Genomic DNA, 72,089 nt, shown 5'->3' with positions numbered 1-72,089 from the left:
TCTACTCGCTTTTTTACTTTGACAGGAGCATCTGTTGAAATCCTTGATATAGTATGGTGGGTCAAACCAACCTTTGAAGCCCTTTTGGAAAAAATAACTAAATGAATAAAATTTAAATAAAAACACATAGTAAAAAGGAAACAATGAGAATGTTATAAGAACACAAAGAATTCAATTTTTCCTATATATGCTTATGATTGATACCACAGGGGAGAACAAAAAATTCCAAAAAATGGACGAAAATTATGTGACGTGATATTACCTTAATTTTACTTTCAAATGGCTGATCGGCAGAAACAACATGTCATTGTTCTTGATTCTATACTGCAATCTGGTATTCATCAGCTAAATAAATGATTAGATATGAAAAGAGATAGGGAGGTCAACTTTTCCATGTTTTCTTATATTAACTTATCTAAAAAATTGTCTGACTGTATTGAAAATTAATATTATATTATCATTTCCATAATTTTTTTTAATTTTCAATCTATTTTCAGATTAACTGGAAAAATATCCATGATCCCTCCTCCTCTATAAAAAATAAAGAAAATGAAGAAAATCACATGTTTTTTTTTCTTCCGAGAATTTTTAATGCATTTAAAATGTTTTTAGAATATTTTGTTTTTTCAATTGCAGCAGAGATAGAGATATATTTCCAAAAAAATACAAATTTAAGGTTGCTGTATTCATTGCATGAAACAATGATGAGCGTTTCTGAAAGTATGTAAGTAAAAGCTTTCCGAAACTCTGCTATACGGTAACAAACATTCAAAGCAAAATTGTTTGAAGCATGTATCAGATTTTTGGTACTATGTAGGTTATCCTAAATATAGATAGATGCAGAATCCTTCTTGAGCTGATGACTTTCCAAAATCTTCCAATTCTAAAACAATAACGTTCCAAATTACAAAAGAAATTATTCACCTTTTAGTGTTTCAATATAAATATTTAAGCTTTGTCAATTAAAAATAAGGAAAGTATTTGAAGTCCGTTCTTTGTTCTGCATGGCAAACATTTGTGAGTGATTCATATTATAGCCACCTATGAATAAATAAACATAGTCATTATCATGTTCTTCTACAAATGTTTCATAACCTTGGACTTATTGCATATTTAGCAATCAGAGGAATTTCAGACATAAAAGGCATAAAAACGATTTGTTTCTTCCTTACTTCCAAGAGAGTGCCATGCATATCATCTTCAATTTGTGTCTTTAATTAAGCGAACTAGCTTCCTTATTACGATTTTCTTATATACCAACCGTAGTTGCGGCATTTGGTATTACCGTAAAAAAGCGGGTCAAGGGGATATATCACACCAAACAGCACCATTTTCTCCACCTTAAAATCAACAGAAAACTATCATTGTTTAGATGTAAGCAATTGTTCTGTGAATTTAGGGTTAAGCTCTAATGCCTTTCCTGTTGAAAATGGGCGTCAACTACCTTTTGCGTAATCAGAGTTTTCTGAGAAAACTACCTTTCGGGGTCATGAAGAGGGATGTTTCTGAGGTCTCCCCTAATTTAATGTTTGTAGTTGAGGAGACAAGTGAAAAAAATCAGTTGCTAAAATATTAAAATCCGGTCCAAGTGCAGCTTAATGAACTTTAAATGATATTCAGTGAACTTAAATTGAATTACTGTACTGTTCAGCTCTTTCTCACCATTGTTTAAGGCTGAATTGATGATAAAAATTTCACGAAGTTTGAAATGTTTCTTTAAATTGAATTTTTATTTTATTTAATTCAACTTCTATTGAAAATGATTATTTAATTTTTAAATTTTGAAAACAATTTATGATGTCTTGAAGTTACCCCCAAATGAGTCAAACTAGACTTCAATTTCATTCTAAGCAAGTTATGAAAAACAAATAGTTTTTTTAAAAAAGGGAAAGTCAGTTGTTTTCCTTTTTTTTTTGTATCGAAATCAATTTCTGTGATAACTCAATATTTAATTTTGGTTTTCTTCTTCCTTGGGCTATTTTTATAATCCAGATTATAAACTTCTGGTCACAACTTTTAAAATCAGGAAATATGATTAAAATTTAATATTCGACACTTGTAAAATTAAATAATGCCTAATTAGACATATTTATTATCTATCATTTCCTATTATCTATCTATTATTCTATTATTTCTATTATTTATTATTCTGTTATTTCTATTATTTATTATTCTATTATTTCTATACTTTATTATTCTATTATTTCTATTATTTATTATTTCTATTATTTATTATTTCTATTATTTATTATTTCGATTATTCATTATTCTATTATTTATATTATTTATTATTTCTATTATTCTATTATTTCTATTATTTATTATTCTATTATTTCTATTATTTATTATTCTATTATTTATGGTTAGTTGGCGTCGTATCCTCTATTGAATCATATTTCATGGTGTGCTTGAATAGTTTTTTGTTATTTCTATGGCATTAAAAGAATACAAATCCTCTTCTGTGGGGTAGTTTAAGAGGTGAAGGCCTGCAGCGACTGCAGGGCAGTTAAAAACATGATATGGTGTCAGTTCCACATTAAGACAGTTGCCACAGTTTTGATATTTTCTAGTCTTATCTGTAGAAATTTTCATGTTTTTATGATGTTTTGTTCTTAGTCTGATGAGAGTAGTGGCTGTCTTCCTATCGATAAAAATTATTAATTAATCTATTATTTATTATTCTATTATTTATTATTCTGTTATTTATTATTCTGTTATTTATTATTCTGTTATTTATTATTCTGTTATTTATTATTCTATTATTTATTATTCTATTATTTCCGTTATTTATTATCTATTAATTATCTATCACGTAATATTAAAAAAAAATTATAAAATACTTGTTACTATAAAATTTTAATTACAGAACTGGCAGACAAAGGTAATTCGATTCAAAAGAAATTATGCTTTGGAAAGATTGTCATATTACTTACAGCGCTCCATTAGAGCAGGGATGGTAAAACAGAAGCCACCTGCACATAGGGGCAATAAAAAAATTAATTAAATTTTATTAATTCAAATTGTTTTAGTGAGCTACATGAGACAAATTTGAAAATTTTGCAATCCTGTTAGAGTCAGAAAATTTCATTCTGAACAGAAAAGGAAATAAGATGTTTTCTATTTATGAACATATATTTTATAATACTTAATTTAAACGAATATATTTTTTAGTTATTTAATCATACATTTTATATTTAATTTATATTATTTTTTATTTACTCAATCATATATTTTATATTTATTATAGTATTATTTATTTTCATGGTACTGAATTTTATAGTAATTATATAAGGGGTCCGATGAGTGTGTGATCCTTCTTATATCTCTCTTACAAAAATATACTCCTTCAGCCACAATTGTCTATCTCCTCATTTTCGCTTTTTAAGCGTAGAGAGAGACAAGTTGAACATTGCAATATTTGAAAATCTGTTTATTACATTGGAAGTTATTTCAAATGTTTTTTTCGACCTCACAATCCGCTAGGTAGTCATAGCTTTTATTATAAATAATTTAGAATGTATGAGTATTCGATCACAATAATTGAATTTTAAAACTTAATAACCTTTAAAATTTTATTTTTTAATTTAATTATAATAATAAAGTAAAGCATGAAATGTTGAACTGAAAATAGGAAGCAGTATTTCCTGTATAAAAAAAAAATTATTATGAAACATTAACTACATATGCCTTGGCAAATAATTCGTGATTAGCATACATTTTTTCATTATAATTGTTTGTGTCATGTTCTAACGAAGTCCAGCAAATTACTTAATTACGTAAAACAAAAATCAAAAAGCTATCGAAACGAATAAAGACGACCATTAATTATTTGATTCTTTTTTTATTTGCAATTAACAATAACCATATCAGTTTTTTTTTCATATAAAAGAAAACATTTTATTGATGATCGCATGATACCAAGATAAAGGTCAATTAATTGTTTATTCATTGCCTACCCGATTGATGGCTTTTTTTATTAGACTTATGACTTTTGTTCCATGGTTGAAAAAAATTCAAGATGAGTATGTGGCGTGAAACTGGTATTCCTTGGTCTTAAACCAGCTAGTTAAAATGGCTTCAAGCATACGTGAAGCCAATTAATTAGTTTGGCCGACAAAGAAGTTAATTAACTACAGGTGCAAAAGTAAAATCAACCTTATTGAACTTCAAACATTTTCTTTAGCATTCTTGTAAGTTGGCAGGTTTGCTTTTTTTTATGTGTAAATTTTCTGAATTTCTTTGAGAATGAAAGGTGTATTATATAGGACTCTGCAGACTGAAGAAAGAAAAAAGATTTTCATCATTCATATTAACCTTCGACGAATTACAACAATGCAATTTATTTAAAGTGACTAATTGATGTTTTTGATTTTTGTTTGTTTCATTTTGTATATTGATATGTTTGATTGTATCTGAGGATGTCAGTCAGAATGTAAACTTTTGCAAAGTTACACTTAGGATCACTTTTTCAATCTTTCACTCATTATTATTCAAAGTGAGAGGATCCAAAGATTGGAAATTTGGGGGTAATAGATCCTATCTGTGCTGAAAATACAAATTGAGAATTGAGCTGAGGATAAAAGGAAGTTCAATCGAACTGACATCCGATGATACCCTCAAAATTAAATTTAATTCATTTAATAACAAGAACTCAATTTTCGTTTATAGTCAAAAATGAGCCTATAATAATAAAAAGTCTATTAAAATAATTGTTCGCGCATGTGCGACTGCCACGCCACCCCTTTGTGAGAGACTTTATATATACCTTGAGAACTTCTTGAATGGCGGACGTAGTCCGCGAGTCTTTAAAAATAAAGTATTCTGCAGTCCATTGCAAACCAGTGTTGTTATTTACGAAAAATACATTTGAGCTATCGATTAAAGTGTTCACAAAAAACAATAATATTACTATTCACGAAAACAAATTTAAGAGAAAAAAATATTCTTCGCAATTCTGGTACCGTTTCCAACTTGAACTGCAAGCTAGCCTTCGTGCTATTGTGAGTACAGTCCCTAGATTCGAGGAATTTTTATCTGAGACACAGTAGCATGTTTCACACTAATTGAATATTATTCTTTGCGTCAAAATGGGATACCTACAAGTGACGTAGTTTGGATATTGGTTGTTGGAACGTGGCATTTGTTTACGATAGCAACTGTTCTTTCCATTCCATTTCGAGTAAACCAAGCCAATCTTAAGTGATACATTTTATATTCTTTCACAAAGAATTCAATTCTTTCACTATTTACTTCTTACTTAACACAAGGACAGACACGAAGCCATGTAAAACATAAACAAATTAATTATGCATCGAAGTTGCCAGGTACACAAAACAAAAATATAGCACGGTTACAATAAAATACATAAACAAATAATAAATCTATGTTAAGTAAAAGACGTAGACGAGAAAAAATTGTATTTCAACAAACGCTATGTTCGATACGACATTGTATATAATTACTTTAATTAACATTAAAACTAATATAGAGAAACTTAGCTCAACTTTAACACGTCATTTTGCTTATAAGCGATCAGCTGGCGCTGCCATCATAGGCATTATATTATTTATTTATTTTTTAATTTAGGAAAATGCCAAATAGGAGAATGAGTCGCTTAATGTAGGTGAATTAGAAAGTAACGACCGGGCTTACAATATTGAGAAAATTTTACTTTCTGGAATTTAAATCTCATTATCAACTAATTTTGGCCCAATTCAGTTTAAGTAATTTTCAGAAGTAATAATTAAATAATTATATTTCTACATGTTTATACAAATTATAATGAATGGTTATGATACGGATTGTAGTTGTAACTTATGTTCTCAAGCTACGTAAAATCCATAGATATATAGGCCCTATATCATATTAATCCCTGGTAAAAACAAATACTCTTCATCTGTCAAGAAAACCTGCAAAAAATGCAGTGATTCAAAATAGAAGTGCCCATCACAACGTAAATTTCAATCATTTTCCAGCTCATAAAAGCAGAATTTATCGTTATTTTTACTTCCAAATAAAATTTATAATTAATCAAAATTCCGACCCCTTAATTGAAATTTTAAAATTTTGAATCTGAAACTCTGCTGAATTACATCTTAAGTTTAAAAGGTTTACTTCTTTTTTTTATTGTTAAAAACGGAATTATTGCCATATTATCACAATTAAATTCAAACCACTTTCCGATTATCTAAAGTGCTCTAATTGTAGCTCAGTTTTTGTGTTGTACGATAACGCAAGTATCGATAGTTTACCGACAGCTTCAGGCATATTTTATAGTCACATAATCGCGAAATAGAAACTATCGTCAATAGAAAGTTGATTCCTATTCGACTAGCTAAGGTCGAATTTCAACTTTGGAACTATATGTCGAATAACATTTTAAGTTTAAATGGTCATATGGCTGTTACTAAGAGTAACTATTGCATTAATAGAGCCAACCGAATAGGATTTATATAAATCAAAATTTCGTCCAGGTAACGGGTTCAAACAACCTTTTAGAATGGTCATATGTTTGTTACTAAGAGTAACTATTGCATTAATAGAGCCAACCGAATAGGATTTATATAAATCAAAATTTCGTCCAGGTAACGGGTTCAAACAACCTTTTAGAATGGTCATATGTTTGTTACTAAGAGTAACTATTGCATTAATAGAGTCAACCGAATAGGATTTATAGAAATCAAAATTTCGTCCAGGTAACGGGTTCAAACAACCTTTTAGAATGGTCATATGTTTGTTACTAAGAGTAACTATTGCATTAATAGAGTCAACCGAATAGGATTTATATAAATCAAAATTTCGTCCAGGTAACGGGTTCAAACAACCTTTTAGAATGGTCATATGTTTGTTACTAAGAGTAACTATTGCATTAATAGAGCCAACCGAATAGGATTTATATAAATCAAAATTTCGTCCAGGTAACGGGTTCAAACAACCTTTTAGAATGGTCATATGTTTGTTACTAAGAGTAACTATTGCATTAATAGAGCCAACCGAATAGGATTTATATAAATCAAAATTTCGTCCAGGTAACGGGTTCAAACAACCTTTTAGAATGGTCATATGTTTGTTACTAAGAGTAACTATTGCATTAATAGAGCCAACCGAATAGGATTTATAGAAATCAAAATTTCGTCCAGGTAACGGGTTCAAACAACCTTTTAGAATGGTCATATGTTTGTTACTTAGAGTAACTATTGCATTAATAGAGCCAACCGAATAGGATTTATAGAAATCAAAATTTCGTCCAGTTAACGGGTTCAAACAACCTTTTAAAATGGTCATATGTTTGTTACTAAGAGTAACTATTGCATTAATAGAGCCAACCGAATAGGATTTTTAGAAATCAAAATTTCGTTCAGGTAACGGGTTCAAACAACCTTTTAAATTAATCTTGTAGTTCTTATTTCTGAAACAATCTCATTTCTTTATCTGACATTAAATATTTTAACATATTTGTAAGAACACTAGAAAAGAAATTTCTTCAAACAAAGTTATTGATTCTTTTCGAGCATTTAAACTTATATCTTTTAATTTAGAAACAAAAATTGTCTATAATTTTCACAGAGAAATCGTTAATAGTGAGATAGTTATAAACGAAAATATCGCATCAGAATTAAAATATCATAAAATGAAGTTTTAAGGTGACACAATAGGCCAATCTCTTTAAAAATGAAGTTTGTTTTTTTCCTAACTTGGCTACTTGAAGACTAAAAGACTTGGACTGAAGTCTTGGAAAGGTTACTTGTTATTTATTAATTTATTTATAATGCAAAAAGAATTAAAAAAAACTCTTTTTTATCTCTCTGCGCCATAAAATAAAATTATTACCGGAAGCTATAAAAAGAAAATAAATTTCAAGGTTTAAGACGCAATGCAACAATAACTTTCTAAAACTAAATCATTTATACTCGACAACTAATGACAAACAATTTTTTGTAATTATTTTTTTAAGTATAAAACAAAACGTCATCATATATAACAGATTGACAAGTATTCTCTGACTAGTTATTATTCTTTTCACGTTTTTATAAATAAGAAATTTTCGAAGTGGCTAGGTTATCTCAGATTTCAAAAGTTATTTAAGGTTCTGTTCGTTTTTATTTTCCTTTATATATTTTTTTTTCTTAGTAATAATTAAGATACAAAACTGAGAACAATTTACAAATATTTTAATTGCAAAAAAAGGATTTATTTTGAAGCAAGGTGTTGGGAAATTTCATCCATATATATCATATTTAACAATGCATATAATAAAATCTATGTAACACAGCGCCAGCTCTACGGACTTCAAATTATTAGCCAGTAAATTAGCCCAATATCAAAAGTATTAGCCAATTTTAAAAATTTTCAGCCACAAGGCAAAACTTAAAAAATTTTTATGATTGATATTTCCGGTAAAAAACTTCAAAATACAAATTTACTATAAATCGAATTGTTTTATAAAAATGCAAATTCAAATCGGAAGTCATTTTATAGTTGGGAAGAGGAGCAACTGAGCAATGAAAAGGGGGGGGGGGGACGAAAGAAACAGGAATAGGTTGGGATAAATTTTTGATAACTTCTTAGACTAGAGGCAGTAACATGAAAATAAACCTGAAGCAACAGTAGTAATAGCCGATGTACGTGCTACGGAAGTGACGTCATCACTCAAAGTCAACCGGAGCTTATTTCTGCCCCAACCGGAAGTTGCTTATTTCTGCTAAACCGGATATTGGTTATTTCTGCCCGCCTATTAACCGGAAGTTGCTTATTTCTGCCCATGTGCTTATTTCTGCCCGTCTTAAATCGAAACTTCGTCTGCAGCGCCATGGGGAGCTTATTTCTTTTTTTCTTAAGCCTAATATATTTTTAGTTTCGGTTTCTGTTTTTAATATAGTTTCGTTTTTTAAATATTATTTTCATTTATTGCTTTTTTGAGGATGGCAACGCATAATAATTTCAATATTAGTTTTTAAAGGATGGCAACACTTATAAACTTTGTTATTTGGGGTGAAATATTGTATATTATGAAGTAATGACGTCATCTTTTTATTACTTAATACATAAATGATATCATGCTTTTACTCTAGTGGCGCCATCTATGTGGGGATGATGGAAATAAAATAACTTTGAATCTATTTTAATATTTAATTCTGTTTTATTATTATTTATTAAATATAATTAAGGCTGAGGATCGAACTCACGCCAATCAAAAAGCCTTCGTGGGTCAGTAGTTGGATATCATAACCACTGACCCACGAATGCTTGATTAGATATGTGTAAATAAGTTAAACTTTTGTATTCTGAGCACGTGTATAAATGAAAAGGATTTTATATCGATATCATCCTACAGTTTCATCGATATATTTTCACTTGGCAGTTATTAAGTAATTATTTCTGCCCCTCGAAAGGATATTATAACTTTCTCTGGATGGCAACGGTACTGATCATACACGTGCTAATTATTACATAATAAATAAATGATATCATGATTTTCACTCTAGTGGCGCCATCTATGAGGGAATGTTAGAAATAAAATATCTTTAAATCTATTTTATTATTTAATTTAAATATAATTATTACTGAGGATTGAACTCATCATGTGGTGATAAGAGATAACGATAAAAAGAGGTGCCGAGAGGTTTATTACGAGAGGTTTATTAATACTATAAAATAGTATTCATCGAGTTTTTAAAAAATAATTAAGGAATATCTCCTTTTAATCTTACGAATATATTTATCCTAAAATTTATAAATGACGAATGTTAATGAGAGAAGAAAATTTTGTGCAGTTTCATAATAAAAATGAAGGAATCCTTTATATAGAACGGTTTCAAATTATTTAATTATAATATTCGTATGTTAAGAGTATTATTTTATATTAAATATTTCTAACTTAACATAAATTGAATAAATAATTAAATTTATAAAAAATATTTTTCACAATTAGTTCTATTTTATAATATTTTATGTTTTTGAATTGTATTTAACAGTATGAAATATGTTTAAAATTAAGTATTACGAATGGATTTACATTTTGTCCAGAGTGTGGGGGGAGGGGGGAGGAGTCATACACTTGGAAGGGGGGTGAAATTTTAAAAAATTAGAATGAAATGCAATTATTTCAAATGATTATTTAATTAATCTTATTTTAAATGAGTATTAAATTGACTTTATTTTTAATGATTATTTAATTGATCTTATTTATAATTATTGTTTAATTGATCTTATTTTTAATTATTGTTTAATTGATCTTATTTTTAATGATTGTTTAATTGATCTTATTTTAAATTATTATTAAATTGATCTTATTTTTGATGAGTATTTAATATTTTTTTTATTTATTATTTTATTGGAAAAATAACGAAGATGAATAAAATAACTCACGGGAGAAACGAAAAACAGCTCAGGTACAAGATAATACAAGCTGAAGCATGTGCGATTTTCCCACGATACCACCTTTATATGGACCCCCCATAGGTTCCTATGAACAAGTGAAAACAAGATTTCTCTCTTGCAATCCCATGAGTCATCGAATATCAAGTCATTGTTGCGATTAGTTAAACTTCTTTTGGACTGTTCTGACGTCATCACTCAAAGTCAACCGGAGCTTATTTCTGCCCCCAACCGGAAGTTGCTTATTTCTGCCAAACCGGAAATTGCTTATTTCTGCCCACCTATTAACCGGAAGTTGCTTATTTCAGCCCACCTGAAATCGAAACTTCGTCTGCAACGTCATGGGGAGCTTATTTCTTTTTTTTCTTAAGCCTAAAATATTTTTAATTTCGGTTTCTGTTTTTTAATATAGTGTTGTTTTTTAAATATTATTTTCATTTATTAGTGTTTTTTTGAGGGTGGCAACACTTATTATTTTTTAATATTAGTTTTTAAGGATGGCAACACTTAGAAACTTTGTTATTTGGGGAGATATTGTAGTTATGACGTCATCTCTTATTACATAATAAATAAATGATATCATACTTTTACTCTAGTGGCGTCATCTATGTGGGAATGTTAGAAATAAAATAACTTTAAATCTATTTTAATATTTAAATCTGTTTTATTATTATTTATTAAGTATAATTAATGCTGAGGATCGAACTCACGCCAATTAAAAAGCCTTCGTGGGTCAGTAGTTGGATATCATAACCACTGACCCACGAATGCTTGGTTAGATATGTGTTAATAAGTTAAACTTTTGTATTCTGAACGCGTGTATAAATGAAATGGATTTGATATCGATATCAGTCTACAGTTTCATCGATATATTTTTCACTTAACCTTTGACAGTTATTAAATAATTATTTCTGCCCCTCTTAATGTTATTATAACTTTCTCTGGGTGGCAACGGTACTGACCATACACATGTTAAGATTTGACGTGTTTTGTGTGATAACACAACTACTGGTTACAGAGCGAGTCATTCTGATAACATATAACAAGCTAGATCTTGGGCTATGACGTATGTGTTGAATTCAGTTCCTTTCACTTGCGCTGGTAAATAGTTAAGCATGTGACAGTTTAACATTTTTCTGATTGGTTGTTAGAGTTACATTTTCATGATTTGGCAACTAGAAGGATAGAGTGACTTAAATTCCCTAACCCCCTCTTATATTAGTATTTCACTTGTTCTTCTGTTGTGTCTCGATTAAGTTTTTGAATGTTTTTCAATTCACCAGGTCGTTATGGACGGTTATTTAAAGAGAAAACATGCTGAAACTGAAGTAAGTACTATTGATTTCTTAGTAATTTACTATGCTTTTTAAATTTATTGTTAATAGAATTGTTTTATTTTAACTTCTAGCACTAATTCGTTTTTAGGCAGAGCATGTGAAAAAACTTAGTTAACTTTAAAAATTTTATAACTACGTTATTTTTATTATATTGATGATAAATAGTATATTGATAATGTTAAATAGTATTATTCATAAAACTACTGAGATGCGTTAATCTGTATCTTTAATTAGCCAAGAGAAAGTTAATTGTTTCGCACATTTTAATTAATTATTTTAATTTTATTAATAATAAAAATTACTCATCTTCTTAGTTACAAATTAGGAATAGTTATTATTTTTTTTTCATTACGTAATCTAAATAAAGTTAATATTTGTTAAATTAACTTTCCATTTGTTAAAATTTATTAAGTACGTCTACTGTGAATATTAAAAGTATTAGAATTAAAGGTATATTAATTTTAAATCAATAAATATTAGTTTATACGATTTTATTTTTATCCCTATCGTTTGGATTTACGGCTATCAATGTTGTCATTTTTGAACCCAAAAGACAATGAAACTCCTAGATCTTGAGACAATACATGTCTTCGAAGTGGACTTTGTGAGTACCCACGTTATATGAGAAGGAAAACTACGAAAACCTCCTACTCTTAGTCCGACGACAAATAGTGGGATTGGTTTCGTTAAACAGTATCCTGTGAATGTACAGAGATTAGAGGAAAACTTAAGGTTTTAATAATATAAATTTTAATAATTTAAAAAATACTATATGAATTCTAATGGTGTCATCTTAAAATGTTAGAAAGAGACTATATTCATAACTCTTAGTTTTAGTTATTTTTTAACATAAATACAGTTGATATAAATGACTATAATTATTATTTACCTATTCAATATTACCTATTATTAACCTAGTCAATAAAAAAATACACCCTTTAATAATTAATACAAAAAAGTTTTCATAATTATTACAAAAATATAAAAAAATTTTGAAAAACTAGAAATTTTTTACAAAAATAAAATTATTTTCTGAAATATTAGAAAATCTCCCTCAGTAATAAAAATATTTTCTAAAAAACTAGAGCATTTTGTAAAAAAGAAAGAATAACGACATATTTATATTATCAATTAAATTTCCTTAAAATTTCAAATGAATTATTTTAAATCTAAGAAACATGTAATGGGAATTTTTGCCGCTTTAAATTCATTTATATTAAAAACATATTCGTTTTATTATAATTTAATATTATAATAATGCAAATAACTTACTTTATTTTTAAATTAGGAGTTAATTTAAAACTAACTATAGCCTTTCTATTTGAAAGTATATATTTAAATGATACTGATTACAGAACTTGAACATGTTATCTATTTCTCACAAAATTTTACAAAGATAATGTCTGTCCGGGACGTTTTGGGCTTATCCACGTTTTATCAATTAGTCATAATAACATAGTGCTTCATACTTGTTATAGAACGTGGGAAAAAAATTATTTCTTAGGAAATTGTTAAGAAACATATGATGTATGCTCGCAGAAGTGATTGGGTGAAACTTTGAATAAAATGTTATTTATTTTATTAAAATATATTTTGTCTTTATAGATCATTTTCACATGCGAAAAAATTTATATTATCGAGAAAAAATTACACTCTTTAATAATTAATACAAAAAGTTTCAGAAAAATGTATAGAATTTTCTGAAAAACTAGGAGATTTTAGCAAAAACTTTCATATTTTTATAAAACTAACAAAGTTTTAACAAAAAAAGTAAAAATATTTTCTTCAAAGAGAATTTTTTTTTGTAAAAGCATAAATATTTTCTTAAAAGATCGAAATTTTTTAACAAAAAGTTAAAATTTTTAACAAAAAGTCAAAATTTTTTCTTAAAAGATCGAAAATTTTTCTAAAAACATAAATATTTTCCTACAAGATAGAAAGTTTTTTACAAAAAGTTAAAATATTTTTTTAAAAGACAAACTTTTTTGTAAAAACGTAAATATTTTCTTAAAAGATAGAAAATTTTGTGAAAAAGTTTGAATTATTTTTATAAAATTAACAAATTTTAACAAAAAGTTAAAAAAAATGTTTAAAAGATGGAAGATTTTTTGTAAAAAACATAAATATTTTCTTAAAAGACAGAAAATTCTGTTAAAAAGTTTTAAATACTTTTATAAAACTAGCAAAAAGTAAAAATATTTTCTTAAAAGTGAACGTTTCATATTTGTTTTTGTAAAAAGGTTTATTTTAGACAGAACTCAGGAGGTAAAGACTTTTACTTTGCAAATAAATTCTTAATCGTAGTAATCAAAAGGAGTTATGAACATTATCATAAACATTTTAACTGTGTGTTGTTAATTATTTTTCTTGGTGACTCAAAATTTTCTCTTTTTTTATTGTAGGAAGGAAACAGAAAAGGATTCTCAGCTTTAGTCATTGATTTTGAAGGTTTTCAACTTTCATCAGGGACATATATTGTCAAAGAACTTGCTTTTCATGCTGTAAAAGGTAATCCCATTACCGGAGTGTGTATATTCCAACCACCGTTCCCGTTTGAAGAACTTCCAACATAATAGAAAATGCAATATTCTTGGATAGTCCGAAATATTCATCAAATGGATTGGAACCAAGGAGAATTGCCCTACATTAAATTTCATACTATGTTGACTTTTTTGTGTGATATGTATTCACATATCTATGTGAAAGGACTCGAGAAACGGAAATTTTTAGAAATTCTAGCCGGCAGAGTGTTTTACAGTTTAGAAGATTTTGGCTGTCCGAAAGTAGATGAACTGATACCAACTTTTTCATCGTGCACTATACATTCACCAGATTTTAAACATTGTGCTCTCGTTAAGGCGAAAGCATTTGGACGATTTCTACAAGACCTATAAGTAGGACAAGCACTCGGAATTCAACATAAAGCTGTTCCTGGAAGTAATATAGTAAATCTTATGAATGACTTTTTTGCGAAATAGAAAATCAGCTCCAGTGGGGAGAAATGTATTTTTAAAACCATTAAACGATGTTCAATTACCAGCAAATTTAGATGTAAATAAAAAAATTGTATAGTAAAAATAAAATTTTTTAGAAAGCTGTAATGTATGCTCGCAGAAGTGGTGAGGTGAAACTTTAAATAAAAATGTTATTTATTTTATTAAAATATATTTTGTCTTTATTGAGTATTTTCACAGTTGAAAAAGTTTATATTATCAAGAAAAATTTCACCCTTTAATAAATAATACAAAAAGTTTCAGAAAAATATCTAGAACTTTTTGAAAAACTAGGAAATTATTACAAAAAAATAAATATTTTCTTAAAACACAGAAAAATTTTGTTAAAAATTTGAAATATTTTTATAAAACAAGCAAATTTTTAACAAAAAGTAAAAATATTTTCTTAAAAGAGAAATTGTTTTTATAAAAACATAATTATTTTCTTAAAAGATAGAAAATTTTTAACAAAAAGTTAAAATATTTTCTTAAAAGAGAAAATTTTTTGTAAAAACATAAATATTTTCTTAAAAGATAGAAAAATTTTGTTAAAAATTTGCTAGTTTTATAAAAATATTTCATATGCATTGCATTGATACAATACAAAACACTTACCACAGTTTGACCACAGACTATATCGATATAGTAATATTAAAATAAACGAATATCTATGCAAATTTTATTTACTAGATAACTGAAGACTGTGGCTTATATGTTAAAAATGCCTATATCTTTTTTATTTATATTAACCAATTTTCATAATTTTGGCTTCTCATGTCTAAGACCTTTCTACAATAAATTTTATTTTTTATTTTAGTTTGAACGATCTCACTTGGAATGAGCCATTTCTTAAGTTATCTAGTAAATAAAATTTGCATAGATATTCGTTTATTTTAATATTACTATATCGATATAGTCTGTGGTCAAACTGTGGTAAGTGTTTTGTATTGTATCAATGCAATGCATATGAAATATTTTTATAAAACTAGCAAATTTTTAACAAAATTTTTCTATCTTTTAAGAAAATATTTATGTTTTTACAAAAAATTTTCTCTTTTAAGAAAATATTTTAACTTTTTGTTAAAAATTTTCTATCTTTTAAGAAAATAATTATGTTTTTATAAAAACAATTTCTCTTTTAAGAAAATATTTTTACTTTTTGTTAAAAATTTGCTTGTTTTATAAAAATATTTCAAATTTTTAACAAAATTTTTCTGTGTTTTAAGAAAATATTTATTTTTTTGTAATAATTTCCTAGTTTTTCAAAAAGTTCTAGATATTTTTCTGAAACTTTTTGTATTATTTATTAAAGGGTGAAATTTTTCTTGATAATATAAACTTTTTCAACTGTGAAAATACTCAATAAAGACAAAATATATTTTAATAAAATAAATAACATTTTTATTTAAAGTTTCACCTCACCACTTCTGCGAGCATACATTACAGCTTTCTAAAAAATTTTATTTTTACTATACAATTTTTTTATTTACATCTAAATTTGCTGGTAATTGAACATCGTTTAATGGTTTTAAAAATACATTTCTCCCCACTGGAGCTGATTTTCTATTTCGCAAAAAAGTCATTCATAAGATTTACTATATTACTTCCAGGAACAGCTTTATGTTGAATTCCGAGTGCTTGTCCTACTTATAGGTCTTGTAGAAATCGTCCAAATGCTTTCGCCTTAACGAGAGCACAATGTTTAAAATCTGGTGAATGTATAGTGCACGATGAAAAAGTTGGTATCAGTTCATCTACTTTCGGACAGCCAAAATCTTCTAAACTGTAAAACACTCTGCCGGCTAGAATTTCTAAAAATTTCCGTTTCTCGAGTCCTTTCACATAGATATGTGAATACATATCACACAAAAAAGTCAACATAGTATGAAATTTAATGTAGGGCAATTCTCCTTGGTTCCAATCCATTTGATGAATATTTCGGACTATCCAAGAATATTGCATTTTCTATTATGTTGGAAGTTCTTCAAACGGGAACGGTGGTTGGAATATACACACTCCGGTAATGGGATTACCTTTTACAGCATGAAAAGCAAGTTCTTTGACAATATATGTCCCTGATGAAAGTTGAAAACCTTCAAAATCAATGACTAAAGCTGAGAATCCTTTTCTGTTTCCTTCCTACAATAAAAAAAGAGAAAATTTTGAGTCACCAAGAAAAATAATTAACAACACACAGTTAAAATGTTTATGATAATGTTCATAACTCCTTTTGATTACTACGATTAAGAATTTATTTGCAAAGTAAAAGTCTTTACCTCCTGAGTTCTGTCTAAAATAAACCTTTTTACAAAAACAAATATGAAACGTTCACTTTTAAGAAAATATTTTTACTTTTTGCTAGTTTTATAAAAGTATTTAAAACTTTTTAACAGAATTTTCTGTCTTTTAAGAAAATATTTATGTTTTTTACAAAAAATCTTCCATCTTTTAAACATTTTTTTTAACTTTTTGTTAAAATTTGTTAATTTTATAAAAATAATTCAAACTTTTTCACAAAATTTTCTATCTTTTAAGAAAATATTTACGTTTTTACAAAAAAGTTTGTCTTTTAAAAAAATATTTTAACTTTTTGTAAAAAACTTTCTATCTTGTAGGAAAATATTTATGTTTTTAGAAAAATTTTCGATCTTTTAAGAAAAAATTTTGACTTTTTGTTAAAAATTTTAACTTTTTGTTAAAAAATTTCGATCTTTTAAGAAAATATTTATGCTTTTACAAAAAAAAATTCTCTTTGAAGAAAATATTTTTACTTTTTTTGTTAAAACTTTGTTAGTTTTATAAAAATATGAAAGTTTTTGCTAAAATCTCCTAGTTTTTCAGAAAATTCTATACATTTTTCTGAAACTTTTTGTATTAATTATTAAAGAGTGTAATTTTTTCTCGATAATATAAATTTTTTCGCATGTGAAAATGATCTATAAAGACAAAATATATTTTAATAAAATAAATAACATTTTATTCAAAGTTTCACCCAATCACTTCTGCGAGCATACATCATATGTTTCTTAACAATTTCCTAAGAAATAATTTTTTTCCCACGTTCTATAACAAGTATGAAGCACTATGTTATTATGACTAATTGATAAAACGTGGATAAGCCCAAAACGTCCCGGACAGACATTATCTTTGTAAAATTTTGTGAGAAATAGATAACATGTTCAAGTTCTGTAATCAGTATCATTTAAATATATACTTTCAAATAGAAAGGCTATAGTTAGTTTTAAATTAACTCCTAATTTAAAAATAAAGTAAGTTATTTGCATTATTATAATATTAAATTATAATAAAACGAATATGTTTTTAATATAAATGAATTTAAAGCGGCAAAAATTCCCATTACATGTTTCTTAGATTTAAAATAATTCATTTGAAATTTTAAGGAAATTTAATTGATAATATAAATATGTCGTTATTCTTTCTTTTTTACAAAATGCTCTAGTTTTTTAGAAAATATTTTTATTACTGAGGGAGATTTTCTAATATTTCAGAAAATAATTTTATTTTTGTAAAAAATTTCTAGTTTTTCAAAATTTTTTTATATTTTTGTAATAATTATGAAAACTTTTTTGTATTAATTATTAAAGGGTGTATTTTTTTATTGACTAGGTTAATAATAGGTAATATTGAATAGGTAAATAATAATTATAGTCATTTATATCAACTGTATTTATGTTAAAAAATAACTAAAACTAAGAGTTATGAATATAGTCTCTTTCTAACATTTTAAGATGACACCATTAGAATTCATATAGTATTTTTTAAATTATTAAAATTTATATTATTAAAACCTTAAGTTTTCCTCTAATCTCTGTACATTCACAGGATACTGTTTAACGAAACCAATCCCACTATTTGTCGTCGGACTAAGAGTAGGAGGTTTTCGTAGTTTTCCTTCTCATATAACGTGGGTACTCACAAAGTCCACTTCGAAGACATGTATTGTCTCAAGATCTAGGAGTTTCATTGTCTTTTGGGTTCAAAAATGACAACATTGATAGCCGTAAATCCAAACGATAGGGATAAAAATAAAATCGTATAAACTAATATTTATTGATTTAAAATTAATATACCTTTAATTCTAATACTTTTAATATTCACAGTAGACGTACTTAATAAATTTTAACAAATGGAAAGTTAATTTAACAAATATTAACTTTATTTAGATTACGTAATGAAAAAAAAATAATAACTATTCCTAATTTGTAACTAAGAAGATGAGTAATTTTTATTATTAATAAAATTAAAATAATTAATTAAAATGTGCGAAACAATTAACTTTCTCTTGGCTAATTAAAGATACAGATTAACGCATCTCAGTAGTTTTATGAATAATACTATTTAACATTATCAATATACTATTTATCATCAATATAATAAAAATAACGTAGTTATAAAATTTTTAAAGTTAACTAAGTTTTTTCACATGCTCTGCCTAAAAACGAATTAGTGCTAGAAGTTAAAATAAAACAATTCTATTAACAATAAATTTAAAAAGCATAGTAAATTACTAAGAAATCAATAGTACTTACTTCAGTTTCAGCATGTTTTCTCTTTAAATAACCGTCCATAACGACCTGGTGAATTGAAAAACATTCAAAAACTTAATCGAGACACAACAGAAGAACAAGTGAAATACTAATATAAGAGGGGGTTAGGGAATTTAAGTCACTCTATCCTTCTAGTTGCCAAATCATGAAAATGTAACTCTAACAACCAATCAGAAAAATGTTAAACTGTCACATGCTTAACTATTTACCAGCGCAAGTGAAAGGAACTGAATTCAACACATACGTCATAGCCCAAGATCTAGCTTGTTATATGTTATCAGAATGACTCGCTCTGTAACCAGTAGTTGTGTTATCACACAAAACACGTCAAATCTTAACATGTGTATGGTCAGTACCGTTGCCACCCAGAGAAAGTTATAATAACATTAAGAGGGGCAGAAATAATTATTTAATAACTGTCAAAGGTTAAGTGAAAAATATATCGATGAAACTGTAGACTGATATCGATATCAAATCCATTTCATTTATACACGCGTTCAGAATACAAAAGTTTAACTTATTAACACATATCTAACCAAGCATTCGTGGGTCAGTGGTTATGATATCCAACTACTGACCCACGAAGGCTTTTTAATTGGCGTGAGTTCGATCCTCAGCATTAATTATACTTAATAAATAATAATAAAACAGATTTAAATATTAAAATAGATTTAAAGTTATTTTATTTCTAACATTCCCACATAGATGACGCCACTAGAGTAAAAGTATGATATCATTTATTTATTATGTAATAAGAGATGACGTCATAACTACAATATCTCCCCAAATAACAAAGTTTCTAAGTGTTGCCATCCTTAAAAACTAATATTAAAAAATAATAAGTGTTGCCACCCTCAAAAAAACACTAATAAATGAAAATAATATTTAAAAAACAACACTATATTAAAAAACAGAAACCGAAATTAAAAATATTTTAGGCTTAAGAAAAAAAAGAAATAAGCTCCCCATGACGTTGCAGACGAAGTTTCGATTTCAGGTGGGCTGAAATAAGCAACTTCCGGTTAATAGGTGGGCAGAAATAAGCAATTTCCGGTTTGGCAGAAATAAGCAACTTCCGGTTGGGGGCAGAAATAAGCTCCGGTTGACTTTGAGTGATGACGTCAGAACAGTCCAAAAGAAGTTTAACTAATCGCAACAATGACTTGATATTCGATGACTCATGGGATTGCAAGAGAGAAATCTTGTTTTCACTTGTTCATAGGAACCTATGGGGGGTCCATATAAAGGTGGTATCGTGGGAAAATCGCACATGCTTCAGCTTGTATTATCTTGTACCTGAGCTGTTTTTCGTTTCTCCCGTGAGTTATTTTATTCATCTTCGTTATTTTTCCAATAAAATAATAAATAAAAAAAATATTAAATACTCATCAAAAATAAGATCAATTTAATAATAATTTAAAATAAGATCAATTAAACAATCATTAAAAATAAGATCAATTAAACAATAATTAAAAATAAGATCAATTAAACAATAATTATAAATAAGATCAATTAAATAATCATTAAAAATAAAGTCAATTTAATACTCATTTAAAATAAGATTAATTAAATAATCATTTGAAATAATTGCATTTCATTCTAATTTTTTAAAATTTCACCCCCCTTCCAAGTGTATGACTCCTCCCCCCTCCCCCCACACTCTGGACAAAATGTAAATCCATTCGTAATACTTAATTTTAAACATATTTCATACTGTTAAATACAATTCAAAAACATAAAATATTATAAAATAGAACTAATTGTGAAAAATATTTTTTATAAATTTAATTATTTATTCAATTTATGTTAAGTTAGAAATATTTAATATAAAATAATACTCTTAACATACGAATATTATAATTAAATAATTTGAAACCGTTCTATATAAAGGATTCCTTCATTTTTATTATGAAACTGCACAAAATTTTCTTCTCTCATTAACATTCGTCATTTATAAATTTTAGGATAAATATATTCGTAAGATTAAAAGGAGATATTCCTTAATTATTTTTTAAAAACTCGATGAATACTATTTTATAGTATTAATAAACCTCTCGTAATAAACCTCTCGGCACCTCTTTTTATCGTTATCTCTTATCACCACATGATGAGTTCAATCCTCAGTAATAATTATATTTAAATTAAATAATAAAATAGATTTAAAGATATTTTATTTCTAACATTCCCTCATAGATGGCGCCACTAGAGTGAAAATCATGATATCATTTATTTATTATGTAATAATTAGCACGTGTATGATCAGTACCGTTGCCATCCAGAGAAAGTTATAATATCCTTTCGAGGGGCAGAAATAATTACTTAATAACTGCCAAGTGAAAATATATCGATGAAACTGTAGGATGATATCGATATAAAATCCTTTTCATTTATACACGTGCTCAGAATACAAAAGTTTAACTTATTTACACATATCTAATCAAGCATTCGTGGGTCAGTGGTTATGATATCCAACTACTGACCCACGAAGGCTTTTTGATTGGCGTGAGTTCGATCCTCAGCCTTAATTATATTTAATAAATAATAATAAAACAGAATTAAATATTAAAATAGATTCAAAGTTATTTTATTTCCATCATCCCCACATAGATGGCGCCACTAGAGTAAAAGCATGATATCATTTATGTATTAAGTAATAAAAAGATGACGTCATTACTTCATAATATACAATATTTCACCCCAAATAACAAAGTTTATAAGTGTTGCCATCCTTTAAAAACTAATATTGAAATTATTATGCGTTGCCATCCTCAAAAAAGCAATAAATGAAAATAATATTTAAAAAACGAAACTATATTAAAAACAGAAACCGAAACTAAAAATATATTAGGCTTAAGAAAAAAAGAAATAAGCTCCCCATGGCGCTGCAGACGAAGTTTCGATTTAAGACGGGCAGAAATAAGCACATGGGCAGAAATAAGCAACTTCCGGTTAATAGGCGGGCAGAAATAACCAATATCCGGTTTAGCAGAAATAAGCAACTTCCGGTTGGGGCAGAAATAAGCTCCGGTTGACTTTGAGTGATGACGTCACTTCCGTAGCACGTACATCGGCTATTACTACTAGCAACAGTTATGTTATTGTCACGAGAAAACATATTTTCTTCAAAAATAGTAGGATGATAATATGCATCCTGCTACCACTTAATCCGTTTTATTGACACAAACTGTAGAGAAATATTTTGTCACGCGATATCCCACGATAAGGCATTGAATGTATTAATCCGTATTTAGGATAGTTTGTCTTATGCTTATGTAATCTTTCTTGTTGCTTATGTTTACATTATCTGCACTTCATATACTTCTAATGGTATACCTACAAGTGACGTAGTGTGGGTATCTCGATCCCGATTAGTAGTTGAAATGAGATATTCGCTTCCGTTAGCAACTGTTCTTTCCATTTTATTTCGAGTACGCCAAGCCCGTGAAGTATCAATTCCCTTAAATAACACATTCTATATTCATTCACAAAGATTTCAGTTCTTTCACGATATATTTCTTATTTAACACAAAGACAGACATGATGCCATGTGGAACATAAGCAAACTAATTATGCATCGAAGTTGCCAGGTACTTAAAACAAAAATATATCATGGTCACAATAAAGTACATAAACAAATAATAAGTCTAAGTTAAGTAAAAGACATAGACGATAAAGAGTTCTATTTCAACAAATTTGATGTGCGACATGGCACTGTATATAATTAACTTCATATTATTTAACATTCTAACTCTGGTGGAGAAACTTAGCTCCACTTCAACATGCCATTTTGCTCATAAGATGCTTCTTTGGTGTGCTCATAAGATGCTTCTTCAAAGATGCTTCTTTGGAACCTCTACAGCCAGATCTACCTTCCACTTTCAACGAGGTCTTTTCAGAGTGCAAAAAAATGTTTATGGACTTCTGGAGGGTTCCTCCTCCGCATAGTTGGTATTTCAGAAAACGACCTGGAAGTGCCCTGCTTTTTGAGGGACCTAGAAGCCAGCAGACTTGTTTATCTCGTTTTGCAAGTGGTCACTTGAGGTGTCTCTCGTATGTTCAGGGGCAAAAGACTTTTGGACTTTGCACTAAATGTAGGACTGCTCAGGCTTCGCCCGAGCATATTCTAAACTGTATCGATTTTAAGATCGACGAGGTTTTTTCAAAACCTCATCTGTTTTTAGACTTCCTGGACATTTTTGGACTTATGGAATTGGTCTAATTGGGATGGACCTCTTGGGGATAAGAAACAACGAAACATTTGTGTATGAAAGAAGATATAAATATCTCTATTCGCTATTTAAAAGATAACATTTTTTCTCAAACTGTGAAACATTTACTACCAACGGTACAGTGAAACATTAACCACTTTTAGAGGTAAAATATTTCATTGTTTATCAGTTTTATATTATATTATATGAATATAAAATATTTCAATGTACTATAAGGTGCAAAAGACATAATTCAATGCGACTCAATTCAAGGAGATGCAAAGGATTTGAAAATTATTTAACTTTTTATTTTAATCTTTAAAATTCAAACTATACATTTAGTTTGAAATTTTTAAATACTTTACTCTTTTATTATCAAAGAGATAGAAAGAAAGCAAATTATTTCTTTTTAAATTCTTTGTAATTACGAAATCCTCATTTAAGGTATCCGACTGATTTCAGCACAATTTTTTTTTTTAAAAAAGGCTCAATTAATATTTTAATTTCATGCTTGGAAATCAGGGGTCCTAAGATTATAAATTTAAAGTAAAGTTTAAAAAAGTATAAAATATTTTTCGAAATAAGGGCAAATTTGAGCTTAAAAACTACAAATTTTTCATGTCACGCTAACAGCTCTACAATAAATTGTGTAGCATAAATTTCAAAATATTTTTTTTCATACTAATAATTTACTTGCCTGTGTTTTGAACTAAAATCTTAAAAATTTAAGAAAAAAAAAGCAGTAATATGGGACTAAATACATTGTTTCATATTGATTTTTCTAAGAAAAATTCTAAATATTCTTACTTAAACATATTCATAACATATGATAACAAATAAACATACAATAACAAATTCAAATTTAGACATTAGCTTTTAGTTCAAAACATCACTAATATTACACAAAATTTACGTTAAAAATGTCAAAGAATTTTGTACTAAACCTTTTGTAAAGTGAGTTATCGTAAAGTAATTTTTTTTCAAAATAAACCATCTTCATAAAATGTAAGAGAATTCTAAAATATAAGAAAATTTCGTCAACTAGACATTTAATAATTCAAAAATTAATTTCTGGAAAGGAATTTTATTTGTATTAAAATTATAATGTACTCAAATAAATAAGGTATAACATACTAAAAAAAAATTAGTTTTGTTTTCCCGAGTTTATTTCCGGTTATAGTTTCGTCTGTCAGCATACAACTACCTTCATTTCTAAAAATCGGAGGTAAAGATTTCCACCCAATCGGATACCTTAAAACAAAATCCGCAAAAAAAGTCTAGGAACACTCAATAAATTTAAGTTTTCTTTAAATGGGGTAAATGATTTTTGATTTTCGGAATTACATTTTAAAGGTTAAAAATAGAACACAAAACCAGCCCTAAGTATATTAGGAAACTTTCACTGAATTGCTTTTCTCTTTCATAGGCATCACGGAAGGGCGTTCCTGGACACCAACTGTGTTATCGATGAAAAAAAAAATTAAAAAAAGATATCACTTCAAAGACGAAACACACGAAATCCCCCTAAGGGATTGATGATAAACCAAGTCCGTATAGCATCTTCTGAAATTAGGTCTTCAGGGAGGATCAATTCCCAGCAAACGATGAGCGAGGTCAGGTCGAAGGTCCGGCACTCTACCGGAACAGGATTCCACTCTCCCTTTTATGCTAATTGGCGGAAGGAAAGATAAAATCCCATGATAGTAAAAGCTTCTTCTTTTTTTTTTAATTCTCTGCCTACTTTGCAATTACTAATCTTAACTACCACGCTGTGACACAACGTTAACCTACGATGTTTGGACCACAAACCACAAAAATTAAATATGATTTTTAAAAAAAATATGATAAATTTGAAAGTCTTGAAAAGAAAGGAAAAGCATTATGGAAACTTTTCAACGGAATCTCTTTGTAATCTTTCGACGGAAGATATCTGGGGCTTACACGTGTAGAAGTTTGGTGAATAAGGTTATAATCTTTAAAAAGTATGCTTTGTATTTGTTTTGTCATTACCCTATTTCAAACCACCTATCAAGACTATTTTCATAATATAATAAAAGGAAAGGTGTCATAATGATGCCACATATTTTTGTCAAGTGATTTTAATGTCATATTTGGAAATGTCATAGATATGTAGTACATTGTATGTAATTATTACCTTCTGCATTACAGACAGATTGGTATAGACATTATAATTAAAAAATGTTATGTAAATATTTAAAAAATTAGTGCTATCAGGCAAATGAAGGAGACCGATTGCGCCTTCATTGGGTCAAGAAGTTTTGAATAAAGTATCAAAATAATACAAGTGAATAAAAGGATTAAAAATATTATGAGCCAGTGCGACTCAAAAATGAGAACATAATTACACCATTTTTATGAGAATTTTATAACTCTTCGGGATTTTTAATGCATGTACAGTGCAGACAGAAAAAAAAAACGGACTACCCAGAATAACTTTTGATTTAATGATTGGATCTTCACGTTCTCTCAATCTTAATGGCTCGAGGGGGTGACTTCAAAAATGCTAATTACAGACGATATTAATCCAAACGATATTTTAAGTTACAAAATCAGACACGAAAATGTACTTTCTCAGATTAAATATACCTGTTTTTCGACGGATTCGGATTTCTGACCTCCCAAAATATAGCAGGTGACCGCATACTGGGAAATATGGGCCCTATAGTTTGGTCAGGAGAGCGATCCCGAGTTTGGACACCTTTGCATTAAATTTACTTTTTTGCATATTTCGCTATATTGCGAAAACTTTTTAACCGAATTGGAGAATTTTTGCACGCAATTATAATATTCGTTTATTTAAAGATAGTTTCATGCAAAATATATCTTTTAGTAAATATTTATTATTTTACTTAATAATGGCCAAAAAAAAATTTTGAATAGTAAAGTACACAATTTTTTTGCATCATTTTAAAGATTATAATGTTACAAGGCAAAATACAAAATGTAAGCAAAATCAGTTGAATAGTTCCTGAGAAATCGAGTTTTAAATATCTGAAATATTTGAAATTTAATTTTTTAGAAACTGTTCGACCGATTAAGCTCAAATTTTTTATTTTGCCGTATAAAATTACATTCGTTAAAATGATGCAAAAAATTGTATACCTTAATATTCAGAAATTTTTTCGATCATTCTTAAATAAAATAATAAGAAAAAATAATAAATATTTACTAAAAGTTATTTTTTGTATGGTGTTATCTTTAGATAAACAAATTTTATAATTGTGCGCAAAAATTTTTCAATTCTCTTAAGAGGTTCTCGAGATATTACGAAATACGCAAAAAGTAAAATTAACATTAAGGGGTCCTAACTTTGGATCGCTCTCCTGACTAAACTGTGGGGACCATATTTCCCAAATTGCCCCCAATATATTTTGAGGGTCAGAAATCTGAATCCATCAAAAAATATCTATATTTATTCAGAGAACATTTCTGTGTCCGATGTCGTAACTAAAAATATCGTATGCACATATTAATTTGCATGTTTGAGGTCCTCTCGAGCCATTAAGATTGAGTGCTGGAACGTTAAAATCCGATAATTAGATCAAATGTTATTCGGGGTGGTTCGTTGCTTTTTGCGCACACAGTACATCAATTTAAAAGGAATAAATTAGATTATCATCCCATTCATGTTTAATTACCCCTGACATGTTTTTACTAATACAGATACAGTGGCACAATTTTAACCTGTACAATGTTTTTATCGTTAGGTCACCAACCCAAAAGAAGCAACTCCGGTTGACTCATTGAAGACAACTAGATTTCGTTATGAAAAACGATCTTAAATTCTGTTATTACAAAGTAAACAGGCTATATTAATTTCACTCATTGACGGTGGTTAAAAGTTTTAAATATTATTAACGTCTTACTGATGAGACAATTTTATTAACATTGAAAAGTTAGATGAAAATTCGCACTTTTTTCACATGAAATTTGTTTGAACATGAAATAACTCACAATCAATATGGTGATTTTCGAATTACATGAAATAGATTAAACAGACAGCAGGGATCGCTTGCTACAAACTTTTAAAATAATGGGGCCCACCCAACAAAGAACCCAGTTCAATGACAGCGACCTTCCCTTTTATGGGTAAAAATATATTACAAAATCTTAGAGCATCATTGATTTAGAACGAATCGACATCCAGTAGACATTAATGCAAAGAAACGCATTTGTTTCAGTGTAACGTACAAAACGATCTCAGGAAGAAGAAAAAATCGCTGTTTGAGCAATTGACCCACAATTTGAAAAATCTATTAAATAAAAATAAAAAGATAAGTTTATGTGTGAAAAAATGAACACTAAATCAATGCCAAAAAATTCACAAAACTAATAAATTTATATTCAAATTTGTCAGGATATGTTAAATCAGGACTGTTTCACACGGAGGGCTAACAACCACAACTAAGCTAATTTAAAGAATTAACCATAAACAAAATCTTGCATTATAATTATAAACAGGATTTTGGTTTATTTTTTCAGGCTCAGCAGAAGAAAAAATAGGATAAAATTTTTAATTTTATTTAACAAAATTTCGATTGCAGCAAGGCGATCACAAGTTACCCATTGGTAAAATGGCTGTTGCCTAACTTTTTTTTCTTTGGAAAAGCAGCTTCATTGTGTTTTCATCTTGGACATTTTTAACTGTTAATCCTGAACTGCTCGGTACTTAATTTCACAGACATATTTTAAATGCAGCTCACATTTTGTGTAAATTCTTTTGATGATTGAACAGCCAATCGAGATCAATATTAACATTTTCGGATTGGTACAATGTTGTTTGAAAAAGATTGTAAGCTGCAACATACACCTGTTTCGAATTCACAAGTTCTTACATGAAATTAGATTTGAAAGCTAGACTTTTTTTTTTTCAATTTTACATGAATAGTGAGTGAATCATTTATATTGCGTGGAGACGGACGGTCTTATCTACGGTCTTGTGCAAGTCAGTGGGTACGTTGACAATGGATCATTTTATCCTTAACCGGTGATCAACACCCAGTTCTCGTTTTTGCATGAAAGGGATTCGGAGAGCCACCCTCCGCTCTTCGGTAGGATTCAATTTTGTCAACCACTTTGGTACTCTTATGAGGAACGGGATCCGTTTGTGAACGGAATCATTTCGTTTTTCCGTATGTGTGTAACGCTTAAGGTAATCCCGTAAACGTTCTTTGGCTTTAGCTTTTTAAGCCTCAGTAAGTTTAGGCCTTGTTTTTTTTTTTTTTTCCTTTGCTTTATTTCCGACCTTTAGGAGGACCGTGTCAAACAGTTTAGGACCCTCTTTATTTGTGATGTTCACTTAAATTAGTATTGAAAACGATCCAGTTTGAACTGTAGGTTAGAATTTCTGATTCTTAATGAAAACAATAAAAACAAAAAATATCGTTCAAATGATAAAATTCTCTTTTATTCACAACTCAAGAAGTATTTATGGGATCTCTCTGGTCCCATACCTCAAAAATAAACTCACCAGCTTAAAGCACAACAAAACTAAAAGTGGAAAAAAGAATTCTAAAGAAATTATCAAACAGCAGAGGTCGCCATAGCAACGCATGAAATGACGACGCATGCGCACTGTTTACTATTACTCTTGAAGACAGTTGAAAAGTGTGATGACGTCCAAATAAGATGTGCACGCCATTAAACCCAAAACAACACCCATTTTGCCAATGGGTAATACAGAATACATTTGCTTCATTCTGCTTATGAAAAAAGGTAACTTATTCTCCCCGAGTAATAAAATCAGTAACAAAGTTCATTTTGTAGATGGCACCGCAAGCTTGAGATATTATTAAACAATGTTTCTATCTTTATTACACTAACTGAAATATTTGCACAGACGTAAGTCGACTTTGTCTTCTGACTTCTTCTTATGTTTGCTGCAAATGTTTGTAATTCTGAAAACATTGTTTAATAATTTTTCTTGTTTTACAGTGCCATCTGTTGAGAAACTTTGTGTCGGATTTTGCAACTTAAGTAAAGCAAACAATAATTTCCTCAATGGAACGCTGCAAATCTTACCATCTCCTTCTGCCTTTTCTCAATTCTTTTTTCAAAACCGAACATCCACTGCACAGTGCATACTGGTAGGATATTAGATCAAAGATTAGACGTGCTATGTATTTTGGCTGAATGAACCCATAAAAACCCATGAGGTGTTGAGCAAGTTCATAGAAAAGTAGGTTCAAAATTGAACTACAATGCTGGTACATTGAATCATGCTTGTGCAAACTTTCTGCAACCTTGATATGTGTTCAATTGATGGTTCAGCACATTCCAATATTTCTAAAAGCGCACGTTTAAAATGTATTCATTAGTTTACAGAAACGCTAGTTTAAAACTATCTTTGAACAGTATGGATTAAAATAAGTTTATGAAAGAGAATAAAGACAGAGAAAGGGTAGATGATTAAAAATTATTTCAGGGAATGATGTACACTTGGAAATGTGCAAAAAAGAAAATAATAAAACAGAAATTTTTTTTCCACAAAAACCAGTATACTTCCTCAAATGCCATTCTTTTATAATAATCATTAAACATATCCTCAGACATTTTAAAATTTACATATTGTTCTTTATTAATCGTGTTTTCACAAATAAAAACAATATGAGAATTGTGTGTCTGAAAATGTAGTTTCTTTTAACAGGTGCTTCAATTAAAAAAGGCGTTGTTGGACACAGATTTTCCTTGGTATTCCCATCCTCAGGTTAGGAGATCTTTACGTTTTATGGATCAGTTCAAGGTAAACGGATACGAGAATATTTTTTATTTCTTTTTTCCTCACCTTTTATTCGTCACGATCTAACTACAATTGAGCAAATAAACTTAAAACCACAAACCATCAATGAGCATGCTTTATCTGTGTGTTTCTAATTTCTCTTTTAATTTGCGTTCTCTTTACATGAATTAAAACCATTATGATGAGTAATGCGCAAAATAAAATCCCTACATCCTGACTTTTGATTTAGTGATCGGAATTTCATGCACTGAGAGACAGTCTTAATGATTTTAGAGGTTAAACTGACCTTAAATATGCAAATAAATGTATGCGGACGAGGATTTAAGTTACCAAATCAGACTCCATAACTTTTTTTGAATACATATGCCTCTCTTTTTCAACGGATTTGGATTATTGACTTTCAAAATATGAAGAGTTAGTAGCCACAATTTGGAAAATATAGTTCCAGTAGTTTAGGCGAGAGAGCGTTCGAACGTTTGGATACCTAAATGTTAATTGTATTGTTAATGTTCCAGTTTTCTTAATGTTCCAGTAGTTTTGCGTATTTCTCCATATCTCCGGAAAGGCTTGATTGAATTTTGCATGCTTTTATAAAACACTTTTAAAAATAGATAATTATATATATATAAAAAGAATTTTTATAATTATTTTTGAATTACCAGATATACAAATTTGCGCAATATTAACAATCTGATTTTGAATGATAAAATCCATAATTTGAACGGAATCGGTCATGTTCTTGAGAAATGAAAATTCAAATATACGACTTCTGTATGACGAAATTAAACAGCGGATGTATTAATATTAATGAGTGATACTGGGGTAGAGTCATTTGCATTAGTTAATAGTTTTTAAAAGCAAATATAAAACTAGTTTTAAATTTAACTTTATTTCTAAATGTGTTTTTGAAAAATATTATTTATTAAATAATTATCAAATAGGTCATACGAGATATGTTTAAATCAGTTCAGTGATTAAACTGGCATTATCTTTCAACACATCACATTATCTTTGAGTCAAATTTTAAATTTACGCCCGTTGAGATTGAATTATTTCCACATCTATATCCTTATACTATTTTTGAGTTAAAGATTTGCAATTTTTTTAAAACTAAAATTATTGTATTGTATATATATAAGTAGCAAAAATATAGTAGTTTTTTCCCATAGACGTCCATTACTTTTTCTTTTAATTGACTCTGGTTGTATGAGGTTTCGATAAAAATTCAATATAAATGAACGATTGTACACGGGATCCTAAATTTGGCAGGTGGTTTTCAAAAATTCACATCTGAAAAATGATTAATGTTTTAAAAAAAATCTTGAAGCAAATTTATCTGACATGGCGAAAATTTTTCCTCCCAGAGTTCCAGGTCTTCGTTACTCAAAATTTTTTGAATAATATCACCGTAGATTGTTAGCCTGTAGGTCAAAAAAAATAAAAAAAATAATTGAAAATCAGATCCCAATTTTTCGAAATCTTAAATAAACAAAAATCAAATTATGATATTTTCGAAATACCTAACTAGAGGGCGAATTTAGCTCATGTAACAGAATGTATAGAGAATGACAGAATGTATAGAGAAACTTGATGCGCTATCTGACGAAAACCTTTCGGGTGAAAATCAGGAACTGTGGATGGAAAAATTCATGACTTATCACATAGTTTTGTCACAAGAATTGTATTTTCATTATCATTATTTTTTTAGCTTTAACCGGTTCTTTCGTAATAATTTTTTGAAAATCGTCGCAGTCTAGTTTAGGATATCCAGTGCATCAGGTCTGCTGTAAAATCTTAAGTAAATCAGGATCATTTGTACTTTAGTGGTGTTTGTACTTTAGTTCGGCCCCATAAGGATAAAATGACTTTAACATCTTTTTAACTAATAAGGATAATAAGCTTAATAAGGATCAATGACTTAAACATCTTTTTCGGTATGGGTTTAAGGAAAGAATGAACATATAGTTATTATGTATGAGCATTTTACACATGGACTGACGTTTTACGCATACTTGTTGCAATCCAATTTTTACACTATCTTTCACATGTACGGCTTCTAATTTTCACTTATTTGCTTTAAACTATTTGCCATAAACTGTTATTTTTAGACAACATCTTTTTAAAAATATAAGCTATTACTTCTCTAGCTATAGTTACTGATTTTTATTAGCAATATTTTCCATCCAACAAAATTTTTTTCTCATGAGTAAAAAATTAAAAAGAAAAAATTCACATTGATTCATCACACCTAACCTCGAAAACAATGGAACATATTTTGATCGTTTGCGTTATAAGAGGAAATCCAATAAAAGAAGTTTTTTTTTTAACATTCCCTCACCTTGAAAATTTCTCTTCACTAAAAATTAAACCAGCTTTTATTTACAGATAAGAAAGATATTATTTTACAATTTAGTCCCATCTTAACAGTAATTAAATATCCATATTTGAACAGTCTTTCCCATAGTTACCGTTTTTTTACATCTCAACAAGGTGTTTTCGGCTAAAATGCATAGAGGCGACCTTCTTCATAAGTAAAGGGAGTGGGTGTAATGATTGTATTCCGAGATATATCACGGGATTCTTTTTAAATAGGTCAAGGTTATCGTAACATAAATCAACATTATATTTCGATCGTTTGTATTTATAAGAGAAAAAAACACACCATGAAATCTTGATTTTTAAACAAGGTAAAAATATCCATTAATAATCAAAATACCATTTTTTTTCATAGAAAAGTCAACACTAAATATTTTTGCTTAGAAAGTTTACTCAAAAATATTAAAGTACATTATCAAAAATTGCAAACAGAAAATTATTTTTTCAGCGGTTATGTTAAATTGATATCCACATATTTCGATCATTTGCAATGATGAGAGAAAAAAAACATGAAATCTTGATTTTTAAACAAGGTAAAAATATTCATTATTAATCAAAATACCTTTTTTTTGCATAGAAAAGTCAACACAAAATATTTTTGCTTAGAAAGTTTACTCAAAACAGTAAATTATTTTCTCAGCCATTATCGTGAATTGATATAAACATATTTCGATCGTATGGAATAATGAGAGAGAAAAAAACATGAAATCTTGATTTTTAAACAAGGTAAAAATATCCTTTAATAATAAAAATACCTTTTTTTTTCATAGAAAAGTCAACACAAAATATTTTTGCTTAGAAAGTTTACTCAAAAATAACCATGTAAAGGATCAAAAATAGTAGCAGCAAATTATTTTTTCAGCTGTGAACTTATTTTAAATTAATAACTAAACATGATATTTTGATCATTTGGATTTATTAGAGGAAAAAAAACACGAATTCTTTATTTTCAAGCAATGTAAAATTATCCATTAATAATTATAATACCTCTTTTTGTTTTCTACTGTTTCTGTTTCTTCTGTTGATAAAATAGTCTACATTGGATATTTTTGCTTTGATCGTTTACTCAAAAATAATGAAATAAAAATAGTAATTTTCAAATTATTTTTTTCCAGCTATTATATTTTGCAGATACTAATTTTCTTTTTTTTACTTAAGAAAACATTACAATAATTTGAAATGTAATTTAAGCCCGATAGTTTTATATTAAAAATATAAAATAAAACATTATTTTAAAAACTAAGTTTTTCAAATAAACTATAATAAAAAAGAATTTTTTTCTTCTATCTAACCTAAAAAAAAAAATAGGGCTCATCATTTTTAAAACACTTGGGCTGGAGAAATTTTGGCAAAGATCAAAATTTATTTTGAAGTCAACTCCCCTAGGTATTTTGACAAATATATTTTTCTTATTTCTAATCTGCTTGAAAAACGTTGTTTTTAAATGTTTCCTGAATCATTTTCCTCTTCGTCGGAAATTGGTCGTAATATTGTAATTTGTATCGGCATCAGACGCGGACTTTTATAAAATATGATCACTCTAGTTCCCAGATAGCACAGATTGTCATAGTGACGTCACAATGAAGTCAAAAACAGTCACAGGTGTGATCGTTTTAAATTGTCCCAAAAGTTCATAATGTGAATTTGACTTTATTTTGTGAAATTTTTACAGTGAATGACCGAAATCAAGAGAGTGTCGACTTTCACCGGTGAATGTCAACAATCACATAGTCCCTTAGGTGAATGTCTGAAATATTTGTTATATCCGATTTGATATAAATTTATTCGCTGATATTATAATATTTTTTCGATATTTTAATATCATTTGGGGACAGATTAGGAGAAATATCAGTGTTCGGAGTACCGGGCAGTGGCACTGAAGTCTAAAAAAACATCAGTGAAGGGTATACCGGGCAAATGTATACCGAGCAGTGGCTCTTAACCATACCTAGTATATATTTATCAAAGTATCTATGTGATTATCAACATTCACTGGTGGAAGTCAACAACCACCAATTTCGGTCATTCACAGTAGCAATATCACAGTAAAGTCTCTCTGAGTTTTCATTGTAATTTCTGACACTTAGTAGTCACTGATGTATTTTTTGCGACTTGTCTCATTCTGTTCTCATGCTTACTTTTTAGCGAATTTGTTTCACTAAAATCACGCGTATACTAATGCGACTTGTCTCATTAAATCTGCAATTTCACTTTACACATGCCAGTTACTTGAAAGATTTGAAAGAAGTTTTCAGCAACCATAATCACTTAAAATTATGAATATGGGAGTTTCAATGGAGTCACAACAATTACTTCCATTCACAATTACATTCCTGATTAAATAGTTTTGAAGGCCTCTGAATATGACTCTTCAAAAAAAAAAATTTTTTTATTACGAAGCAACTTGTTTATTGAAAAAAAAACAATTGTTCCCATACAATATTGCTCCACTGTCTTACACTCATAGTGTCAAAAAAGAAAAAAAATGTAAATCGACCCTTGTACAAATTACGCAACTGTACTTAAATAAATTTATCTTAATATTATTTATTTTAAGAAAGAATTCGCAGACCGAGGAGGAAGAATGGTCCATTTGCATCCATTTTTCACAAAAATGATGATTGGATCGCATACTGTTTCATTTTGAGAATTACTAGTTTCAAAAATCGATAACGTTACAAATCGGCTCTCCCCGAGAGTTATTACGCTGTGAAAACCATTCCGTTCCGAGAGCAAAATCATTTTTTTTCTTCTCTGATTCAGGTCTTATGGACAGAAATCCTTTTTCCCCCTTGTTCTTCATTTGGATGACTTTTCTTTCTCTTTTTAAAATACATCTCTATGTTTACATTTTCTTAAGATTCGTGTTAAAAATTCCAAATTATACGTAACTTTTACAGCCGGAAACAATCTCGATAAGATTTATTTTAATCAAAAATATTATTAAACGAGAATAAAAGCAATTCTATTTTTGAATGAATTATACAGAGATTTTTGTACCTTTAAAACATTTTGTAATAAGCAATTATGCAATTTTTTTTCCTTCTTTAAATTTTGCTTCATCCTATTTGCGTACAATTTGACTAATATTATTTTTACACAGTACAGCTATTTTCTCAAATAAAACATCACCATTTCATAAATCAACTCAATTGTATAAGTAATATAAATTATGTATAAATCATTTTCTTTTCTATTTTCTATCACGATTTCGTGAGGGAGGAATTTTATTTCAATAAACAGCATAGAAGAAGCTAAAAATTACAATTACATGTTTCGAGATATCTATGTTTTAAAGAAACCTGAATTGACACTTAAGGTCAAATACCAATTATTTTTCAATTATTGCTTCTCAAAAATAAAAATTGTTTATTCTAAATTGACTCAAAAATAATTTTTTTCTGCTTTGAGAATGCTAAAAATGATTTTAATATTTTCAAATAGTGATTTCAAAGAGTTTGCATTCTTTAATTAAACTAAATTAAAAAATATCCCTTTTGTAAGCTACCGTATATGTGATAAATATAAATTAAATGTGGAAATTATGGAACTCTCTGTAAGTGTTGCTGATCCCGATAGTGTCTCTTACAAAATATCAAGTTTCAATAGCTACTGCCAAAATATAAATATATTGTAAAAATTAATCAAGTATCTATGTATTTAAAAGATATGAGTATCCCAGATGGCTTAAAACGAGTAATAAAGGAGTAAAGAAGAACCATACTACCCCTTCAAAATGGAATTTTAAATTAAAAAACTTTCGGCCTCACATTCTTATTTATTTAGCTTAAGGTAAACAAAAATAATTTTATTAAACAAATCGCATGATAATGCGCGAATAAAGCAATTTATAGAAATTTGTTTTTACAAATATTCAGAATTAAATGTCACTAATTTATATTTTGAGATTTTTTAATTTAAAAAATATAGGAAAAAAGCTGAAAAATCAATTTTAAAATCATAGGATAATTCTATCCTTTATTATTAAAATTTTAGAAAATTATAAACATATGGAACCTTGGTTGATAAATTGGGTTCACTTATTTCACTATACTCTTGCATATTGATTCAATTATGGAAAGTTTGAACCAGTTGTTTAAGTTAAAACTATATTTTTCATTAAAAATGTAAAAGTTAAAAGCTATTCATGCATTTATTTTTAGTTTAAAAACATTATGCAAGTTGTAAATATAAATACGAAACTATCTTTATTGGAGTAACTTCATTTTAACTATTCATACAGGGAATTAAAAATATTACAAAAATATTCTAAATATAGATAAGAAAAGGTATTTAATGACCCTATGCAGCTCTAATCTTTCAATTTAGTTCTTTTACATGGTCTTTTAATACTCTTAGCAGTGAAACAGCTTAATTGAAAGTAATACAGTGTTTTTTTTTAACAACGGCTTACTTTTGATCATTGTTTCTAGCTCTAAATTACGGTTTTTTCTTAAACACGAACAAGATTTATGCTTAAAAAAATTCAAAGGTTCAAAACTTTAAGCCTTTTCAGAAATTACTTAAATTACATTGATTCAAAATTTCACTAAAAGAATTTCACAAGATTCAAAAAAGGTCAAAAATTCCTTCAAGATTCAAAAAACACATTTAAATCGATACAAAAATGATCACATGCTCTTACATGGAATTAAAATAGCACACATAACAATGTCTTACTCGTATAATTTTTATTCAAAGAAAACAACAATGCTTCTTAAACGATGATTTTCTTTCTAAAGTCTTTTTAAGAATCTATAAAAATATCACTTTCAACTTATAAACTGAGTTTCGTATTCTAGTACAGAGTTCTGTCTTTTTGGAAATCCAAAAGTAAATTATTAAATCATTCACCTGCAAATCGATGTGATCCAACTGGATCAATATGAGGGTTTGTTTCATATTCCATTTTAACTTTCTGCAGAAGTTCAGGATTAGACATCAGCTCTATTACAGTCAAGGCAAGAGACTCAGCGATATGCAGCGTTGGTATTTGTGCTTTTATATCTGCAGCTGCTATTGCAAATCCTGGGGTGTGGTTAACATGAGGGCCAGCTCCAATGGAATATTCCGGTTGAATACTTGGAACAACATGGGACACGTTGCCCATATCGGTGGATGCAGCGGATTCACATATGCGCATATCACCATCTCTAAACTTGATTTCTAGAACGTGACAGAATATAAAATTAAAACAGTAAGAATTATGTTAGAAAAAAAAGATGAATTAAGGCACTTTTTTTTGACGCATGAGGATTCTGTACAGTCTGTACTAAAATCTAACTCTGCCTTTTTCAATGGTACAAGTGGTTCAAGTCATAAAAATTTATTTAAATTGCTTATTCAGTAGAAGAAACACATGTTTTTTAACACATGTTTTGTTGTAATTAAACCTTCAATGCTTTGTATTAACTAACTACTTTTGTCTAAACAGTTAAAACACAAAATGATTAGTTATCATTTATGAAGTAATAAATACAGGTTGCTCCATTATAAATGTCTTTACTATCTTTTTTGAATACACTAAGCATAATAACGTTAAAGAAAGGGGAAAGAAACATTACCCGAATTCGGGAAAATCAGTATCGAGGTTGATTCAAGAACTAGGAATGCGTTACCTAATAAAAGCTAACGATTTGTAGGACTGGAATGTAGTGTTTTCTTTCGATAGGAATCACCTTCCAGACTATAAAAATTGCGGTCAAAATGACCGGCACTCAGGGTACCGATACTTTTCCATTTTTACGGGAACAAGTTACGGAACAAAGCATCTGATATACCGTAAAGTAATTTTCACAGTAATAATTACCGTAAAATCATTCAAATGCACCAGTTAAATAAATATTACTGGAAATGAATTTTACGGTAAAAATGGATTTTACGGTAAAATAGAGTTTATGGATGATACACTCAAAGTGTTAGTACTTTATACCGTAATTTGATCCGGAATTTTTTACAGTGCAGCTTCATTCTAAATAAGTAGTTTTTGGAAAAGGTTTTATTTTCTTGGAAAATTCTATTTCACCTTCATTGTTAACTTGAAATTTAGAAAAAGTGAGTCCAGGCTTATATACTTAAAATAAACCATGAAGTTTCATATGCTGAAAAAAAATTTCAAATATCAAAATTAAAATAAAATATTGCTGGTTTACTTGACCCTTGTGTAATCCTGAATAATCCGGTCATAATTTGTTTGCATTTTGATATTTTGAAAGCATTTCTCAGCATTCGAAATTTCAAATGACTTAAGCTAGGTATGCCTGAACATACTTTTCTCTAAATTTTAAATTACCAATGGAGATACAAACCAATGGAATGGAATGTGACATATGAAAACATTTTCCCGCTGTATAGCGTCCTCTTAATAAGGATTAGACAGAGCTTTACAAGTTTTTTCTTTTTTTTTTTACAAATTAAAGGGCTAGTTAACAGTCTTAATGTGCTTGATTGTACTTTATACAAAAGTACGAAAATCCCTATGTAAAAATTGCTTGTCCATGATGTTATGACTGTACGGTTTTACAATTATAATTTTTGTAGCTACTCGATAAAATGATCGATCATCTTTAAAGAAGATATCTATTAATGTGTCCCCCCCCCGCCACTTGCTTATCATTGTCTAAATTCATGAATTGGACGTGGTTGTGATTTTTATAAATATTAAACATAAATTATTCTTCCATTAAAAGATTAAGTGTGAGTATTCTACACTGGTGGAAAAAATTAAGAGATGGAAAGCATTTTCGCACATGCAAGATACCCGCACACCGCTCCATGTGTTTGACAATGGTTCCGTGAATGCCCAGAGGTACAGGTAGGAGGTCCTAGAGCCCTATGCGCTTCTTTTCAGGGGCGCTGTTGGCCCTGAGTTTATTTTTATGGACGATAATGCGCGACCACATAGGTACCAGATATTTTCATTCAGTTAAGATCTTGCAAGATCTTGAAACTAAATGACAAGGTTGATTTCGGACGACGCAACATGTAGGTCTTTCTATTACTGACTAAAAAATTGTCCCTTTTGTTTAAAAATGCAGGGAGTTTTGTATCCCTTTTAAGTTTTGAATGCTAAAGAATCTTGAGGGGACGATGGTCAAAATATAAATAAAAAATATGAGCTAATATAAGAGCAAGAGTGTAATAAATAGTTTCTATTAAATCGCTAATTTCTACGGAACTTGAAGAACTACAGCATTATTTTGAAAAATTAAGTTTTCGTTTCACAGGCATTTAACCGACCGTCTGATTCTTATAAATGCAAAAAAATCTGAATTTTATCTGAAAAGTTGGCATTATATTCTTCGAATATCACACTTTCTCATTGATCCCCTTCCAATTGACCCCCTGAAAATTCTTTTTGAAATAAGTGGCATCTGCAGTAAATTTATACAAAATTTATAAATATTGGGTAAGTATGTACCGGTTGGTTTAAATATATATAAATTAAGGGCTGTGATTACAAAGCACCCCGTATAGCAATCTAGTAATATAAAATTTTTTGCTTTTTAGGCACAGCTCTTATACCAATAGTTTATATAAAATAATGAGCCATCCAAATCAATCCCATCGAATACAATGAAAGACAAGTAAAATTATTCTAGTTAAGTCAATTCCAGAAAGAAGTAGACCTAGCTTCCAATGATACTTCCTTAGCAAATTAAAATAAGCAAAAATATCCTATAGATGTCTGATTATGATTTTTTTTTATATTACATACATTTGTAATAGAATAATTTTATTTATGATGAACTTGATTTAAATAAATGTATTATAATTAAAATATTGTATATGTTATTAAAAATAGAACAATACATAATACTTTTAAAGAAACGATGCGGTTAACGCTAAGAAACCAAAATGATTGCGAAGTGATTGTGGTGTTGGTGAGCGATGCGAGCAGGTAGAAAACAACCAAGTGATATATATAAATATATATATAGATTAGAATAGAAAACTGCATGCACTAAAAACCAAGTTTTTGTCATTGGTTTTACAGATATTATTCACGATCCTCAAAAAATATTAAGAAAGACGGCACCAAAAAGTTTATCAGGCCTTTTCGCCATTATTGTTATTGTCTAAATCTCACATAATCTCATATTCAAAATTAACGCTTTATATGTCTTATAAATGTGCACCAAGCAGAGCTTGGCGTCGATTACAGTAGACGATTACAACTGTAATTTATCACAGATATGACATTACAGATTTACAGACTGCTATGCAATCGACTACTTGTTATGGCGATTACAGATAATTGCAATTATAAGTAATCATGATCTCCGATTAGATAAGAGTTGGGCAGATTTGTAATCAATTACCATAATTAATTACTTGTAATTATGATTACGACTCATCATAATTTAGATTTCAGCTATAATAGTGATTGCAATAATCAATTATAGTAATCAATTACTTTCACTCGTGATTACAAGCTTTCATATTTTGATTACAACTAATCGTGATTACAAAAACCAATCGCAGATATCAATTCCTTGTAATCGTGATTGTAAGTAGTCAAAATATATGATTACGTGTAATCATATATCTTGATTTACTTATAATAATAATTGCGTGTTAGATGTGATTACTTGAAATCACAATTTCTTAAAATTACGATAACAGTTGAAATCAAAGTTATGTTGAATAGTAATTAAGATTACAAGTAATTGATTACTGTAATCGATTATTGTAATTACGATTTAAAAAATTAGACTGAGTTGTAATCACAATTACAAGTAATTGACTGTTGTTATCAAGATTACAGTTGCAATCAAAATCATGATATGCTGTAATCATGATTACGAGTAATTGACTACTGTAAACAAAAAAAGTAATCGATTACACTTTTGCCCAACTCTGGTACCAATTGCATTACATTACATGTGATTGTTTCACCAATCTGCAATACTGATGCAGAGTTATACCTCTTGTTTCAGCATGTTTTGCGAACAGTTCAGCCATAGTCCTATTGGCCACCATGCCCCTATACTCAGATCGAGCAGATTCTTGATGGAAATCTATCTCATACAGACAATTCGTTGTGTCTGCAGCAGCTTGAACACATTTTTTTAATTTCTTTTGTATCGTTTTTAGTTCCATACGAGTAGGGGCCCTATAGCTAAACGACAGTTCAGTTTCGTCCCAATTTTTACACTTGATGATTCCTAGGGGAGAAAGCAAGTGTTATATTTGACGCCATGATCATGTTTTCATGTGGTTATAAGAAAAAACAATAAAGACTAAGAGTACTTAATTTTACGTGCACTTTAAAGTTAGTAGAAGAAAATGCTACACTTTACAATACTTTTTATAACTTATCTTTAACTTCGAATTATATCCATATTTACAATCTATCGACAACATATAATTACACAAATGCCTGCGATATATCCTTTCTATCATAAACAATTTAAAAATAAAATAATTTCCAGTCATTGAAAGTAAAAATTGAAAACAATCCTAAGATAGAAAAAAATCTTGTTGAAAAGCGCAAAGAAAGAAAAAAACGAACCACCCTGAATAACTTTTGATCTAACGATCAGATCTTTACGTTTTAGGACTTAATGGGTTGAGGGGGTGACCTCAAAGATGATAACTAATTAGTGCAGACAATATTTTAATGTACGAAATCAGAGACAAAAACGTACATTCTCTGAACTAACATACCTTTTTTTCAACAGATTCGGATCTCCGACTCCAAAATATTTGTCCCAATAATTTGGCCAGTAGAGATGTCCAAAGTTTGGACCTCTTAATGTTATTTTACCTTTTGAGTATTTCACCCTATTTCGAGAACTTTTTAAGCAAGTTGAAGAATTTTTGCACGCAATTAAAAGAATTCGTTTGTCCTGGGATAAGTTCATGCAAAATATAACTTTTAGTAAATATTTATTATTTTTTATTCTTTTATTCAATAATAGTTGGGAAATTTTGAATTAAAAGGTATACAATTTTTTGCAGCATTTTAAAGGATGCAATTATAAATGGAAGATTCACTTGTATTGATTTCTATTTTTACTACTTCTTTTGATTTATTTTTTTATTATTATTATTTGTTTTCGACGGCGAAAAATTCCCTTGCAAGTGGCAACAGTTGTTCTGCTTTTGGGTGAGCTATGCGTCGAAGAATGCGAATGCGAATTTATTATTTGAAATTAAGAAGTTTAAATTCCCTAAAAACCCATCACGCCCATTTCAGTGGAATAATGCATTAAAGAGGAATAATGCATTAAATCGTCACGTTCTGCTGTGACGTCAGAAGGGGACAGCAAGACTTTCCGTTTTTTTTTTTTTTTTGATAAATGGTGAATAACATTTATTTCAACTAGAATGCTGTAATTTAATACCACGTTCTCTAGAAATCATGTTCCTAGTTTGATAACACAGGTAAAATTATTTTTGAGGCATTTTATAAAAGTTTTTAACAAATCACAAATTTTATAAAAACATTTAAAATATTTAAACTAAGGCATCTAATTTGGATTTAAAACGCAGCTCACTGTTTCTGGAAAAAAAGAGAAGAAATAATTTTTTTCAAACTTAAAAACACGATTGAAAATTTACACTGCTTTCAAATTCAAAATATGCTTCATTGCTCAAATTAATATTAATATTTTATTAAACTAGAACTTACTTTTAGAACAGGGATCTAAGAAAAGTTGGGAATTTTATAGAGAGGGCAAATGGTCTTTTAATTAAGCTTGTTGATTACATTAATTGTATTTCATTACGATTGCAAACTCCTCGGTAATATCAGAAAATGAGTATGCTTTCAGATGTTCGAAATATATGAGGTTTTTTTAATGAAAAAGTTTTCTATGTTTTATAAGACTAATTTTTCTCTGTTTTCCAGAGTTTTGTATCTACGTGCAATACTTTATGTATTCAAAAATTAGCAGGAAAAAATTAAAAGCACCCCACTAAACGAAAAGTGACAAATACCCGAAAATTTTTCGACAGTTCAACCCCAGTTATAAAAAAATAAAATGAAATATTACCCTGGAAACCTCGGAGGCTCAGGGGATAGAGTGCTCGTCTTTTAATGAGGTGACCCTGGTTCGAATATCAGCATAGGCAGGTTGATGCGAATTCTGCTGCTGGGTCACACTGACCACAGTGCTGAAGAAATATTCTCAATGTTAGATAGATTAGGGTCTAGAATACTCTTGCCGCTGCTCAAACCGTGGGAGGTTTTCGTGGTTTTTCTCTCCATGTAACGGAAATACACATTAATTTCGTTATAAAAATTCCTTACGAAACAATTTGTTTAAAAAAATATTAAATATTTTTAAATGAACTAACTTATTTAAAAATATTATCTACTTCTATAACCAACTAAAGTTCAATTAAAGAGTTTTATAAATTTATTCACAAAACAAATAATGGAATAACAAAAATACTTATAAGTGATGAAATTTTCTTTCTTTTACCAGCACATTATTTCAATGCTTTGAACGCTAACTTTAATTGTTTTCTTTTCTTAGCTAAAGTCATTATAAGAAAAGTAATGATAATGCTGTCTTTTAAGTTATCAGATATTGTTAATGTGTTATATACAAGAGTTCAAGATGCAAAGACAAATACCTGCAATTTTAAATCAGAACTCGGGTTCATTTACCGAGTTGGTTCAATATAAAAAATTTACGAAAATTTTCATTCTCGCAGGTAACATACTGACTAAGGTTTGTTAGGCATTACTCTATCATGGAAAATAGAGATAAATAATGATGGGTAATTTTCTAACGACCAGAACAAAATTGGTGATGGTAATAATGATGGAAGGGGAAAGACTCTTCGCTGAAGACTTTTCATTGGAATAAACTCCCATTTTCGTTACATGGAAAGAAAAACACGAAAACCTCCTACGGTTAGCCTGACAATAAGAAGATTCTACCACATGAACTATTTAACACTGAGGATATTTTACATCAGCACTGGGGTCAGTGCCAGCCAGTACCTGTATTAGTAAGGACCAGCTTGAGTCAACTCATTGGGAGGCGAGCTTACTTTTAATTTTATTTTATAACCGTCATTTAACTGCCGATCGAATTTTTGAATTTGCGACTAATAATGTTTAACTTCATAGTTTTATAATTTTGAACCCAATTTAGAGGACAAAGGAACTCCTAGCTCAAGCTCTCATGGAAGACTTTTTGATGGAGCTAACCCGCATTTGCGTTACACGGAGAGCAAATCCAAGAAAATCTCCCACGGTTAGTCTTACGGCAAAGAGACACTAACTCATGATCCGTCTACCATTGAAGATATTTTACGTCAGCACTGTGGTCTGTGCGAGCTGGGTACGGAATTCGTATTAACCAGCTATCGCTGGGATTTGAACTCGTATCTCCTCATTGGAAGGCAAGCGCACTATTCCCTGAGTCACCGCGGCTCAGACGAGCTTACTGTTTTTCTTTTTTAATAACCGTCGTTGAACAGCCGACCCAATTTTATGGGTTTACGACTGCTAATGTTCAACTCCGTAGCCTTGTAGTCTTGAACCCAATCCAGAAGACAAGGAACTCCTGGATTGAGTATTGGGAGAAATTTTGCCTTCGCGGAGGACTTTTTTATGGAGCTAACCCGCATTTGCGTTACATGGAGAGAAAGACCACGAGAACCTCCCTCGGTTAGCCTGACGGCAAGGGAACTTCAACCATGATACGTCTACCACTGAAGATATTTCACGCCAACACTGTGGTCGTGGCAAGCCAGATGTGGAATTCGTATCGATTGGGAGTCGAACCCGGTTCGCCGCATTGGAAGGCGAACCGGGGTCTATCCCCTGAGCCATCACGGCTCATTGACGAACTTACTTGTTGCCATTTTAACCTGCGCTAGTATTTTTATTGGTATTTCTTGTTTAATTTTTCAAAAATTATACAATAGACTTTTAACTTACCGCTAACTCTCCATTTTGATTTTAAAGAACTTCGCATGATTGCAACATTGTTATAACAGCTCACGCATGCATCAACAGCATTCGAATTACACCAGGGATCAGTTCCTTCCTTAATTCTGTATTTTACAGACATCTGTAAAGTCATTGCATAAGGATTTTTCAAAAATATAATATTCTCGTAAAAGCCAATTTGTTATTAAAAACAATTGGTGAATGCTTTAAAAAGTTAAAATAATAAAATCATTCATTCAAATAATAAATCATTCATTCAATCAATAATAAAATCATTACGAAACCAGGCAGAAAAATGTACTTTAACTGTATAAATTATAATATAGTTCTTTATTTCATTCATATTAATTTTATTAAAATATTTAAAAAAATTTAGTAATAGAACCGATTAAAAAATTTAAAACTTGAAAGTAATGGAAACTAAACATATATTAAACTTAATCGAAGTTAAAATTTCAGTTTGTGTTCCATTGTTGTGTTTTAGATACTTTAGAAACAGTTGTATTTATCAATTTCTAGATGAAAATGCCTTTTAGCATTTTGAAATCAAATAAAAAACTATTCCAAATGCTTCAATAAAAAATTAAATATATTAGATTTCTTTCTTTCGTTGCTAAGTTTATCAGCAGTTATTAAAAATATTCCTTAATTTTAAAAAAAAATGTCAGAATATTCTATTTTAAAACATCCACAATTTTAAATTTTCCCAAGTATGAAAGTGTTAATTTTATAGATAAAAACAAACTTCGTTTTAAATAGTTAAGTAACAACTATGGGAGGTTTTTTTTTAAAAAAAGAAAAAAACGGTTATAAGAATTTGTTATAATTATCTAAGAATTTGTTGAATTATTTGTTTGTATACGACATAATGTTATATTTATATGAAAAATGCATTAATGACATCACAACACTTTGCAGAAACTATTTAAACTTTAGTCTTTATTCGAGATTAAGTTTAAACTATTTCCAATTTTTCGAAATTTCAAAAATTATCAAGATTAGAGAATCCATGATTTAGGAAATCGAATACTTCAGTTTAAAATTTGAGTAAAATCGAAAAATATAAGCTTACTACAAGTTGTTATAAAACAGTAATTTTATGTGTCGGAAAAAAAATTACCACTTTTATTTTTGTCGTAGTTTAAGATGCATTCATATATGGAGTTAATGCATTCTTACAAATTGTGTTATTGTAATCTATGAAGTTGAGTTAATGCAATCTATAGTAAGTTTCTATAATCTGAAGTGCGTGTTTATGCCGTGTCAATGTAATTTGTAGTATGTATTTATTGAAGAGTTAATATAATTTGCCGTATAGACTTATTTTAATATGATCCGAAGTGAGTGTTTATGTTGTGTTAATGTAATTTGATTTGTGTAGTACTTGAACTTGAAGAGTTTGTGTAATTTGCAGTACATACACATATTAAGATAATGTAATCTTATATGAGTGTTTATGTCGTGCTAATGTAATTTGTAGTATGTACTCTTGATTAGCTAATGCAAACTGCAGTATATTTATATTAGATTAAATATAATCTGAAATAAGTGCTTATGCTGTATCAATGTAATTTGTAGTGTGCATTCTTGATTAGTTATGTAATCTGAAGTATATACACAATTAAATTAATGTAATTTGAATTGAATGTTTATCTTGAGTTACTGTAATTTGTAGTATGTGTTATTGATAAGTAAAATTTATCTTACGTGCTTTAAACTTTTTTCTACTCAATAATTGATTGAATACTCATTGATATTTAAAGTCAGATATGCTATTTAAAGTAACCAATTTTTTTGTAAATACAATAGTTAGACAAAGCAATATATCTTGTATACATACTCGTGCTAGATCTAGAATAAGAGGATACAGTCTATTCTCGACTTGAGGATGGGCCATCAAAGCAGCATCAACATTTCTAAATGCTCCTCTTTCAATCATTTTTATTTTTCCACCTCCACCTTCTTCTGCTGGGGTGCCTAAAACAACTACCTTAAAAACAAGTAAGGAACTTTAATTTTAAAATGTTACAACATTGCTTAAACATCTAGTTCTCATAATTGTATTGATAAGAATATTTTAAACCTTTAAGCGAGTATGAAAGAAAAGGCCAAAATAAATATTTTTTGACTAAGAGTTTAATCAATGTAGTTAAGAGGGAACTATATAGGTTGCTCCTTAATGGCCGCTCTTAATATATATATTTAGAATCCTTGTCTAAGTGGAGTAAAAAAATTCGCATATTAAGGGTCGAAAATTTTATTTAAGCGAAGATGAAACGAAAATATTTTCAAAATTTCTCAAATCACTTCTGAAAACGAGAAAATTGGGGAAATTAAAACTGACTTGATTGCTGGAGGAAATAAGAAATTTAATTATTTGGCGGAATTTAAAAAACGATGATGATAAACTCTTATAACTTTCATCAAGCAATCAAAATGAAAAAACTGTTTCGATGTTTTTTTATTCAAGTGATTTTTCGCAAGTGATTCAACAGATTTTGATAGCGTTTCTGTTTTTCTCTTGATTTAAATGTTAGTTTGCATCAACAAATCTATATATATACCGAATTACTTAGTATATTTTACTTATTTTCGTTTACTTTTCACAAGGATACTAAAAATATACATTAGAGGCGGCTATTACGCATTTCCTGCAAAAAAAATCATTTATATGCCTCCTACAAGCATTACAATAAGCATTTTTATTTTTATTTTTTTAATTTCTTTTCTTTTTTATTTCAATTTGTTATTTTATTTTTAAAGTTTTAGTTTTGAAATTTTAACGATAATTTTAGTAATAATCTTTATTAAAAAATCATGTAATGCTTATCGAGTTACGCAGTGCACTCAAAACTTATTACAGATTTTTCCCTATTTGCCAGCATTAATTTCCTAGTCCTAGTTTTTGATATTTGGTATCTGGTTTGATATCTTTTTGATATCTGGGCGTCTGGACTGGATCACGCAGCATCCCTTATTCCATTCATTTTGTGTATACATAAGCTGTGAGTTGAGAGCATTGTAGTTAGCAGTCGTTGTGCGAACTTCTTGCTCGTTAAAATAAAATGACGTGAAATAAAAAGAGCAATAGTTTTCAAACTGTTGTTGTTGTGGAATTAGTTGAGGATGATTATTGTGGAGTTGAGGCATAGACGTGAGGAAAACACCTAATTTCTTCAGTTGTTGTTTTGTTAAAGATGGTGAGGTTGAATATTTGTTTAATTTCTTTTGGAAGCCTGGTTAACCGGTTGGTAGGTCGTTGGCCTCATGTCCAAGAGGACGTGAGTTCGATTTTCACTAGGCAAAAACTCCCCGTGTAGTAAATGATGACTGGAGCACGTTGAATCTGCCAGGTCACAAAGTCCTTCATGCTCCCATTACAAATCATAACTCAGGAGGTACTGAATGGGAGATTGATTGTTCTCCTGTTCAGGTCAAAATTACGATCGGTGGATTAATGAATGGATGAATTGAATATCTCATTTCAAAAAATTCCGAACAATTAAGATTTCAAATGCATTGGCTAAACATCCGACAGAATTCTCAAGACCAGAAAGAAGTACACATTTCAAGTAAAACTACAAACATTGAGAATCAATGTTGTTCTCGAGACCCCACCATATTGAGTGGAATACGCATATGTTTCTCACTTTTAGATTTTGGGTGCATAAGCTTCTCCTAGCAATTTTAATGATGATTAATAAAAAAGGTTCAATTACATCAGTGTCACCATTAACCATTACCTACTTGAGAGTAAGGTAGGTACTTTTATTTTAGTCGCACTAGAGCTGCACAATGGGCTATTGGCGACGGTCTGGGAAGCATCCCTGAGGATGATCCGAAGACATGCCATCACAATTTTGATCCTCTGCAGAGGGGATGGCACCCCCGCTTCGGTAGACCGACGACCTGCACGCGAAGTCGAGCACTTTACGGTAGAACAGTTTAACGAGGACAGATACCGAGCATCCTCAGTCCCTATGCAGGCTGATCAAAGTGGTTACCCAACCTCTTGCTGACCGCAGCCAGTGATGCTTGACTGCTACTGGGAACCGTGTCTTTACGATCAGTCCACCGCGGGACACTTATTTGAGAGATTTTGCATAGCGGCTAGACTTACCCTAACTATAACGTTAACCTTGTTTTCTATCCCTTAGCGTTTCAACGATTTCTGGACAAATTTTTGCGTGTGCGCTGTGAAGCTAAAATTGTGTTAGTGTCTGAGTTACGAAAAACCATAACGTTTTGGGAAAGTTGTCAGTTAACATGTGGATCTGCCTAATCTCTCTTTACGACCATAATTTTTTTTAAAGAAGGAAAACTGTTATTGACTAAAGTATTAATTTTAAAAGAACTTTTTCATTTATTGAGCTTATTTAATATGGTTTCGTCTAATGTTCTGAAAATAAGTGATTTAGTTAAAACAACTCATTGAATCCAGGCCAATCAAAATAATATCCCAAAACAGAAAACAAAACAGAAAATAGTCATATTTAGATTAAATTCCTCAAAAGATTAAAATTCTTGACCATTTGAATGCTGTTACATTCGTCAATAGCCCATAAATATCAGCCCAACTTATAAAAATATTAAATATTCTCCATTTAGTTTTATTGAAAAAAGTTGTAGTGATAGGAAACTAATTTATACCTACTTTTCCCACAACATCAGTATCACAATCTAGGTAGGCTTTAACTGCTAGGCCAACTGCTAGGCCTATCTCAGCTATTAAATTATGCCCACATGCATGACCGATGTTTGGTAGAGCATCGTATTCACAAATAACTGCTATCGTCGGACCTCCTGCAGGGATAAGAAATATCGCATAAATACAGTGCATAATCACTATATTCTTTAAAAACGAAATAGGTGTATCAAGGTTAAGTGATTTTTCCACTCTCCATGCTATCCCCCTCTTCATACTATCCACTCTACGTTACAATGGTTACGAAAAATCTTTTTTTTTTTCCTCTCTCTGGCATTATGTATCAGTAAGAAGTGGAGGATATACTGACGTGAGAAAAAAGCAAGATTTGTGGTAACTTTTGTAATGGAGAGAGGAATAGTGTGGAGAGAGGAAAAATCACGCATCTTTGAGATGCCTATTCCTTACAGGGAATTTGGAAAGTTAGTGAACGACTTAGAATCATTGTGCGCAGTATGTTTAAGTAATAATCCCTTTTAAAATTTATTTTTTAAATCTCTGACAAAAATATAGACAAAAAAGTACACAAGTTAAGCGGTGCAGGATAATATTTAAATGCTGGGGGAAAAAAACGGATTATTAGTCAGAAAGGCGAGATTGAAAACATTGAAACCTGTGTGAGTGCCGGGAAAAAGAGAGAAAAGTTTTAAGCCCTTAAGACACTTTAAAGTTTCCGCTGGCAAATCAAATTTGTTTACCTAGTTTTTATCCCGCTTTCAGCACTAGTGATTCGATGGATTTCAACGTTTTGTTTCTTCCTCGCATAAATTAATGTTTCCAGCATTAGGAGACTAAAAAGATTTGAATAAAAAAAAATTATTACATTGAAAAATCTACCCTTTAAGAGTCAACAAGAAGAAAAATGTTATAGGAACCAGAATCACTATTAAAGAAAGCTGATTAAAATTTATACAAACAAATTTGATTTCTAGAGGAAACTTTAAGGTGTTTCAAATAATTGTTTTACAACTTCGCTGTGTTTTCTCCGGCAATCACACAGGTTTAAATTATTACTATCTCTCCTGCCTCAATAGTGATTTAAACAGATTGAAACTTAAATAACATTTTAATTTTTTCCCTGTGCATTAATTTTTGACTGTAATTGTGTTTACTTTTATACTTCATTTTTGAGAAATATTCTAAAAATATATCAAAGGTATTGATTCCGGGACAATCTGTATATCAGGTCAATAGGATTCTACTTATCTTCCTTTTATACCACTTCCTTATCTCATAACCATGAAATATTGAACTTGAAGAATTGAAATGAAACGCGGGTAGAAACAAAGTATTCTAGGTCTAAGGTAATTGGATGTTATATTTCCTTTTGTTTGCTGCATAAGTGAACACATATACCCAGTCTTGGTTTTAACGTTTTTTGACTTTAAAATATGAGTTTATTAAAATAAAGTTGTATTTTTTTAATAAATTTAAGTGGTGTTGTTTTTATCGTAAATATTTAAAACTCAATCAAACTATAAATATTTAACAAACAACATTATAAATATTAAATTATAAATTTTCAAAGAATTAAATGAAATGCTTTTTTCACCATACCTCTGGAATTATTTAAAAGAATCGAATAATTTTTCTCACAATTATAAAACTCGTTTACCCAAAGAAAATACGCAAAAAAATTATTTTTATGGTTAATATTTTAATTTAGTTAGTATTTTAATAAGACTCATAAGAATCTAAATAACAAGAGAGACAAATTTTTTCAATACATTTTTAAACTATGCAATTTCAAATAAGAAATCCCCAAATTTAGATAAAATTACTCAAATAGTTCTTGAGAAATTATCAATTGAAAATGTAACTTTTTCTGTACTATTTAACGGTATAAAACGGGATAAAAGTGAAATTAACATTAAGGGACCAAAAATTTCGACAATTCCCCTGATTGAACTATTAGAGTTATATTTTTTCATATTGAAGCTTCTCCTATAATTTTAGCATCAATAACAAACAAACAATTGAAAAAATCATGTTTAACCAGAAGAAGTATTTTTTTGCGTCTGATTTCATAACTTGATGTATTGTCTACACAAATATTTAATAATATTTAAGTTTTCTCCTTCGAATCATAAATCAATACATCTAGTGTGAATTTAAATCAAAAGTTATCTATATAAAAAAAGAGAAAACGGAACACACTTCATAATTATAGATTTTGTGATCGGATTAGCGTGTACTCGATACTCAAACTTAATTGTTTGAGGGCTTAACCTTTAATATACCAATAGAGCAGACGACCTTTTAAGTTACTAATACAAATACAAAAACGTGCTTTTTCTGAATTAACCCCCTCAAAATATGGGGAGGGAGTATCTGCAATTTGAAAAATATGGATTTATTAGTTTTAGGCAGGAGAGCGCAGTCGAAAGTTTGGAGCTTTTTAATGTAAGTATTCATTTTTTACGTAATTCGCTACAATACTTGCGTAGTCTTAAGGCGAATATAAAGTTTTTTACGTGTAATAATAAAATTCTTCCATTCAAAGATAATTCCATCTAAAAAGTAATTTATAGTAATTATTATTTTATATTAATTTATTCAATAATATTGGAAAAAGTTTGAATAGTATACAAATACAAAGTATACAAATTTCCACATCATTTCAAAGAAGGTAATTTTGAATAACAAAATACAAAATTCGAACGAAATAGGTCTAACAGTCGGAAGTTATCAAACTTAAAGAAAGTCGTAAATTTTAAATGTTATTCACATCACATATAATTAACAAAAATTGCATACTCACCTCCACCAGTTTCATATTCGGCTTTGAATGCGGTTTCCAGTAGGTAATGTTTTTGAACTTTAAAGCCATGTTTCTGTAGAAAGCCTGTTAACAAATCATGGGCCTCTTTTTCTTCAAAAGATAACTCTGGAGTTTTCCATATTTTTTGACTGATTTCATTTAAAACGTATTTATTTTTTGCGATCGTATTTTCTACAATAGTTTTAGCAAATTTAACACTCATCGTCTGGTGAAGTGAACAAAACTTTAAACATTTAAACAATTACCAAAAATATAGTTTTCTCAAACAATTTAATTCCAAGCTCATGATTTAGTTCCTAAACCAGAACGTTTCTTTTTTCGAACTAAACGATTGGTTGTTTAATCAAAAATATTTTTCTGAAAAACTTCATGTAATTACTTATTTGCAGGCACGTGAGATACTATATGAACCACTGTTGGAAAACATTTTGGATGAAAACAAATATAATAAATAAATAAAAATTAAACAAGTGTTTACTTTGAATTAAAAATGAGGCCTAATGACGTTACATATTTTGTTGAATAAACAATTTTGAAAAGGAGCGCAATAATTATCTGAATTAGATAACCTACATTGTCACAATGAACTAGTACCCTAATTTTTATCATTATTTGGAAATAAAAATATATTTTTAGATTCTTCCGAAATAGTTTATCTAATTTTCAGTATTGTACGTGTAAAGTAATTTTATGCTTAATACAAAACTATTAAGCGTAATTTTCCAGGATTATGAATATTTAGGTATTGATATACAGGGAGTTTATAAATTCCCGGATCCATTTTGATGTTTAATAACTCATAAAATAATAAAGATATAAACAAACATATGGCATTTATTGATAGAATAACTCATATATTTTCCTTTTCAGGTTTAAATATCTTTACTTTTGTAAATATCGTCTGCGCGTGTGGTTAATTTCAGAAAATTTCATTTTCCATTCTAAATATCGTCTGCTTATTAATAGCATTTTTCTCTCTTTTGTTTTTGACAACTATTGCAATGTTATGTTTACTTTTGATGTGTTTGTTCTATGTAGTACTTTTCTTTGTGATGTTTTATTCGAGCGGATATTAAGGAGAATGCATACACCACAAGAGAAAGCGTTTTATTCGAGCGGATATTTTATGGTGGTTCACAGAAACGAAATCGATAGTACAAGCACAGAGAAATCGCAGAAGAATTTACCAAAAAGATTCTCCATCCAAAAGCAGCATCTTGCAGTGGAAAAAGAATTTTCTAGAAACTGAAAGTATCGCAGGCAAGAAACGTTCCGGACGTCCCTGCACAAGTGATTTTGACGTTGAGCGTGTCAGACAGACATTTTTAGACAATCCTAGAAGATCTGTGAGATCAGCGGCAAGAGAATTGGATATGCCGATTTCGACGGTGTACAAGGTTATTAAGAAACAATTAAGACTGCATGCATACAAAGATCAAATTGTTCAAGGTTTGGAACCGGACGATAGGCCTAGGAGGATAGAAGATATGGTAGGAAGGATAGAAGATGCTGCTGATTTTCTGAAGCGCATAATGTTCTCCGGCGAAGCATCCTTTCATGTTTCTAGCATTGTTAATCGCCATAATGTGCGCATACGGGGATCTGAAATCCCCCATGAATACCGTGAGACACAAAGGGATTCCCCAAAGTGTGGTGTGGACTAATGCACGCCCGAGTCATTGGGCCTTTCTTTTTTACGGAAAAGACGGTCTCATCAGTCGTATACTTGCATGTTGGAAAACTTCGTATTTCCACAACTAGAAGAGCTTCAGCCACATGTCTTTTTGCAATAAGATGGTGCACCACCTCATTGGGGTATCATCGTTCGTAGTTCTTTGAATGACCATTTTCCAGGAAGATAGATTGGGCAAGGGGGTCCAATTCCTTGGCCACCCAGATCACCTGATATAACGCCGCTGGACTTTTTTCTTTGGGAATTTATAAAGGACAATGTCTACAGGGGGATCGTGTGGAACATTGATGACTTAAAAGCCAGAATTACAACGGCAATAGCTTCTGTGGATGCCGACATGCTTGCCGCTATCTGGCGTGAAATTGACTATCGACTTGATATTCTCCGTGCGACGAAGGGGGCACACGTGGAAGTTCATTGACAAGGGCCATGAAACTTTTTGAGTCTATCTAACCATTTATGTTATTAATTTTAATCTATCTTTATTATTTTAGGAGTTATTAAACATCAAAATTGGTCCGGGACTTTATAAACACCCTGTATTTCACATTTAAAACTACTTCGTTAGTTGTTAACTGCTTTTTAAAAGTTTAGAAAACCATAATAGAAATTATTTGAAAATGAAAACAGTTTTTTGTGTTAAATAAAATAAAATTTTTAATTTTATGGATGCTTAACAAGAAAAAACAGAAGAAACATCTACAGACGAATGAATAAATGCTTTAAAGCAATCTAAACTTTTTGGGGGTTCTCACAATTGTGAGGTCGTACCGTAGTTCAGTGGCATCCAAAAGTTGTTCCGAAGCACCCTGAGGCCTCGTCGAAAGATTACGAATTTTACGATTTTCTTTAACCTGTAATAATTATACTTATATCCAATCAATAATCCATAATTTATTTAATATTTCGGTTGCTTATAGGAACTAATCTATGTCAAATACTTGTGAAGAAAATACCAAAATTGCAATAAAAATATTTTTTTTTTCAATAACAAAATACTGAATAAATTATGAAAAGGATATAAATTTTTAAACAATTCGATAAGAGCTTTCGAGCTTTTTTTATTCAAAATAAAGTAACTTAATTCAAGAATAAAGAATCACGTTTCTCTGAAATGTATGTTGTTGTTGTTGTTTCTAATGTCACTTGCCACCCGGGCAAGGCTGCCTGGTGAAGCCGAGCACATTTAAGGCAGAGTGTACGTTTCTTGTTTTTCAGTGGCACCATCCTATGGCCAGGAATTCGTCGACGAGCCACACACACGTCACAGCCCGCTTTATAGGACGGACCCATTCACACATCCATTCATCCACAGATCGTAATTTTGACCTGAATCAGAGAACGATCGATCTCCAATCCAGTACCCCCAGAGGTCTTGATTTGTAATGGGAACATGGAGGACTTTGCGACTCGACAGATTTAACGTGATCAGTCACTATTTACTACACGGGGAATCTTCGGCCGGCGGGGTTCGAACCCACGAACTCTCGGACATGGGCCAGGCCCCTACCGACCAGGCTATCCCGGCCTCTCTGACAACTATTCTTAACGCTTATAGCAGGGTTTTTTTTAATATAAAATCCATAAATTAGCATATTTTATTCATTTTCAGCTTCTGTAAACGCACAAGAAAAATTCAGAGTATTAAATATTTCATTTTTCACGTTAACTATTTTCAAAATAATTAGTAGTTTTTTATCAGCTCTTTTTTAAAATTTATTTTTTATTTTTTGGTAATATACTTATAACTGGTTTTTTTCTGTTATATATATATTTGTTTGTTTTTTTCCTATGCTTTTTTTTTATTATATTTATAACTGGTTTTCTGGAACTTTTTTCTTATACATGTATATGTAATGAAAGGGCTCCTTTAAAAGAAGCTTGACCATTTTGGCTGCACAGCCGAAAAACACTTGGAACTAATGCTGTAGTAAAACATTTTATGCCCAAATGTCTTCAAAAATTACTTTTTAGGAAAACGTTTTCGAAGTTCAGCAATTGTTGCAAATTATCGAGCGTCACAAATTATCAAATATTAGGAAAACATGGGAAGATTACTCAATGAGAAGGTAAGCAAAGCTGTCGATTCGAATGTTCGACACCGACTTTTTTCAATTTTCTATCAAATCCCCGGAAAAAATTACTATTTTTAAGTAACTGTAAAAAGGTACTTTGTTTAAAATTACATTTAAAATAAATTTACTCAAATATTATTACATAAAAGTGGAAGAAATAAATTATAAAAACTATATTTGCAGAAATTATTTTAATTGTGCATAACTATTACAATAACAAAACTAGATATCAATATCATATCTGACACTTACATTTCTAAAGATGTCATATGACAAAGAAACCGTGTTGTGAACATTCCTGAACTAACAAAATTTAAATTAAACTCATTAGTATATTTTTTTAAAAACTGTCTTAGTAACTTATAGCTAAGCAAATTTTGTCTTGGAAATAATAAATTTAATGGACAACTTACAAGAAATTCATTTATTAATTTAGATTTTTCAATAGTTTTGATAATTCCATGTATTCTTTTTGAGGGCCGCAGAAATGAAATTACAGTGTTGAAATTTGACGTAAAGCGACAATTTTTGCTTATGGACTAACAAGATTTTTTTTTTTTTTTTTTTTTTCGAAATTCCAATTTGCTTGAAAGTTTAGATAATTTTGAGTACATTGTGCAATTTTTTTATATTTACGTTACATTTTATTAAGTTGCTCAAAAAATTTTCAATTTATAATTGTGAAATAGTGAAGATGTAAGGACAAATGTACAAAATGTAAGATATTTTTTTTTCGAAATGAAGGTTTAGATTTGTTTCGAGAATCAATAATTATTATACCTAGATTAAAAAATACCAAGCATATCGATCTACATCCCGTTAAAAACGCAACAACGGAGTTTAAATTTAAAGTTCCGTAAAGGCAATTTTCATTTCTAGACTTAATGGGGGACTCGAGTTTTTCTTTCTTCTTCTCTTTTAAAAAATTCCTGTTTGTTTGAAAGTTATTGCAGGTTTTAAGTGCTTTTTTTTTTAGTTTATATCGTTTTTTTTCTTTTTTGCTTTAAATAACTGAATATTTATGGATTGTTGTTGAAATACTTTCGAATTATTCATTTCATGAGCTCACACTTGGATTAATGTCAAAAGCAAAAAAATAAGTCAATTAATAAGTTGTTGTTGTTGTTGTAAATTTACGTCGCACTCGAGCTGCACAATGGGCTATTGGCGACGATCTGGGAAACTTCCCGGAGGATGATCCGAAGACATGCCATCACAATTTTGATCCTCTGCGGAGGGGATGGCACCCCCGCTTCGGTAGCCCGACGACCTGCTCGCGAAGTCAAGCGCTTTACGGTAGCACAGTTTAACGAGGACCAATACCGCACACGCTCGGTCCCTACGCAGACTGATCCAAGTGGTCACCCACCCGCACACTGACCGTAGTCAGTGATGCTTGACTTCGGTGATCTGCTGGGAACCGTGTCTTAACGATCAGTCCACTGCGAGACTGATTAACAAGTAATAAATATAATTAGGTCATTTATTACTTCTTAATATGCCGCACATAAGAACATTTTTAATGTATCACAATAAGGACCATTCTCATTGAATGCTACTTTTTTCGCATGCAAATAAGAACCGTTCCGCAGTGGACTGATCGTTAAGACACGGTTCCCAGCAGATCACCGAAGTCAAGTATCTCTGACTGCGGTCAGTGTGCTGGTGGGTGACCACTTGGATCAGTCTGCGTAGGGACCGAGGGTGTGCGGTATTAGTCCTCGCTAAATTGTTCAGCTGTAAAGTGCTAGACTTCACAACCAGGTCGTCGGGCTACCGAAGCTAGGTTTCCCTCCCCTCTGTAGAGGATCAAAATTGGGATGGCATGTCTTCGGATCATCCTCAGGTGTGTATCCCAAACCGTCGCCAATAACCCATAGTTCAGCTCTAGTGCGACGTAAATGAGCTACAACAACAACTTCAGCAAATGAGAACCTGATAAGCGAGTTTTTCCTTGGTAAAAAGGTAGTAGGAGTGCTTTATTTACGTCGCTGTTGAACTGCACGGTCTGGGAAACATGCCTTAAAGATGAATTGAAAGCATGTCCTTCTAATTTTGGTCATCTGCAAAGGGGATGGAAGTTGAAGAACAGAGAGTACAAGTTAGAGAAAGACATCACGAAGATACATCCAGGTTGAGAATCTCCTGTGGCTTTACGCCGAACATTCTCGAGTATGGAGGTAGACGGTTCGGATGCCAACGTAAATCTATCGTGTGCTCATGCCACATAGCAACAGTGAGTTTAACAGAGAGGCTTGCAGAATCATTTGATAAAGCCGTGAGCGGAGCAGAAATAGGCAGCTAAATCTCTCATCCCTCCCAGTCCACTTTTCACAATTTTCATAGATAGCTGAGAAGCCGCAGAAAGTTGTTTAATTTCATTTAATTTCGTTCTTGAGAAAGATTTCGTTAAATATCTATACAATTCAAATGGAGAAAAAATTTCTTGAAGTTGTTGATTCTTCCATAAATAACGAAGCAAAGCTTTTAAATCGAATAAGTGAAGAAATTTGGAAAAATCCTGAATTGAAATTCGAGGAAATTGCTGCTCATAAATTATTAACTGATGCTTTAATTGAAAAAGGATTTTCTGTGAAGAAAAGCTTCGTATTACCAACTGCCTTTATAGCTGAATTCGATTCAAAAAGTGAATTTATTTTTAAACTAATTTTTCTCATATCTTTATTCAATATCTGCATCACCAAGAATCACTTTTATTTATTTACTTATTTAAAATTAAAATCGATAATTTAGCTTGACATTATATTAACTCAATTTGTTAATTTAGTTCTGTATTTGCTTGTTGTAAAGCTTTATAAGTTCTCTTTGCCTGATGAAACAAAAGGGGAATGTGATTTTTGTTGCATTAATGTAAATTCTACTTACTGATTGAGTGAAAATTAAGAATTTAGTGTAATTTTTTTGTTATAATGATTATTAGTTGAGGAATATTATCGGAGGATTTCTATTTTGTTAATAGTTATACTTTGAAACTACCATGGCATAAATGGATTTTAAAAATTAGAATAATACAAATGTATTTTGTTTTATTTTTGTTTTGAAAAAATAAATAATTTACAGCGTGCTACTGGGAGTTAGTGAAGGGTGTGCCAGCTATATAAATAGTTTTTCTAAACTTTTCTCGAGATATAAAGAATTTCAATATCTCTTTATTTAATATTATAATTTTCTGAAGTTACTTTCAAGTCAAATATATAAATTTTTACTTTCAACTCAACTATAAATTTTTTTATAGTAAGGAAATATTGTAGGTTTAATTTTGGATAAGTCCCGTAACTTACATCAAGCGGAACATACACAAAATTTTTAAAGAGTTAGATACCTTTAATATTTTAATCGATTTATCTACTTTAACTCTTTTTTTAACTAACCAAACTTTATATTTAAGCAAAGATTTAGTGTTCAAAATCTTTTGTTCATTAACACTTTTATCTGTACCTTACTTCTAAATATTTCATAACATTGTAACAAATTTATATGTAACACGGTATATTTTATTAGAACATTTTCATGGAAAGAAATGTTCATTCTTAACAAGAAATTTGTTAACTTTTATTTGAACCTTTGTATTTTTACTTTTATAACATATAATACAAAATTCAGCAATTTAATTAAAAACAAGTTCAAAGCCATAGTGATACAATAATTTGTTTATTACTTTTTTTGGCTCTCATAGTGAAATGATCATTAAGACGTGGTTACTAGTAGAACACAGAAGTCAAGCATCACTAGCTGTGTTCAGTAAGTGGGTGGGCGACCACTTTGAATCTGCTTGCATAGAGACTGAGGGTGTGCAGTATCGGTCCTAGTTAAACTGTTCTACTATAAAGTGCTTGACTTCACGCGCAGCTCATCAGGCTACCTAAGTAAGGGAGCTGTCCTCTCTGCAGAGGATCAAAATTGCGATGGAATGTCTTCGAATCATGCTCAGGGATGTTTCCCAGACCTATGCCAATAGCCCATTGTGCAGCTCTAGTGCGACGTAAATAAATTACCTACCTACCAACCATTACTTTTTCTGGAAGTTTTTAAAATTCTGTCACTTAACAAATAATTATTTTATATTTAAAATCTTTTATTCAATTGTAATTATTATCCTTCTATCTTTTTTTAAGATTTTGTACTACATTAATAAAATCTGTACTGGAAAAATAATATAACATGGGTCATATATTTTAGAACCTGGGCCAGTTGTGGCAACCATTTGTGAATATGATGCCCTTCCCGAGGTAGGACATGCCTGTGGACATAACTTAATTGCTGAATCTGGATTTGGAGCTGGTCTTGCTATAAAAGCTGCCATGACAACATACCCAGAAATACCTGGGAAGGTATGAAATATAACATCTAAAATATTGTAAGCAGCATGCATGCTAAATTTTCTATTTAGAAGTAAAATGCACAAATTGTCAAAATTGTTATTTTTATTGCTATTTTTTAAAATAATTTATATACGAAGTAATATGTAAAAAAATGTTAATAAGCAATTTTTTTCAGGTTGTAGTGATTGGCACGCCAGCTGAAGAAGGAGGCGGTGGAAAGATTAAGTTGATTAATGCAGGTGTTTTTAACGATGTCGATGTAGCTTTAATGGTTCATCCGGCTCCAAATGATCATCTATTTCCACCCTTCATTGGAATTGAAAGAGTAATAATTTCTTTTTGTACTTTTTTTCCCATCATTTTGATTATTCAATTATTCTATTCTAGCTTTTGTTTTTGAGTCTAATAATATTATATTTAAAACTCTTTAGTAAATATTTTAGTAAAACTATAATATTTTTAAATTGTTGCTGAATTAAAATATATTTTATTTTCTTACTAAAAGGTAACATTGTTCCAAATTTTTAATGTTATTTTAAATTGAATTTTTCAAAACTCACTAAAGGATTTAAAATTTTATTCATTTTCCATACAGAAATAATTTATTGAAATTTTATTGCTTACCAAAATATTTATTTCGACACATACATTGACTATCAAAATTAGTTGACAAAAAAGTGTGTTTATTTAAGTTCTTATAAAATATGTTGGTGTTCTTTAATTGTTTTATTTCTTTATATAAATCGGTCCAGTAGTAGAGACAGAATAAAAAAGTTATAAATACAAATTTGTTTCAAAATAAAAATCTAAGAATGAGCAGGTTTTGTGTAATATAAAAATATATATGTTCATCAGAAAATATTGCTTCACTTAATTGCATGTTCATTCATAGTATTCTTTTACTCATTTTTTAAAAAAAAATTTTTACTACCAATGCTCAATATTTTAGTTATGACCACGTTTTTTAAACAACTTTTTCTTTATACGGAATAGAAAATATTTCCATGACCAATTTTTTCTTTTCTTAACTTTACGGCCACCACCAATTTTGTCGTTTAGCATTAATTTTTTTTTTCAAATCGAGTATTGTACAAATCGAATAATTTCTTATATTGCACCAAAGTATATACTTATTTATGCATTTATTAAATCATATAGACAAAATGTAAGCATAGACAAAATAATGATAATGTACACAAAAATGCTTTGAAAGTCTGTGACTGATTTTTTTTTTTCTACATAGATTATCCTTATCTGCTATGATAAGCTTAAATATATAGAAAAATACTCTTACAATGTTTTTTTATAGAGAAGTCAGACACATATTTTACTTTAATATTTTTAATAAAATGTACAAATGTTAATTTCTAACTATTATTAATTTTCAAATACAAATGCACTTTTCTTGTTGATTTTTTAAAACATCTGTTGGTTAAAAAGGTTTGTTAAATTGGTTACAACTAAAATATTTATTAATTGGAATTTTTTTTTTGTGTGTGTGAGTCCAAAATTGACCTTATGTTTGTTAAAAATAAAAAGACTATCTTCTATAATGATAAGTATGTAAGCTCTGAAGTTAAATTTCATCTATATTTTTACAATTTTGTATAGTTTAAGTTATAAAGCTAAAAGAATAAATTTTAAATATACAGTTGCAACATTCCAGTGTAATAAGTTGCTTGTTTTTTCTTGTGCGTGTTTGTTAATTGTTTTACTCATTTCAAGTTTTTCGTAACTGTCTTGCCTGAAAATAATAACTAAAAATGTTTGCATTAATTACTGGCATAGAAAATTTTAAATTCTATTATTACAGATAACTCATTAGTTGTAAAAATATTTTTATACGTTTTGATTACAATATGTTTTTTTTTTAAATAATTTAGTCTATTTATCATAATTTTTAAAAACTTAATCATTTATGGAAAAGTGCAGTTAAATAAAATAAGAAGTTTATAAATTGTTTAATCAACTACTGATTTATTTTTAACCCTCTGACATATGATCAGAAAACTGCATTCTACATGGCAAAACAATTATTCACCCATTTTATTATAGAACTAAACGGTATAGAAGAGAGGCATTTGCATACAAATTTTCTCATTTATATAAAGTGTCAAATGTTTTTTATTATTTTTCCTTAGTTTTTCTTAGGGATATTTGTATTTATACATTTTTAATTTTAATATACATTTGCAAACTGTAGAATTTCTAAATTTATTAATTTTTCTATTTGTGTGGGGTTGCTGCTATTATTTTAAGATATTATCAATTATGAAAGATAATTGTATTTTTCCATTTTGTTTAATTAGATGACCATTACATTTACTGGAAAAGAATCTCATGCTTCAGGGTATCCTTGGGAAGGGCTAAATGCCTTAGATGCTGTTGTCGGGTGTTATAATAATATAGCACTTCTCCGACAACAAATAAAGCCAACATGTAAAGTCCATGGTAATTCTTACTATTGCTTATTTTAGTATTATTATACAGTTGAATATTGCTACCTCTTTCCTCTCTCGATTCTTCTGTTAATCTGTATCTCCTACGCACTTACCATGTGGTTAATAGTAAGAGCCTCTTTAATCGAAATTTATTTCTTGGTGACCTTCAATTTCACAAAATATTTTTTAATAGTTATATTAATATTTTTGTAAAATTTTTTTTTTCCTGATTCCTGAACTTAAATTGCTTTTTTAAGTTCATTTAATTTAAAGTATTTTTTTTAATTCCAATTCTTAAAAATTTTACATGTCCAATTTTATGATTAATTTCTTAAAATCCTAATTAGAAGCAAATTACTATATTTGCCAAAAGCAATTGCCTGAATTATGTTCCCTACGAAGTAGACATGCAAGATGTGTATAAAGAATATGTGAGAAAAAATTGCTAATTTTGTGCATCCAAAAGGAACTGATTTTATGGGAAGGTAATTACAGTGGAAAATATTTCAGCATGAAGTGATGAGGATGAATCAGATAAATTAAGAGGTTGAGGCATCCGGACATATATCGGAAAATTAAAATGATGAAACAGAACAACTTCAAATCGTAAAATCAAATGAAAAAGCAAGATTTTGACATTGTTTGAAATAAATGTTTTTTAAAGCAAATGTATGTTTTACAATTATTAAAATGCTGTACAGTTATTATTTTGACTGAATTGTATCATAATAATTGTATACTTAATAATACTTTCTGTACTTAATAAGAAATTTTTAATATATTTATGAATCACAAATTTCATTTTATATATTTGTAGAAGTTCTATCCAATTATTTTTCACTTCTCTTTTATCTCTAATGTGTTTGAATTTTTTTAAAAAACAATGTGTCTTAAATTATCTTAATTTATTAAACATCCGAAACATACTAAAAAAAACTAAACTAATATAGACAGTGGGATGAAGTCTCAAAAGATTCTTAGAAATTTTTATTCCATTTGCCATTGTTAGTGACCACATAAATTTACTATTAATTTTATTTGATGTCCATAGGTTAATAAAAATTGCAATGTATCCATATTGAAAGTTGCCTTTTTTTTTTTTTTTACAAAATATCATTGATTGGACTTCAGAACATCATTTAGCCTGTTTAAGGTCTTTTTACAATTGAGAAAAATTTTTATTTTTTTAAAATTTTTTTATCTAACTAAATAAAATATCGAATTGAATACGACTGACCTCTTAAAAATCTGCATTCAAATAACAATAAAAAAAGAAAGGAAAAATTCAGTTACCATATAATTTTTTTTTAATATTTAAATGTATGTAATCGTTCTGTCATAATTTTTCACATGACTCAAATGGCGAATCTAAATTAACATTAAGTAATACAAAAGTTTATAAAGCAGATTCAATAATGAACAAATGTAAAATGGGATATTGTCAATTTTATTAAATTGAATAAAACAATAAGAAGTGTTATTTTTCGTAGTTATTTTTCATTAAATTTTTAACTAAGTTATTTTATTTAAAAAAAAAAGAAAAATATTGAAGTATTTTACATAATCAATGAGGAAGAAACAAAAAAAGAAAAAGTACCTATTACCACAATATCAGTAGTACCTATGACCACAACTAATTGAGCATCATTGGTGTCAATAGCATTTCAGTGACTTTTTTACGACTCTCGAAAGCGGAGCAGTGTGTTTTTATTCTAAAATTTAAAGGTTTGTGTGTAGAATATCTTTATTATACAAAAACTGCAATACTGAAAGTGTGCTAGGCCAAATGTTCACTTTTTTCATTTAAAAAGTTTATTAAGAGTTACAATTTTTAAAAACTATAAAAATAGTTTTTTTTATTTTTATCTTAGGCGTAAAATGTACCTCAGTAAATTTGAAAGTATTTTGTGTTTGAAAGTAGTTGTAAATTTGAGTTTCAGAAAGGGATAAACTAGAGAAAAATTATTTTAGAGTAATAAATTTAAACTTTATTTTTTCACAAAAAATTTAAAAAGATCAAACATTTGTGATTTAAATAATACATTTTGATTTAGGTTGAACCATTTTTTTTTTCATAAAGAAAAAATAAAGTATATTTTAAACAAGCTGGATTCTGAATTCTTTGCTTAAAAATTTATCTCAGCCTTTCCCATGTCTCTAATGGTTATTAAGCCATACAAAGTATGAATGAAGTACGAGCACAAGTCTGGCTCCTAAGAAAAAAAATTTCTACGGGACATTTATTTTTCACTAAAAGAAAAAATTTCTGTTAAAAACTTTTAAACGTCCACAAACTTTCAAACTTTTTCATTCAATTTTATACTTTAACTGAGGACAATTATTGATTTAATTAATACTAGGAAGCTAATATTAATTTTTTAAATTATAAATTTGCAGAAGCCGAATACATTAAATATTAATAATAAACTAATTTAGTTATACAGTTAAAATTTTTGAAGATTATTTTTGAAATTTTACAGTTCACTCAGAAAAGTTAAAATAAATAAAATTAAAACATACAATATATACAAGGTTGAAGACAGGTGAATGTTGTATGGTGATGAACCGGGTGACTGGTTAAATATTTTATTTTGTATAAGTGTGGATTTTAGAGCAATTTATGTAATATTTAACTTTGAAGCTACAATCAATGCTTCTTATTTTGAGAAATTGTCTTTCACTGGTATTTTTAATTGTACCATCCAGTATTACTTGACTTGCAGAGAAAGTCTAACATAATTTAAGATTTTTGTTTTTGAATATCTATATTTTAAAAGTTTGTCTTTCAAGCAAATGACTCAGCTATGGCGAAATATATCAGCAAGGTTACTTGATGTTTGATATGATTTTTAAAATATAGTAAATTTTACTGACAAGGATATTAAAATGTCCTAGCCCCATCGATATTAAAATGTCCTATCACCAAGGATATTAAAATGTAAAAATATTTTGTCTTTTATCTTCAATAAAAACATAAACAGCATTAAAATAAAACGATAATTAGAATTGAACTTTAAATTCTCAAATGGTTATTATAAACTAGTTTGTGTTATATTGACATTTACTTTTACTGAAAATAAATAACATAGTATTTAAAAAGCCTATTTTTTCCAGTATAAAAAAATATTTTTGCATACAAATAACTGCAAATAAAAATTTAAATATAGTTTTTAATTTAGTTACTATTTAATAAATAATGCGCTTATTTAACCTTGAGAACATCATAATTTTTAATAAAATTAAGTATTTAAACTAGTTAAAATAAATTATGTGGCCACTTTTAATGGCAAATGAAAGTCAACGATTTCGATGTTTGTACCTTGAACTAATAATAACTACTGTTATTAATGGACTACATTTGTAAAAAATATTTTTTATTAAAATTGTAAATTTTTTTTTAAATTATTGCTTTTTATTTTTTATGAATGATGTATCAAAAAGTTTGGAAATTTAATAGGCACTATGATTATAAATATAAAATATATTGTTAATTATAAATATAAAACGTACTGTAAAATGTAAATTTAATAGTCACTGTAATTATAAAATTTTTAAAAAATTGCTTTCATTTTTGATATTTCTTTTGGAAAAAGTTTTTCCTCTATTTGGTGCAGGAAGTAACCTCTTTTATGGCAGTTTTTTTTGTTATTTATTGAACTTGCCATCCTTGTTTTGATCATTGTGTTCAAAAGCACAGCAATTAATACTATTGATTTATCTTTCTTTAATAAAACTTTTCCTAACAATATAATTTACAAATATTTCGTGAAATTACTAACAGTTTAGTTAATGTTACGAAATTTATTTAAATGTTTCTTCTGTTCAAAAATTTCTTTAAATACTTTTTTAAAATTTAGCATTCTCACTCTTTGAAGAAGTTTTCGTATCCTTTCGTTTTTCTTTTATATAGATTACTGAACATTAAAAATGCCTTTCAATATATCAATCTTTAAACTTATTTTAAATTTTCAAAATTTTAAAAGCAAAATATTTTTTTTTCCTCTGATGTATTTAAGTAAAAAGATTTTAAAATAAATTAATGAGAATAAAATAGTAGAGTTGAATAAGCTTGGAAGTTGGGTTTTTCAAATTGTTGTTCTTCCATAAATGTGTTATATTTTCTTATTAAATTAATGTTCTAGGCATCATTACTAAAGGAGGTGACGCAGCAAATATCATTCCTGGTTTGACTGAAATGATATTGTATATTCGAGCTGCTACAACATTTGACATGCAGAGTTTGAAAAAGAGAATTGAAGCCTGTATTAAAAGTGCAGCATATGCTACAGGATGTCAAGAAGAAATTAAATACTTTGATGAAGAAAACTATCAAAGTTTGATGACAAATAAACTACTTGCTGAAATATATAAAGAATATGCTGAAGGATTTGGTAATTATTATATATCATTATTAAAAATATGTATTTAGAAAAATACAGTATATAAAAGTTTAAAAATAAGCTTAATATATGAATAAACTTCTATTTACATTATTAGGCTGAAATTTTCACTCTTACTTTTTATCTCTAGTATAAAGATTATAATTTAGATCTGTAGATTGAAATTCTGTTACAGGAATGGGGGAAAAAAGAAGACTGGAATGGTTCTCCGTTACTTCATTTCCTGGTGTAAATTTTTCCTTTAAAACTTAATTTTTCATTTGCTTTGAACACTAATCTATGTGTTAACTTATTCTTATTGGCAATAGCAATTTTAATTGTGGAATAAATGTACTGATTTACAAAAAATGTTAGCACTTTTTACTTTATAAACTGTCCAGTTAACCTTTCCAAGGACTTCTAGACATTTTAATAGTTAGAACTACTTGACATATCAAAAATGTTCCTTTCCAGCCAATCATTACATCAAACGTTAACTTGGTAATCATTATATTAAACAGATTTTGCTTACTGTTATTTATTTCTCTTACTAACTGGATGTTAATTTAATTTAAAAGAAAAATGAGAAACTAGATTTTATATCATTTCTGAAATTGTTTGTAATGAAAGATTTTTCATTTATCTTATTAAATCTATTTATTTAGGTGTTAAGTTTGATGATGGCAATCCGAAAGTAATACCATTCATGGCATCATCAGATATGGGAAATGTATCACATACAGTACCAAGTATCCACCCATGTTATTCTATTGGAACAAATGCAGCAAATCATTCCAAGGCTTTTACACAAGCATCTGGCACCAAAGAAGCACAACTGGCAACTTTAATAACTTCCAAATCGATGGCCATGGTAGGGTTGAAGGTTTTATGCGATCAAGAGTTCTTGAAAAATGTTAAAGATCAATTTGAACGTGACGTCCGAGAAGATGCTGCTGCACCTTGAATTATTAAGATGTTGTATATCTTTTGAGCTTCTAATGATTTATTGTACTGACGATTTCTTTTGAACGAAATATACAAATTGTTCAAACTATTCACAGTTTTATTTATCTATGAATATTGTTCCTATCACTAAGCAATTGTTGAAATCTATTTAGCTAATTAATGTTTCTATGATCTGTGTGGATTCATACAAATTTTAAAATGTTTTAGAAATTGTTCAATCAATTTATGTCTTGTGGTATTTTAAATGAAGAGTTGCCATATTTTTATCAATGTTATTTGACAGTTTTTAGCATTGCTAAAACGACTTTACTCCTATATTTTATTTGTTATAGCATTTTATTGAAACTGTTTTGGAAATCTTATGATATATACAGATTGTCTTATTTAAGATAATAAATTATTTTGATATTGAAATCAGTTTAGTTTATAATAATTTAATAGTATTCAAAATATGTTTTCATGGGCTCACAATTTACTAATTTGTTTGTTATTTTCAGCCTTTTTGTACACACTTCGCATTGCTCAGTTTCCAAAAAGTCTTAAATTTTAAAGAAATTTTTTTTTTATATAAGGTTTGCTATTTATATATTTAATTTAGATTACTTGAATATTTCTTTTTTGTTTAGTTTCTTTATAAGAAATTTATATTGAACACGATCTTCAATTTCTGTTCAAATGACACTATTTCCAACTGAACCTTACATATTATTTTATTTACAAGCGAATATTTCAGTTTTTTTAATGCCTTTCTACTCAATATATGTAGATCCAAGTTATGCAATTCACAGAAATATTAAACTCTTTAAATTTATTTTTGTATTTATGTAATTATTTAGTCAAAATAAAAATAAATAATTTAATTATGTTCAAGCAGAATATTGAAATTTAAAAATATACCCTTGAAAATTATCTTAGTTTCTGGGAATAATTTTATAAAATGTCAATACTAACTCAATAAATTGAAAAATGTACAGATCTTACTTAGGCGCTATAGTCCATTCCACCTTAAGTTGGCACTGGAGAGAAAGGTAGGTAGACCGGATTACAGCCGTTTTCATGGAAACTGGGTTACTTTTTAAGTCAGTTGGGGGATGAGGTAGCAAAAAAGGGAGAGAAAGTGGCCAGTATTGGCGTTTAAGAAAGCAAAGCGCCGATATTTTTTTTAAACCAAGAATCGTAATGGAAAAGAACGCGATTTTTTAGAGCATTTCTAATAATTATTATTTTAAGATACTAGTTGTAAGCTGATTTCTTAATTAGTATTTAAAAAGCAGATTTTCTTATTATGATTTTTTAACTAAACGAAACTAATTTTAAACAACAGAAATATATATACTATATATATATATATATCTTTTTTACTGAAATCTATTTTATATGCTTATATTTTGAAGATTAATGTACATTAATTTATCCCACATTGGTGTTTTGATGGGGAAAGAAAAATCAGCAGTACAGGAAATTATTGATCAGGAAAAAGATCATACTTATGTTTTATAATATTTATTGTTCTTTTTTTCTTATCATTATGATTTTTTAATTAAACGAAACTAATTTTAAGCAAAAAAATATATATATATTTAAAAAGATTCTTTTTTGCTGAAATCTAAGTAAAAAAAAAGGAAATGCATAGATGAGCATAAATACGTGTTTTAAATATTTATTTTTATATGCTTATTTTTTGTAAATTAATGTACATTAATTTATCCCTCATTGGTGCTTTGTGGGGGAAGAAAAAGTCAACATAGGCAGGAAATCATTGATCATGAAAAATATCATATCTATGTTTTTTTAATATTTACTGTTCTTTTTTTTTAATAAATAAAAAAATTCTAATTTTTTTTTTTTCAGAAAAGTTTTTTTTTTCACTATAAAAATAATTTTTTCTGAAATATATTTGCTTCTAAGAGACAAAAGAACTTACCTAAAAAAAATAATTCTCAAAAATGGTATAAATTTGGAATTTTAGTATTATCCGCATGGGGGAGAGTACTATTTGTACCCCCCCCCCTGTTTTAGCCGCCATATCCCACCCTCTTAGACTCAACAGGAACTCTTTGAATAACATGATAAACACCTATCCTAGAGCTTATCATGTTATTCATTTAATATTTTAACAGTTGACAGTTCCTTCTGCATTCTTTTTGTGGAGACGCCCTGAATTGAATTTAATCCACAATTTCTCATCAGGAGAAATTCTATTTGGGTGGTTAGGAGTATTTCTTCAAAAGAAAATACATATTTTAAAATATTAGAACCTTTCTTGACTTTTCAGGATGTTTGCGGGTGAAAGGAGGTTTAAGAGAAAAATCCGTATAATTAGTTATTTAAGTATAGTAGTAAAATTAGTTAGTCTCGAAATATTTTGTCAAATACTGAAATATCTCAATATTTTCTACATAAGTGAAAGAATTTCTCCGCTTTTTTGGCTTTGTATTTCAAAAATAATAATTAAAATAGTGATTGGTTTAAATTAACCCTTCGATATTTAAAAAAAAAATATTGATTCAAATTTTGTGTCTTTTTTGAAATTATTTCAATTCCTATACATTTTATTAGTTTATAAGTAACGGATTTGCACACTTATATTATGGAATTCGTATTTCAGATAATATTTATAAGTCCCTTTAATTAAACAAACTAAAAATCTTAAATTTCCGCCATCACATTATTAAAGTTCCTATAAAAATGCGAATTGTACTTCAGAGCTACACATGGCGCAAAAGATATTTGGCGCAAATTTGAATCTTTACAGAGATTGAATAAAGCGAAAACAATTTTTACTTTTGTCGTAAAAAAATAATAATAAAATCACATGTTGAATTAGCTACACAGCAAATATGCTAAACACCTGTGTATTTGGGTTTTTTTTTTTTCAGTCATTCTGAAGGGGAAAAAAGTTTTCATTAAATATTGTACACATGATGTTAATATTTAGAAAATCAAATAGTCAAATACAAAAAGAAAGCGAAATAAGAACTGCACAAGAGATAGGACACTTAAGCAAAAGCAAGGAGAATGGAAAGAGCTGGCTAACCAGAGTAAAAACATAGCTAACGCGCCAATTCCTTGGCCTTGAAAACTGTTAGACTATGAATTTCAATGAACAAGGTTCGAGTAAGAGTCATAGATCACGAGTTCGAAAAACCTCTGAAGGAGGGAGTTCGAAC

General features: G+C 29.0%; 2 protein-coding genes across 4 annotated transcripts; one reads left to right on the top strand and one right to left on the bottom strand.

Moving 5' to 3' along the window:
• Positions 1-37,291: 37,291 nt before the first annotated feature.
• On the bottom strand, positions 37,292-53,602 carry LOC107452591 (xaa-Arg dipeptidase). 2 transcript variants are annotated; one of them, XM_071179763.2, is made up of 6 exons: positions 53,002-53,602; positions 50,186-50,338; positions 47,376-47,521; positions 45,524-45,656; positions 41,547-41,786; positions 37,292-37,785 (listed from the first exon to the last, which is right to left on the bottom strand). In XM_071179763.2, exons 1-6 carry the CDS (start codon positions 53,222-53,224, stop codon positions 37,466-37,468), a joined length of 1,215 nt encoding a protein of 404 aa, XP_071035864.2. In that variant the 5' UTR covers positions 53,225-53,602; the 3' UTR covers positions 37,292-37,465. The 2 variants fall into 2 exon arrangements, with proteins under 2 accessions (XP_071035864.2, XP_015924583.3); XM_016069097.5 differs by having other exon boundaries at positions 47,376-47,525; positions 50,190-50,338; positions 53,002-53,541.
• Positions 53,603-58,995: 5,393 nt separating this feature from the next.
• On the top strand, positions 58,996-69,333 carry LOC107452590 (xaa-Arg dipeptidase). Of its 2 annotated transcripts, none has more exons than XM_087164824.1 (6): positions 58,996-59,026; positions 60,991-61,142; positions 61,309-61,458; positions 63,443-63,584; positions 67,717-67,965; positions 68,619-69,333. In XM_087164824.1, exons 1-6 carry the CDS (start codon positions 59,011-59,013, stop codon positions 68,915-68,917), a joined length of 1,008 nt encoding a protein of 335 aa, XP_087020950.1. In that variant the 5' UTR covers positions 58,996-59,010; the 3' UTR covers positions 68,918-69,333. The 2 variants fall into 2 exon arrangements, with proteins under 2 accessions (XP_087020950.1, XP_015924582.2); XM_016069096.5 differs by lacking the exon at positions 58,996-59,026 and adding an exon at positions 59,060-59,437.
• Positions 69,334-72,089: the final 2,756 nt, after the last annotated feature.

The sequence above is a fragment of the Parasteatoda tepidariorum genome, chromosome 1 (genome assembly GCF_982258835.1).
Source record: "Parasteatoda tepidariorum strain Cologne lab strain chromosome 1, Ptep-v5.0, whole genome shotgun sequence".
In the NCBI taxonomy this organism is placed as follows: domain Eukaryota; kingdom Metazoa; phylum Arthropoda; class Arachnida; order Araneae; family Theridiidae; genus Parasteatoda; species Parasteatoda tepidariorum.
This window is presented reverse-complemented; position numbering and strand designations above follow the sequence as displayed.

Bases quoted from the DNA above. Each gene is read 5' to 3' on its own strand.
- LOC107452591 (XM_071179763.2), bottom strand. From the start codon at position 53,224: ATGAGTGTTAAATTTGCTAAAACTATTGTAGAAAATACGATCGCAAAA. The intron at 41,787-45,523 runs GTAAGTTAAAAG...TTTCTCCCCTAG, and splicing joins ATCAAAATGGAGAGTTAGCG to GAATCATCAAGTGTAAAAAT. The intron at 37,786-41,546 runs GTATAACTCTGC...GTCACGTTCTAG, and splicing joins AAAACATGCTGAAACAAGAG to AAATCAAGTTTAGAGATGGT.
- LOC107452590 (XM_016069096.5), top strand. From the start codon at position 59,221: ATGGAGAAAAAATTTCTTGAAGTTGTTGATTCTTCCATAAATAACGAA. The intron at 63,585-67,716 runs GTAATTCTTACT...TTAATGTTCTAG, and splicing joins GCCAACATGTAAAGTCCATG to GCATCATTACTAAAGGAGGT. The intron at 67,966-68,618 runs GTAATTATTATA...CTATTTATTTAG, and splicing joins AGAATATGCTGAAGGATTTG to GTGTTAAGTTTGATGATGGC.